Source organism: Phocoena sinus, chromosome 7 (assembly GCF_008692025.1).
Source record: "Phocoena sinus isolate mPhoSin1 chromosome 7, mPhoSin1.pri, whole genome shotgun sequence".
NCBI lineage: Eukaryota > Metazoa > Chordata > Mammalia > Artiodactyla > Phocoenidae > Phocoena > Phocoena sinus.
In genome coordinates, this window is record NC_045769.1 from 28,363,459 (window position 1) to 28,435,547 (window position 72,089).

Genomic DNA, 72,089 nt, shown 5'->3' on the forward strand with positions numbered 1-72,089 from the left:
TATAGCTTTTCTAGAACTATATCTTTGGTTACTAAGACCTTTTGAGTAAGATGATGTTTTAATTTTTAAGATGTCAGTTTGGGGATAGCAAGCTTTAGAAAGTAAAACAGACAACAGAAAATAAAAAAACAGTAATAATTCCAGAAATAACATACACGTACATCCAACACACATACACACATACACTGATAATCTACACCTTAAACTTAATCATGAAAAAATAGATCTCTGAGACAGGGGTTCATAGCCCCCTGAGGCTCATCTATGCACCTATTGTACTGAAAATCGGCTCTCAAGATTACTCATTGGTATGTTATTTTTGAACGTTATAGTTTCATTCCTTGTATGTTTTTTTTCCATAACCGTTGAAGACTGTTGGCTTCTTGATGGAAGCAGATCTTTTATTTCCTTATTATTTCCTACATGTGTATAAAGTTGCTTTGCAGGCAGTAATATTCAGTAATTATTACTGATTAGTGAATTGGCAGTAAGTGAATGGTCCTTAGGTGAGTGCTTTCAAACCACTGTGCCCTACCCATACTGCCTGAGAGGCTCATTTTAGGGGACCAACGATTTCTATAGGTAATCGATGCTTGTAAGCCCAGGAGGCGTCAAAAGAATAAGTGCCCATTTTGCAGTCGTAGGATCAGATCCTGACATGAATCCCTCTCATAAGGCCCCTTCTTGACAATCAAACAGCAGAAACCACATTCGTGAGGGTTTTTCATGCTTATTATTGGTCCTTTAGGCATCTCTTCCAATCTGGGTAATGTACTTAATAAAGTAGTTTTTCTTTTTCTTTTTTTAAAATTTTATGGGGTCTAGTTGCTTTACAATGTTGTGTTAAGTTCCTATTGTACAGCAAAGTGAATCAGCCATATGTATACATATATTCCCTCTTTTTTTGGATTTCCTTCCCATTTAGGTCACCAAAGAGCACTAAAGAGAGTTCCCTGCGCTACACAGCAGGTTCTCATTAACTATTATATACATATTAGTATGTATATGTCAATCCCAATCTCCCAATTCATCCCATACCTCCTTTCCCCGCTTGGTGTCCATACGTTTGTTCTCTATGTTTGTGTCTCTATTTCTGCCTTGCAAACCGGTTCATCTGTACCATTTTTCTAGATTCCACATATATGCGTTAATATATGGTATTTGTCTTTCTCTTTCTGACTTACTTCACTCTGTATGACAGTCTCTAGGTCCATCCACATCTCTACAAATGACCCAATTTCATTCCTTTTTATGGCTAATATGCCATTGTATATATACCACATCTTCTTTATCCATTCATCAATCTACGGACACTTAGGTTGCTTCCATGACCTATTGTAAATAGTGCTGCAATGAACATTGGGGTGCATGTGTCTTTTTGAATTATGGTTTTCTCCAGGTATATGCCCAGTGGTGGGATTGCTGGGTTATTTGGTAATTCTATTTTTAGTTTTTTTAAGGAACCTCCATACTGTTCTCCATAGTGGCTGTATCAATTTACATTCCTATCAACAGTGCAAGAGGGTTCCCTTTTCTTTGCACCCTCTCCAGCATTTATTGTTTGTAGATTTTTTGATGATGGCCATTCTGACCGGTGTGAGGTGATACCTCGTTGTAGTTTTGATTTGCATTTCTCTAATAATTAGTGATGTTGAGCAGCTTTTCATGTGCCTCTTGGCCATCTGTATGTCTTCTTTGGAGAAATGTCTATTTAGTTCTTCCGCCCATTTTTTGATCGGGTTGTAAAGTAGTTTTTCAACTATAATAGTAATACATGCTTACAGTAAAAATTTCAAAAGTACAAAATATAGATAATGAAAAGTAAAAGAATCCTCACTTTCCCATATCCTTGTCCTACTCCTCAGAAATAACAATTAATAATTTTCAATTCAAATATTTGCCATACATGCACATCTATCTAGTTTGTTAGAAATAACAAATAAATAAATTAGTTTATTAAATGTATGAAAAATACACTTTCACAGTTTATTGTTTGAAGAAATTTTTCATTTATATGTTTAAGCTTCTTAGTCTTTTCTTTTGTGGCTTATGGATACTGTATCATGTCTTTTAGCTGATGAACATTTTTTTTAACTGCAAGATATCAATGCCTTATTCAGAAATTTCGATTCCAGTCACTGAATTTCTTCAATAAGGGAAAAAGGGAAATTATTTTTTAAAAATCCAGGTATTCTAGAAAACAGTTTTCAAGATTTCTTTTGTACTGTATTGGTATTAGTAGCTCATTTATTAGTCAAAATGGGTATGAGCAATGCCATATCCTTGGAAAGGCAGAAAAAGAGTGAAAGACAAATAAGAACAAAGAACAAGGGCAACAAATAGAAAACATTAACAAATAAGATAGATATTAATTCAACTATATCAATAATCATTTTGATCATCAAAGGTCTAAATGCACCAATTAAAAGACAGAACTCAACAGCCACAGACTACTGTATCTGGACAGCACAGAGCATTCCCATCACTGCAGATGTGTTAAAGATGTACGTTAAAGAAAATATAGCAAATATGGCAAACTTTTTTTTTAATTGAAGTACAGCTGATTTACAATGTTGTGTTAGTTTTAGGTGTACAGCAAAGAGATTCAGTTATACATAAATGTAGCAAACTCTTAACTGCAGAATCCAGGTGGTGGGCATATGTATCTTCATTGTACAATTCTTTCAACATTTCTGTATGAAAATTTTCATAATACAATTATGAAGAAGAAAAAAAAGACAGAAATTGTCAGAGTGGATCAAAAATCAAGACCCAATTATATGGTGCCTATAAGGCACCCTCTTAACATAAAGACATATATAGATTAAAAGTAAATGGATGTAGGGCATTCCCTGGCAGTCCAGTGGTTAGGATTTGGTGATTTGACTGAGGTGGCCTGGGTTCAATCCCTGGTCAGGGAACTAAGATCTTGCAAGCTGCACAACACAGCAAAAAAAAAAAAAAGTAAATGGATGGAGAACAATAAATCACGCTAGAACTAATTAAAAAAAAGAAAAGTAGCTATATTAATTTCAGACAAAGCTGACTTAGAAGCAAGGAAAGTTATTAGGGATAAAGAAGGGCATTACATAATGATAAAGGGGTCAATTCTCCAAGAAGACATAACAATCCTTAACATGTGCGCATCGAACAACAGAACATCCAACTATGTGAGGTAAAAACTATTAGAATTGCAGAGAGAAATCAATGATTCCATTTTCATAGTTGGAGACTAACACTTCTCTATCAGAAATGGAAAGAGGGCAATGTAAGTTTAAATTCAAAGCAATATATAAGAAATTCAAAATAGTATGGTGCAGGCACAATACCCAACTGCTGAGGGGCAAAGAAATGATTTGCTTTGGTCATGGTTAGTGAAAAGAAGTATTATTTTTATTATTTTTTTTAATTTGGAAATAATTTCAAGCTTAGAAAAAAGTTGCAAAAATAGTACAAAGAGCTCTCATATACATTTGCTAATTGTCACCATAATATTTTGCTTCATTATCTTTACCATTTTTCTCTCTCTGTCTTTGTCCCACTCTTTTATTCTCTTCTCTCTTTGTTTCTCTTTCTCTCAGTATATATTTTATTTTATTTATTTATTTATTTATTTTGCGGTACGCGGGCCTCTCACTGTTGTGGCCTCTCCCATTGCGGAGCACAGGCTCCGGACGTGCAGGCTTAGCGGCCATGGCTCACGGGCCCAGCTGCTCCGCGGCATGTGGGATCTTCCCGGACCGGGGCACGAACCCATGTTCCCTGCATCGGCAGGCCGACTCTCAACCACTGTGCACCAGGGAAGCCCCTCAGTATATATTTTATACTGAGTATATAAAACTTTTTCTAAGCCATCTGAAGTTATATACACCATATCACTCTACCCCTATATACTTCAGAGTGTATTTCCTAAGAATAAAGTCACTCTCTTAAATAACTACAGGATGGTTATCAACTTCAGAAAATTTAACATTGATACTTTACCTTATAGGTATCAATTTTGTCAATTGACCAATACTGTCCTTTTTTATATATTTTTCCCTGTGTGGGATCATATATTGTATTTAATTGAGAAATATAACTCAATTTCCAAATGTCTGAGAAAAATTCCATGGAAATTCTTTTGCACCCACTTTTATTTTAATTCATCTTTGTCAGTAATTTGGTATCTGATATTTGACCTTAACTCCCTATAGATTGAAAGCTAATATCTGTGTCCATGTTAAATTGATGTGCTTGATACGAAAATTATCTTTTTATTCTACAGGTCACTTAGAAACTTGGAATTGCACCATGGGAGTTCGTAATAAAGTCTCTGGGAGAAGAAAAGTCTCTGCATCATCTTAAAATTGCAACTCTTGCTGGCATATTTTTCTTTGCAATTAGCTTTTGATACAAAGTGCATTGAAGTGTTATTTCGGGTGTTGAGCTTTCTTAGAATCACATTGTTTGGCCATATTGTGGTTAAAAAAACAAGTATGTATCTTATGCTGCTTCATTATGACTAGAAGATTGTTGGGTGGAGGATTTGGAGAATATATACTATTTCTGTGTCAGAGCAGACTGGCTTTGTAGGACATTTTACAAATGTTTAGCACCGAACATTTCAGAATGGTGGAGTAGGAGGCAATTTTCCAGTTTCAATCCAAATTAAATTAACCTGTCATCGATTGCCCTTACTATGTTCTCACATGGAAATATTTAAACTCATTTCAATAAAACCTTAAAAGAAAAACAGGTCCCGGCTTTCTTTCAGTAGAATATAAGGAATACTAGGAAATGAAAATGATCTGGTCTTTCAACATATTTCCAAAATTCTGATTTGGCACATAGTTGAGCTTATAAATACATGTAGTAACAATTTGACCAAATGAATGTAAGTATAAATTATACCACCTTATGGTTTTGATGTGTCACCTTTCTGCAGAACAGTTTTCTTTAACATGTGCCAAAACTGGTGTGTGATTTGTTGACTTTTGATGAAAATGGTGGTGTATTCCGATGTGGTTTTGTAGCTGGGGAGACCAATGCAGCCTTTCCCACACTGGTTCAATTACAGCTGTAACTGAAGTTTACAGTACACCTGCCACATTAGGTATATCCTCTGGTCCCTGGGTATACTGTCTAACTTCATAGGACTCTGCCCAGTTTTCTTTTGTCTAGCTCTGCTAATTGCAGGGGAACACTTTTTCTTTGTGGCTATTAGTTTCTCTCCTCTTAGCATCTGCACATTTTCTTTACATGCTGCTTGAGGACTTTTACAAATGCATTGCGGACATATTGCCAGCTGTAGGTGGATGTCCCTCCATGGGTCATGAACCATGAAGGTGTTTGATTTCATCTTTCTACATACACATGGGATGACAAAAGAGTTGGGGATTGGGGTCATCCTCTACCCCTGAATATCTGAAGAGCGCTTCTAAATGAATAGGTTGGCAGCAATGGGAAAAGCTTTCAAGCAGTCACCTAGGTCCTATGAAACAGTGTTGCTTCAGGGAGGGAAAACTCAGGAAAATCACGATGCTAGTTTTTTTTTTTTAACATCTTTACTGAAGCATAATTGCTTTACAATGGTGTGTTAGTTTCTGCTGTATAACGAGTGAATCAGCTATACATATACATATATCCCCATATCCCCTCCCTCTTGTGTCTCCCTCCCACCCTCCCTACCCCACCCCTCTAGGTGGTCACAAAGCACCGAGCTGATCTCCCTGTGCTATGTGGCTGCTTCCCACTAGCTATCTGTTTTACATTTGGTAGTGTATATATGTCCATGCCTCTCTCTCACTTTGTCCCAGTTTACCCTTCCCCCCCCACACCGTGGCCTCAAGTCCATTCTCTATGTCTGCGTCTTTATTCCTGTCCTGCCCCTAGGTTCTTCAGAACGATTTTTTTCTTTTCTTTTTCTTTGTTTTAGATTCCATATATATGTGCTAGCATACGGTATTTGTTTTTCTCTTTCCGACTTACTTCACTCCGTGTGACAGACTCTAGGTCCACATGATGCTAGTTTTGAAAACAAAAAGCATCCCTAGAAGCTGGGTTGAGGGGAGAGGGGAATGGGAGGATTCTGTGTATTTTCCTACTCCTGGAGCGTCTCAGAGAGTCTTGGGAGGCCTCTTGCTTTTTAGCCCAAGGAGAAGTGTTTAATCTCAAGACAAAATGTGGCTATTTACAAAATTTGCTGCTTTTCACCAGTAACTCAAAGTTATACATTTACAAATTGATTTTATTTTTTCAACTCATGAAAGTAATATATATTTATATAACAACAAATTAAAGCAATTGAAAACAACAAAAAGGAGAAATAAAAACATAAAATTAAGACCTATAATCTTGCCATTCATTGATAACCATGATTGACATTTGGGCTTATACATACACTGTCATAATCTTTTTTTCCCTACATAAACATACGTCACAGCGTGCCTGCTGGGTGTCTACTGTGGGGTGCGGGGGATGCACCTCCCAGCTGACTCCCTGCTGTCACCTTGCTTTCCATCTGCAGATCACCTTCTACGAGGACCGGGGCTTCCAGGGCCGCCGCTAGGAGTGCAGCAGCGACTGCCCCACCCTGCAGCCCTACTTCAGCCGCTGCAACTCCATCCGGGTGGACAGCGGCTGCTGGATGCTCTACGAGCGCCCCAACTACCAGGGCCACCAGTACTTCCTGCGGCGCGGCGACTACCCCGACTACCAGCAGTGGATGGGCCTCAACGACTCCGTCCGCCCCTGACACACAGTTCCTTACGTGAGTCTTAGTTCAACACAACTCATGTGAAAGCATTGCTGATCCATGGCCATAAATTCCTGTTTATAAAAGTCAGTTTGTTTCAGCTCAGGACTAGTGTTCACGGTGAAATAGCAAAGCCCAAGTCTCAAGCATTTAACAAAAAATTGATTGCCTTTACTATGCTCTCATATGGAAACATTAAAACTCATTTCAATAGGGCTTCCCTGGTGGCGCAGTGGTTGAGAGTCCGCCTGCCAATGCAGGGAACACGGCTTCGTGCCCCGGTCCGGGAAAATCCCACATGCCGCGGAGCGGCTGGGCCCGTGAGCCATGGCTGCTGAACCTGCGCGTCCCGAGCCTGTGCTCCGCAATGGGAGAGGCCACAACAGTGAGAGGCCCGCATACCGCAAAAAAAAAAAAAAAAAAAAAAAAAAAAAACTCATTTCAATAAAGCATTAAAAATGGGCAGCTTGTTTTTAGGCACAAGAAATCACAACAATATAGCTTCTAAAGTTGAATTTGGAAGTATCTAGCTGATCCCTAATTTCTAAATAAAAACTACCTTGTTCAGTAAAGAAAAAAATCTATCTAGATCATTATTTCTTAATGAACACTGACAGACTATGGGAGAACAACATAAGTATAATGTATTCTGACTGTATTGGAGATTATTTTCAATACCCTCTTTATGACCTACGGATCTAGAAACTAGAACAATATGTTTCACTTGCAGGTGGCTCCTTGTATTCAGCAGTCATTATCAACTAGTTTTTTACAAGGGTCAGAAAAAGATCATTAATTAGGATTTCATGGGACATGGTCCTCACCAAAATGCTGCTTAATGTTTTTTAATCATGTGGAATTTGTATTTCTACATTCTGATCACATCAAATTATGTGTCATGACAAGCAGATTCAAGAAGTGAAACCAAAATTTGGCTGCAGAAATTTGCTGATGCAAAAAGAGGTACAAATAGGATAGAAATTTCTTTGAGGCAAGAAACTCAACTTACAAGTGACTTGGCAAAATGCTGGACATGTGGACTCAGAGTAAATATGAATTGTTGTAAATGATGAGTGCAAAAGTGACTTAAAAACAAGCTTGAGGGGCTTCCCTGGTGGCACAGTGGTTGAGAATCTGCCTGCCAATGCAGGGGACACGGGTTCTAGCCCTGGTCCGGGAAGATCCCACATGCTGCAGTGCCATTAAACCCATGCGCCACAACTACCGAGCCTGCGCTCTAGAGCCCTTGAGCCACAACTACTGAGCCCACGTGCCACAACTACTGAAGCCCGCATGCCTAGAGGTGCCCCTGCTCACCGCAACTAGAGAAAGCCCTCGCACAGCAACAAAGACCCAACACAGCCAAAAATAAATAAATTCCAAAATAAAAATATTTAAAAACAAGCTTGAGGAGCTCAGCTCAGTGCTCTGTGATGACCTAGAGGGGTGGGATGGCAGGGGGAGAGAGGCTCAGGAGGGAGGGGATATATGTATACATATAGTTGATTCACTTTTTTCTACAGCAGAAACTAACACAACGTTGTAAAGCAATTATACTCCAATTAAAAAAATACCAAAAAAACAAAAACCAAGCTTGATAGGATTCAGGGATACACAGTCATAATGGTAAAGGGAGTTAAAATCCTCTCTGCAGACTCAACTAAATACAGTTGTGACAGTTGTTTTTTTTTAGAAAGGAATCCCTTTTATTGACTTTATTTCAATTCTTGTTTCTTCCGCAGGATAGACCCCGGTCAGGTCAGTTTTATTTTTTTTTTTTTTTTGGTGGTACGCGGGCCTCTCACTGCTGTGGCCTCCCCCGCTGCGGAGCACAGGCTCCGGACGCGCAGGCTCAGCGGCCATGGCTCACGGGCCTAGCCGCTCCGCGGCATGTGGGATCCTCCCGGACCGGGGCACGAACCCGCGTCCCCTGCATCGGCAGGCGGACTCTCAACCACTGCGCCACCAGGGAAGCCCAGGTCAGTTTTATTTTAATACTCTCCCTAATTTGTTAGAACAACCATGTAAGGAAAGGATACATATATGACAGGATGGTTTGAAAACCCTGCTTCATGAAGCTGCAGGCTGATTGAGTCACTTTTACTGACATCAAGGATGCCCACAACTTATTTTTCATCTTTGGTTTATTGTCACAACAGACTAGCTCTCACAGGATAAAGCTGTATGAGAGACATGGCTACGGAGGCCTGGTGTCCGAGCTCACAGAGGACTGCTCCTGCATGCATGACCACTTCCAGCTCAATGAGCTCCACTCACTCCACATGCTGGAGGGCTGGTGGGTCCTCTGCGAGATGCCCAACTACCAGGGGTGGCAGTACTTGCTGAGGCCAGGGGACTAAAGGAGCTACCACGACCGGGGAGGCCTGGATGCCAAAGTCGGCTCTCTGAGATGCGTCATCGATTTGTACTAGGCTGTGTTTTCCTTATTATAATCCACAAAGAGTTGCACTAAATATACAGATTGTATTCCTGGCACTAAGTGATTCTTGTTCATCTTAAATGATAACTGAATTTTAATAAGTGGTGACCCTTGGCAACTTATCTGACCCTGAAGGTCAAGTGTCTTGAATGTCTACTTACTTCCTGCTGGTCAGGCAGCAGTAATTATGACGTCCCCACTCATGTCACGGGAAGGAGGGAGAAACACTGTCTGCCTCTATGACCCACGATCTGAGGGAGAGAGGAAAGAAACAAAATGAAAAACTATGAAACCCATATACAGGAGAAAATATAGAACCAGTTGTGGCTGGGATACCAAAGACAAAGGATTGCTGGAGAGGTTAGGGCAGCTGAAGTTTCAGATAAGATTAGCCAAGAAAAGCCGAGTGAAAAGAGAAGTTTTAAGTGGAATTCCCAAAGTAGAGAAGGTCAAGTACGAATGATGAGGTCATCTGGGAGGAGAAGTGTTAAATTAAGAGTTAAAGGACCTGGGGCTCGTCGCAACCAGAGAAAGCCCGTGCACAGCAACAAAGACCCAACTCAGCCAAAAATTAATTAATTAATTTTTTAAAAAAAGAGTTAAAGGGCCTGAGTTGTTATCCTGCCTCCGCTACTTACTAATAAAATGCCCCTCAGTCTCAGGTAAACTAGGACGGTTGGTTACTCCACTTCCTAGCTTATCTCTTCGAGCAAGTCATTTCTTATTCTCTGTACCTAAATTGCCTTATTGAAAACTACAGGCAATAATAAATTCCTGTCTCACTAATTTCCAGGATAACTATGATGAAAAGCTGGGGAAAGATTGTGAACACACTTTGTTATCTTTAAATGTTTGTACAAATATAAATGTAAGAAATTAATGTATTCTCAGGGTTTCCTCAAATTCAACAGTACAGTATAGTCATCTTTATTTTGGACTCCAGTATGAACTTTTATCAAGATTCAATTATGGAAGACTCAACTATGCAGAGTGAAGTAAGAATATTTATTATCCTGCATACCTCTGACATTTCTTTCCACTAGAGTAGAGCTGCTCTCCCAGAATGCTAATTCTTTTCACAAATTTACATAAGCAAAAATAGTGCTCTGTCTCAGTTAACTTCTTTATAGAAATTGAGAAGTTAATTTTAAAATTCATATGGAATTGCAAGGGACCCAGAATAGCCGAAACATTCTTGAAAAAAGAACAGAGTAGGAGTACTCACACTTCTTAATTTCAAAACTTACGACAAAGCAACAGTAATAAAGACAGCAGGGTACTGGCACAGGGTAGACATAGAGATGAATGGAATAGACTTGAGAGTCTAGAAATAAACCCATATGTCTATGCTCAACTGATTTTTGACAAGGGTGCTAAGACCATTCAATGGGGAAAGAATAGCTTTTCAACAAATGGTGCTGGGACTACTGGATATCCAAATGCAAAAGAATAAAGTTAGACCTCCATTTCATACCACATATAAAACTTAACTCAAAATAAATCAAAGAACTCAAACTATAAAACTCTTAGAAGAAAACAGAGACATACATCTTTTTTTTTTTCTTTTGGTGGTATGTGGGCCTCTCACAGTTGTGGCCTCTCCCATTGCGGAGCACAGGCTCCGGACGCGCAGGCCCATCGGCCATGGCTCACGGGCCCAGCCACTCCACGGCATGTGGGATCTTCCCAGACTGGGGCACAAACCCGCGTCCCCTGCATCAGCAAGCGGACTCTCAACCACTGCTCCACCAGGGAAGCCCCATCTTTGTGATCTTTTATGAGGCAATGATATCTTAAATATGACCAAAAGCACAAGCAACAACAATGAAAATAATAAATTGGACTTCATCAAAATTAAAACCTTTTATGAATCAAAGGATACTATCAAGAAAGTGAAAAGCAAGCGGACTCTGAATAAATCAAAGTTTCTCCCACTGAATGGGAGAAAATATTTACAAACTTTTTATCTGGTAAGAGTCTAGTATCCAGAATATATAAAAACTCTTAAAACAACAACAGAAAGATAAACAACATAATTTAAAAATGGGCAAAGGATTTGAATATACATCTTTATGAAGAAGATATACAAATAGCCAAGAAGCTACTGAAGATGTTCAGCATTATTAGTCATTAGGGAGATTCAAATCAAACCACAGTAGGGTAGCACTTAATACCCACTAGGATGGTTATAATAATTTTAGGGAAAAAAAAACAGAAAATAACAAATGTTAGTAAGGACGTGGAGAGATTGGAACTCTCATAAATAGCTGGTGGGAATGGAAAATGTTGCAGCCACCGTGGAAAACGGTTTGGTATTTCCTCAAATAGTTAAATAGAGTTATATGACTCAGCAATTCCACTCTGATGTTTATACTCCAAAGAATTGAAAATGGGTGTTCAAACAAAAACGTATACAGGGGGACTTCCCTGGTGGTGCAATGGTTAAGAATCTGCCTGCCAATGCAGGGGACACGGGTTCAAGCCCTGATTCAGGAAGATCCCACTTGCCATGGAGCAACTAAGCCCGTGCGCCACCACTACTGAGCCTGCACTCTAGAGCCGACGAGCCACAACTACTGAGTCCGTGTGCCACAACTACTGAAGCCCGCATGCCTCGAGCTCATGCTCTGCAACAAGAGAAGCCACCACAACGAGAAGCGTGCACACTGCAACGAAGATTAGCCCCCGCTCGCCGCAACTAGAGAAAGCCCGCGCCCAGCAATGAAAACCCAAAGCAGCCAATAAATAAATAAATTTATTTTTAAAAAAAGTATACATGAATGTTCATAGCAGCACTATTCACGGTGGCCAGAAGGTGAAAACAACCCAAATGTCTATCAGTGGATGATTGGACAAATGAAATGTGATATATCCAAACAATGGAATATTATTTGGCCATAAAAAGGAATGATGTACTGATACATGCTACAACATGGATGAACCTTGAAAACATTAGGCTAAGTGAAAGAAGCCAGTCACATAAGACCACATATTATAGGATTCATTTATATGAAATAACCTGAATAGGCAAATCTAGAGACAGTAAGTGGATTCATGGGTTGCTTAGGTATGGGGGATGGGTGGATAAAGGAATGAAAACTCAAGGGTACAGGACTTCTCACTGTGGGATGAGCATGCTCTAAAATTCACTGTGGTGATGGTTGCACATAACTGTGAATATACTAAAACCACTGAATTATACACTTTAAATGGGTAAACTATATGGTATGTGAATTATATCTCAACAAAGCTGTTTAAAAATAACAATGCCTGGCACAGAACCTTAAGTAATAAATAATCTTTTAGAATAAGATTCCTTCTTGCTGAAGGAACACATGGTATAAATTATAAATATGAAGATACACATATTACTAAACTGCTATGGCTCTTACCAATACCAAATATACAGAAAGATTTGTTTTGCCGCTAGCTTAGTTAAACCATAGTGTGTTGTCCTTTGTTGGGTGACTAATGAAATATGAGCTCTGCTTTTTTTTAAAAAAAAGTAAAACCCAGGTGAGATGTCTCACTGAAAATAATTTTAAACTGAGGTTTTGTTTTGTTTTGCTTTAATCTAGGGAACTTAAGGGTTTAGAGAACAGCTTTTTATCTAAGAAAGCTCGGTGTGCCACAAGTTTTCTTCTCTATAAAATAAGGGGTGTGGACAAGAGGAGCTCCATGTTTCCTTCCAGCTCTGATTCTTTAAGACTGTATTAGGTTTCAACGTAGAGCATCTCAATGGTTACCAATGTAGGCCTTGAGGTCTATGGACATGGTTTCTGGCTTGACCACCTAATGGCTGTGTGACCTTGAGCAAGTTACTTATGCTCCCTAAGCCTCAGTTTTCCCACTTGCATGTTCTTATGAGGAATAAATGAGATGCCTCCTGTAAAGAAGCTCAATAAGTAGTAGTCATCCCTCCATCAGTTTTACCTTGTTATGCTATATACATGGACTTCATAAAAAAGGGAGGGGGGCAAAGTAAATTAGCTATTTTCTAAAAAAAATTCTCTAATTCAAGGAAATGTGAACATCCTCAATGTCCTTCTAATCGTCACCCATTACTGCTGTCTTAGAAGGCTACACATAAATCAGTGACTCAGGGATTAAGGAACCCTTTGCAGTCAGTTAATGCTGAGATCCTAGAGCCAGGCTGAAGAAATCAGCCTGGCAGCAATCAGTCAACTGAAGAATCCACTAGAATTTACCAGAATTCCTGTTAAAGCCAAATATTTTCAAGGTTGGTAGGGAGAACAGGCTACTTTGGTGCTAGGCCCTTTACAAAGTAAAAAAAAAAAAAAAAGAACGACATTTAACCTACTATGAGAAGTGTATAATTAGGGAGAATATAAGCTATGCACATCTGGAAACATAACCTCTAAAACAAGTCATTGTTATATGCAGAAACAATCAGTTTAGGCCTTCAAGGCTGACAGACCTGAGTTCAGTTCCCAGTGCCTCTACTTACTAGCTGTGTGTACCTTTTCGAATTTGTTTCTCATAGTGATCAGTACGTGATTAGACTTGGTCGGCTGGGGACCCTGGCTTGGAATGGGTATTCAGAGAGCCTCCTCTGGCCTGCTCCAGATACAATCTTCCCCACAGGACAGGAATGTGTGGAACAACAGGGACATGCCCATACGTCTTCTAGACCACACTCCTTATACCTGGAGCTCCAGAATTTCCTCCATTTACACCCTTGCTTCCAAAATCTAAGAGAGAGTCTTCACTCACCCACCCAAGGACACTGGTACTCAAAGGGCAGCTGTTTGGGGGGCATGGTCGGGATGCGGGGGTGGAGCTTGGACATGTGAGGGAGTGAGAAGGGAGGAGGGCGGTCCATGGGGTGGTGGAGGGGGCCTCTATTTATGCTCTTGCCCTGGATCTCTCAAATATTTGGGGAAGTACTGATAAGAATTGTGCTGTGTTAGCTACATGATGTACTCTAGATAAGATTCCTGGTACAATGTCTAGAACACACTAAACACTTCATACAGTAGGCTGTCATTATTAACTATTATTATTTCCATCATCATGAACCAAGTGAGTGCTGTAAAGTTTGCTACAGGTTCAATCCTACCTACTTAAATGAGAGCAGATGTGGCTTCCTTCAGCAGGGTCATGTCAATGATGTGCTGATGAACTCAAGAGGTTTCATCTGGGAGACACATAAGTGCTTACCGGAGAAAGAAGTCTGCAAACGCTTCAGGAAAACCCAGCTGACAAACTAAAACATTGGTATGGGGGAAGGCAGGCAGAGAGGGTAATGAACTATTTCCACAGAGCCTTCTAACAGGCCCCAGGTAACTTTAATGGCTCTTTTTTTTTTTTAAAGATTTATTTATTTTTATTTATTTTTGGCTCTGTTGGGTCTTAGTTGAGGCACGAGAGAGCTCTTCGTTGCAGCACGTGGGCTTCTCTAGTTGTGGGTTTTTCTCTCTCTAGTTGTGGCACACAGGCTCCAGGGCACGTGGGCTCTGTAGTTGTGGCACACGAGCTCAGTAGTTGTGGCACGTGGGCTTTGTTGCCCCGCAGCATGTGGGATCTTAGTTCCCTAACCAGGGATCAAACCCACGTCCCCTGCATTGTAAGGCAGATTCTTTACCACTGGACCACCAGGGAAGTCCCTTAATGGCTCTTAAACGAACCTTTTTGTTTTTGGAAGAAACCAGAGTTATATTAGATCCATTCAAATATTTTGACATGCAAGTCTATGTATTTTGATATACGAGTTTGTTTAACCATGAGTTCCTAAAGAACTTTAAATGGTTTATTTTTTTTAATTTTTTAAAATTTAAATAAGACCTGTCTTTTTTAAAACAAGTTTTGCAGTTCTTTTTAAAGGAAAAAGAAAAAACTTGTATATAACTTTAAACTTGGTATTCAAATATTTGTGCTAAAAGGCTCATTGGCTCAGTCCCTTAATCTCTCACATATTTTAGACTGGGGTGTTGGCTGATACTACAAAGAGAAAGAACAAAGCATGTCTTGCAGCATCCGGGACCCAATGTCTTATTCCATTGACCCATCCATCTTCTAAAATGCAAGGAAGTGGCTGGGAATCTCATTATTTTTCTTCGCAAAAATGTTGCTCATCACCTTTTCTTTCATTTTTGTTCTCTTTCTCAGGCCATCTCTCCTTTAGCAGTTAAAGGTAAGTTCTGAGACCTTCACGGGAGAGCTCTAGTGGTGCTCTAAACACCTCCCCTCCCCTCAGGAAGGCCTCCCTGCTGCCAGCCTACACCAGCCTGCCCAATTTCTGGGCCATTTTTACCTCCCTTCAAGTTTTCCCAGGTCACCAAGGACCAGACAGGAGTGGAGGCTATCAGAACCAGGGGACGTGGTAGAGGACTGAGTGGGAGAGAATGATAGCTGTGTCTCTGAACATCCACATAGGTGACCTCATGTGGGCGAGTTATTGTTTTCCAAAATAAAATCAGAATCATTTGCAATAAAATGGGCATCACTTGCTTAACTGTTTTTCTTGTTTCCAGGACTCTATCCATATAATTAATTAGTAAATAATCATAAGGGATAGAGAAGTGTGACATGGCCCTTACCCTTAAGCTTATTACCTTGTTGAAGACACTAAACCAGGCTGGGAAAACTGGACAGCTACATATAAATGAATGAAATTAGAACACTCCCTAACACCATACACAAAAAATAAACTCAAAATGGATTACAGACCTAAATGTAAGGCCAGACACTATCAAACTCTTAGAGGAAAACATAGGCAGAACACTCTATGACCTAAATCACAGCAAGATCCTTTTTGACCCACCTCCTAGAGAAATGGAAATAAAAACAAAAATAAACAAATGGGACCTAATGAAACTTCAAAGCTTTTGCACAGCAAAGGAAACCACAAACAAGACGAAAAGGCAGCCCTCAGAATGGGAGAAAATATTTGCAAACGAAGCAACTGACAACGGATTAACTCCAAAATATACAAGCAGCTCATGCAGCTCAATATCAAAAAAACAAGCAACCCAATCCAAAAATGGGCAGAAGACCTAAATAGACATTTCTCACAAGAAGAGATACAGATTGCCAACAAACACATGAAAGGATGCTCAACATCATTAATCATTAGAGAAATGCAAAACAAAACTACAATGAGGTATCACCTCACACCAGTCAGAATGGCCATCATCAAAAAATCTACAGACAATAAATGCTGGAGAGGGTGTGGAGAAAAGGGAACTCTCTTGCACTGTTGGTGGGAATGTAAATTGATACAGCCACTCTGGAGAACAGTATGGAGGTTCCTTAAAAAACTACAAATAGAACTACCATATGACCCAGCAATCCCACTACTGGGTACATACCCTGAGAAAACCATAATTCCAAAAGAGTCACGTACCACAATGTTCACTGCAGCACTATTTACAATAGCCAGGACATGGAAGCAACCTAAGTGTCCATCAACAGATGAATGGATAAAGAAGACGTGGCACATATATACAATGGAATATTACTCAGCCATAAAAAGAAACGAAATTGAGTTATTTGTAGTGAGGTGGATGGACCTAGAGTCTGTCGTAAAGAGTGAAGTAAGTCAGAAGGAGAAAAACAAATACGTATGCTAACACATATATATGGAATCTGAAAAAAAAAAAAGGTTCTGAAGAACCTAGGAGCAGGATGGGAATAAAGACGCAGACATAGAGAATGACTTGAGGACACGGGGAGGAGGAAGGGTACGCTGGGACGGAGTGAGAGAGTGGCATGGACATATACACACTACCAAAGGTAAAATACATAGCTGGTGGGAAGCAGCCGCATAGCACAGGGAGATCAGCTCGGTGCTTTGGGACCACCTAGAGGGTGGCAACTATTTACATATCATTTACACTGTATTCACAACTACTTACACAGCATTTACATTGTAGTAGGTATTATAAGTAATCTAGAGATGATTTAAAGTATATGGGAAGATTGTGTAGGTTATATGCAAATACTACTCCATTTTGTATAAGGGACTTGAGCATCTGCAGATTTTGGTATCCACAGGAGTTCTGGAAGCAATCCCACAGATACCGAGGGACGGCCTGCTTTATTTCTAGTATTTTATTTGATCCCTAAAATGTGTTAATATAATTGTTTGCCTCAGGGCTCTGTTAATGCTGCCACCAGTTTTCCAAGAGGTCAGGATGAATTCTACAGTGTCACATGACATAGGCTATGAAATAGACTGGGGCCAGCCTGTAGCCACCTATACTCTTTATCGTCCCATGGAGGGTCATGTCAGGGCCTGGGTATCTGCTGGATACTGTGTTGGTTCTATTCCAATAGAGGGACTCCTACTCACTGTGGGTTCCCCTTTTTATAGGAAGAGCCTTAGGTAGTAAACCTATTACATGTTAACATAAATAACATATTTTATGAATAATAACCATATTTTCCAAAGCAAAAACAATGAAAAGACTGGAATTGCTTTACATTTTACCAAATCTCTTTAATGTCATATAGCCTCTGGAAAAACTCCACTGTACACTTGTGAAGGAAGAAGAGTGAAAAGGGCAAATAACATCTTGGTATTGTTATGAAAACTGTTCTGACCATATGAACCCCTTGAAAGTGTCTTGGGGACCTTAGAGGTCCCCATATCACACTGTGAAATCCATACTATCAAGATACCCTGTTGTCTGGCCTGGTATCAAGATGCTCTGTTGTCTGGTGCTGTCTAGCATCTCAAAAGTCTGAGGAAGTAGAGGGTGTTGCACCTTGAGGGTTTCTACATAACTCCTTACACTAACTCAAATCACCCTTACCAAGTGAACAAGAGTTTATCAGGGTGAAGAGAAAAGATAAATCTTAGGACATTAGAAGGAGGCCAGGGACCCCAAAGAGCGAGCAAGCCTCTGGGCAGCCACCAGCAGAAGGAAGGATGTAGGCTCCAAGGGAGAGTGTGAGAAAGGAAGGCCGCAACAATCTGCTTTCAACCACAGAATCTTGAATTAGAATTATGCTTTATGCTTTTCAAAGCATTTTCACAGATTACTTGATTCCCTCTTCCTTAAGATTTCTTATTATTTAAATTCTGGTTTTCAAGAAGTATTTTTGTTTTGTTTTGTTTTTAAACACCAGTCCCTGAGCAGAACACATGGTTTAGTTTAATTACCTTTAAGGAGTCAATTAAGCAGACTAGGCTATAAAATAAAAGCATGAGGATAGAATTTCGCTCATCCTTCTACGTTAAAGACTTTTCATTTTGGTGGCAACAACAGCTTTTGTGAATTAGAACAACCCGAACCTACCAGAAAGAATAAGAGTAAACATTCAGCTAACCGCAGTGACCAGGGGGAGGGAGGGCGGAGAGCTTGCAAATCCCCTTACTCACCGAAATGGGCTCCTTTTGTGTGATTTCCTGCGGAGGCAGCAGTCAGGGCTGCTATTTATACAGCGGCCCTCCCCCTAGTCGCACACAGCATCCAGCGAACACCTCCTGCTTCCTCTCTCCAGAATGGGAAAGGTAAGTGCTGGGTACCTGATGCTCAACCTTTGCCGGGTCGCGGCATCTTCAGCGGGGCTGCAAATGGCTTCATGCTTCCACATCTTCCATTTTGCAGATCACCTTCTACGAGGACCGGGGCTTCCAGGGCCGCTGCTACGAGTGCAGCAGCGACTGCCCCAACCTGCAGCCCTACTTCAGCCGCTGCAACTCCATCCGGGTGGACAGCGGCTGCTGGATGCTCTATGAGCGCCCCAACTACCAGGGCCACCAGTACTTCCTGCGGCGCGGCGACTACCCCGACTACCAGCAGTGGATGGGCTTCAATGACTCCGTCCGCTCCTGCCGCCTCATCCCCACAGTGAGTGTGGCTCTGTCTTTGCCTTCCTCTCTTTGGAAATCAAAGCCATTAAAAACTGTCATCCTTCAACCAAACGGTTCCAACTGGAGAGCAGAAAGGGGGAGTGAGCCCAGTGCATGCAGTCTATTCTAGAAGGGTGTCCCAGATAGCAAGCCATTCTTCATGAACTCTGGTGTTTTTTTTAAAATCACATATTCCCAGTGTTTCATGTTTTAAATGGAATCAAAAATGAAAAGACTCATTAACAAAAAGCAGAACATAGAAGTGACTGAAGTTATCATCTGTTCGAGATATAATTTCTTTTTTTTTGTATTGAAGTATAGTTGATTTACAGTGTTCTGTTAATGTCTGCTGTACAGCAAAGTGATTCAGGTATACATACATACATTCTTTTTTTTATATTCTTTTCCATTATGGTTTTTCACCAGACAGTGATTACGGTTCTCTGGGCTATACAGTAGGACCTTGTTGTTTATCCATCCTATATAAAACAGTTTGCCTCTGCTAACCCTAAATTCCCACTCCAAGATATAATTTCTAAAAGTGGTCATTGCACACCATATCAACACAGAAATCCAATATATCACAACTTATAAATACAATCTGCTTCTGTTTCATTGATAAAATACTTTTGCTTGCTTTGGCTTACTTTTCTAATTGATTATCCTCCTAGAGAAGACAGGCACCCTGGCTTCTATTCTGATTTTGTAGGCAGTACCTATTAGCTCACCTAGAGGTAGAAATTGGAGGAAAGGCCACATCCAAAACTACAGTTTGAGATTCAGTCTTTCCTAGAGAGTGATGGCAGAGTTCTTAGAAGAATGTGTAGAAGTGCGGGAGCATGAGATATGGTGTCATCCAAACAGAGCTGCAAGAAGACCATTCCTGCTGCTGAGGGAATGAGGAAGTGAAGGGTAGGAGGCCAGAAAGGAAGCTTAAGAGTCACATAGGTGGAAATTTGAACTGAAAATGAAGTTATGAAAATGGAGGTAGGGAAGATGTGTCATCTTACTTTTTTGCAAGGGCTTAATAATCCATAGTATGCATGAAAACCAAAACATTAGTCTTACAGAAAATAGCTAAATGTTGATTCCTTTATAACAAGGGTAATATATCAAATGAGGCTTCACTTTCCAATGACGCTCACTTTTCTCCTTTGAGACGGACGTTCTCTAATAAGAAGCACTAAAATGATCAATTTTATTGTAGACAAACCTAAATTCCCAAGGACACAGACTGGTGCATAGCAGTTGAAGAGCTGCTAAGTTCTGTTCCTAGCTTAGCCCATCCACCGTGAGATTCACGGGTGGGCGTTGGGGACCAGGAAGGCTCCTTAACTCTGCGACATGGTTGTGGTGAAAGCAGACTTGGACTAAGGGAACTTTAATTTCTCTCTATTTGTGTTCACTTACTTTTTCTTCTCTGTCTTCCACCCTAGCACTCCGGCACTTTCAGAATGAGAATCTATGAGAGAGATGACTTCAGAGGACAAATGTCAGAGATCGCAGACGATTGTCTCTCTCTTCAGGACCGCTTCCACCTCAATGAGATCCACTCCCTCAATGTGCTGGAGGGCTCCTGGGTCCTTTACGAGCTGCCCAACTACAGGGGAAGGCAGTACCTCCTGAGGCCAGGGGAGTACAGGAGATATCTTGACTGGGGGGGCGATGAATGCCAAAGCTGGTTCTCTAAGACGGGTGACAGATTTTTACTGAAGTATTTTCATTCTCCACTTTTCTCCTTTAGAATCTAATAAAAGATTTAGCTTGTGTTTCTGGCACTAATAGAGTCCTGCCTTTCTTTTAATCTATTAGGCCTTCAAAAGCAATAATGGCACTTGACCAGACATGATAACATATGTTTTCAAGATGGGGAACAACCTCTTATAAGGGGAAGTGAGTAGAGGATATTATTGCCAGCATTTTTTTAAAGGCTAGGCCACGTGGGCTCAAAGTTCAGTTCAACTGGGCTCAACCCATTTGTGGTTAATCTTACAAGTTACAATAATAAACAAGTTACATAAATAAACAGTTACAATAATAAAGAAGTACTTATTGAAACACCTCAAGTTATCCCTCCAGGTTATCCCCACCATCTTCCCTATATAGTCCAAGTCTTAATTGATAAGGAAAGTCATTCTCCTTAGGCTCTTACTTTAGCTCCATAAACAAATAAATGAACTGGTCCTCTCACCTACTGCACTCCTTATCCTTCTAACAGCCTCCATCCCTTTTCTCCCATTTCCAATACCTCATACCTCCATGAGATTTTCCAATAGAATTCACTGTCTCTTTGCTATTTGTGCTTTGTACAAAATTTTCAGGATTTTTACCAAAAACCATATGCACATAGGAAAACTCTGCCTCCTATCTTTTTTTTTTTTTTTCTGGCCACACTGCATGTGGGCCTTAGTTCCCCTACCAGGGATGGAAACCACACCCCCTGCAGTGGCAGCATGGAGTCTTAACTCCTAGAATGTCAGGGAAGTCCCTGCCTCCCATCATTTTAATAGGAGTAAAGTACTGTGACCATATAAGAAAAATAAGGGACTTCCCTGGTGGTGCAGTGGTGAAGAATCCTCCTGCCAATGCAGGGGATACGGGTTCAATCCCTGGGCTGATAAGATCACACGTGCCACAGAGTAACTAAACCCATGCACCGCAATTACTGAGCCTGAGCTCTAGAGCCCGCATGCCACAAGTACTGAAGCTTGCACGCTCTAGGGCCCGCATCATGCAACTACTGAGCCTGCATGCTGCAACTACTGAAGCCCATGTGCATAGAGCACGTGCTCTGCAACAAGAGAAGCCACTGCAATGAGAATCCTGGGCACCACAATGAGAAGTAGCCCCTGCTGGCCACAACTAGGGAAAGCCCGCGTGCAGCAATGAAGACCCAATGCAGCCAAAATAATAATAATAATAAAGAAAAATAATACTAAATCAAAAAAGGGCATTAAAATTTTCTGGAGAAGTTTGCTTGTTTGATTGAGTTGTTTTCTTTTTTAAAAAAACATAGATTAAAGTCACTAATAAAAAATTACAACATAATAAATTAAAGAAATTAAAAATAGGTGAATGAAATAATTGGGTCAGAAGAAAAACAAGAGAGTGAGAGAGAGAGAGGTAGAGCCAGGAGTGAAGTTTGAGCCCAAACTGGGTGCTATAAAGGCACTTTGGTGGCTGAAGTTAGAACCAGATTTGGATCCAGCAGCCAAGACATAGAAGGAAACATGATCAGTTCCATGACTGACAGAGTCCATAACACAAATAAATTAATTATTCAAGACTAGCCTAACCATTCCCAGTACTGAAACCTAAAAGAAAATTTTCTTGTGGGTCCTAGTAAAGAAGATACTGAGTAAACAACGTCCTCAATAACATCCTGCGATAATTAAATATGGTTCTTAGGACTGTTTCTTATAAAGTTCCCCAGTGAAGCTGACAGCTTCAGGTCAAAATTCATCTGAAGTACCCTATCCTTTGAGATTCTAATAAATGGCTCAAAGCTCATCTCACAGCAGGTGGGAGACTTATGTACCCACTTCTTCCAACACACATATACCCAATGTTTCTTGGAATTCTGGAGAGGAGACGAGTTGTTTATACTTTTGCCAGTTACTCTCCACTCTGAACTCCTGCCTTGTCATTGAGTGGATCCACACTGACCCAAAGTGGGGACATAGTGCTTTTCCTTGAACTCCTGAACCATTTCTCACATAAAGCATTAATGTGTGCAGCCAGCTTTGTTATAGAGGTTGTGAGGGGAGAGATGCAAGTTTAGATCACAACAGCACAACAATATCAAGTTTAATATTGGATGACCCTGCTCTAGTCTGCAAGCTCCAACCTGCTGCTGGGTGGCCTGGTCTTTCCCTTCCTTGCTCCTCTCTTCTCTGTCCTTAGATGTACCCACATGTTTGTTCATTCTCTGTAGAGTCTCCTTCCATCTCACACATCAAGGGCTCCATATCCACCACCCAAGTGGCTTATTACCAGGACAAGCATATAATTTGTTGCTTATCCTGAGTCATTTTTGAGAGTGAGTGTGTTCTATTAAGGATTACACTGGAGCAAGAAGCATGAACCAGGACCATTCAAGGCAAATTGGGGCACATGGTAAGGCTCTTTATAAAGGCTCCTTCCCTGGAAAATAGATTCTTGTATTATTTGATATTAATTGTTCCTAAATCTCAGTTCTTTAACTTTTAAACTCCCAAAACTAGTGTTGGCTTCCTGGAGACATTAGCCAGGGTCCTCTGTTTGCCAATAATAATACAGCAAACATGAATGAGAAAGCCAAAAGCTTCTTGGAGGGCCAAGTTTTACATTATTTGCCTAGTAGGCATAAACTCACAGGCATCAGACATGGAAATTATGTGAAACACCTGAACTGAAGGCACATACAACTAGTGACCCTGGATCTCATTGATCAAGTTTGCAAGTTGCTTCCCTTCCTGGGGCACAGGCAAAGAGAATGCTATCCACCCTCTAATCCCAACTTAAAGAAAAGGTCAACAGTGGGGATTTGCCGGGGGAAGACATTATGCCCAAACTAACTCCTAATCTACCGTTCCTCATTCTCTCTATCCTCTCTCTAAACACTGGGACCTTGAAGAGATGAGTGTCTGAGGTGAAAGTAGAGAAGGGATACCCTACAGGATCCCACTAACCTTCTCCCCATGAAGATGAACCAACAATTCAAGATAACCCTGGTATCATCCTACATGCCCTACACACGCTAGTATTTCCTATATATCCTAGCTTGTTATAAGTCCAGATTTTAAAGCTTTTTCTTCCTTTTTTTTCCTCTTTTCTCCCTTTGAATCCACAGTGTCTTCTGGACTAACCTTATAAAAGTTCCACCAAGCACAGAAACTGAAGTAGCAGCTATTCCATAAAAGTGTCAAGACCCCACTCTATTGAGCTACACCCTCAAAATGTTCTCCTCACTATGGGTTCCCTCTCCAGTTTCCCTTCCCCATTTTCAAGGGGTAGGTCCTGATGTAAGCAGGTGTCTTATTCTATTCCCTCTGGACTTTTGGAGTTCAAATTTTCTTCTCTGTGGGTTTGTTAAAACAAAACTGACAATCACAACCACCTTTTGCTTAAACAAGAAGGCGTATTGTTTTTGTTTTGTTTTGTTTCAATTTTTATTTTTGTTTATTTATTTGGGGCTGTGCAGGGTCTTAGTTACAGCACGTGGAATGTTTGTTGCAGCATGCAGACTTCTTTGTAGCAGCATGCGAACTCTTAGTTGCAACATGCATGTGGGATCTAGTTCCCCGACCACGGATCAAGCTCTGGCCCCCAGCATTGGAAGCGTGCGGTCTTAGCCACTGGACCACTAGGGAAGTCCTGAGATGTATTGTTCTTGTTGATGAAAAATTAATCAGTCAATTTAAGAAAGAATTGGAAAATTTTATTCAAGCCAAACTTGAGGATTATAACCTGGGAAGAGCACCTCAGGAAGCTCTGAGAACTGTTCTGCCTGTTACAAGTCAAGACACAGTGTATATATAAGTTACTGAGACAGAGGGATGTACATTAAATGACGTATTAAGGCCAGTTTACACAATCCAGATTTAAGTGCCATCATGGTGGGTCACGTGACCCTTTACAAGCTCTAGAAGGAATGTTGGACTTCTCTGGTGGGACAGTGGTTAAGAATCCACCTGCCAATGCAAGGGACACAGGTTCAAGCCTTGGTCCAGGAAGATCCCACATGGCACAGAGTAAATAAGCCTGTGTGCTACAACTACTGAGCGTACGCTCTAGAGTCCTCCAGCCACAAATACTGAAGCCCACAAGCCACAACTACTGAAGCCCGCACGCCTAGAGCCCGTGCTCCACAACAAGAGAGGCCACAGCGATGAGAAGCCCACACACTGTAACGAAGAGTAGACACCGCTCGCCACAACTAGAGGAAGCCTGCACACAGCAAGGAAAACCCAACACAGCCAAAAATAAATAAATATTTATTTAAAAATGAAAACCAAAAAGAAGGAATGTTATCTTTTAAGGAGTTGCCTTTTTGGTGCTAGGAGAATGTTGCTGTTTATGGTTGAGCAGGCATTCTTGATGATGGGGGAGGTCTGGTTGATGTATAATGCAGAATCACAATGGCGGTGGAGAGGAGAGGCCAAAGAGCAGAAAAGAATTTTTATGCTGAAATTTTTCTTGCTTTACCATAAAATATGAATTTTATTTCACATCTCTAACATGAAAATTCATTTGTTCCAAGAGGAATGCCATAGGAGTTAAGCAGAGGTGGGTCAATGATTGCCTCCTGTCTTCACGTCAGTTACTGAATGGCCATCAAAGACAAGCCGAGAAAGAGAACCAGAGGCTGGTGCTATGATGGTGATCTCCAGGTCCTTACCCAGTCTCCTTGTTTGGGAGAGTTTGGTCTACATGGCCACCAACCAAATGACCTCTTCTCATTTAACCAAGCACGTATATGATACAAATGCTACGTTAATTATTAATACTAGGAAGCAAGCATGTGGGTAGTAAGGTGGACAGTTGATTGGACCTCAGACACTAGCAAAACTCTGGAATTGGACACTGCTGTTGTAACAGTAATTTGGCATCTCAGGAGACATAAAATTAGAATTACGAAGGAGCAGAGGGCTTAGGGGACAGCACAGTTCTGTTCTCTCTCTTTTGCTTACTCATCTCGCCTATTATAAATGCCCATTAAATAGATCAAATGCAGGGTGCTTATGTCATCCTACACATTGAAAGTTGCAAATGCTGAACTTTGATGCGAGTGTGTAGGCCTGTTGTGCTGAGCCTTTGAAAGAGGTCCCGTGGACTATTACAACGATGAATTTCAGACGAGGGAATAACGTTCATATGCCCCAGACATTTATTGAGTAAACGTTACAGGCCAGTTCATTTTTCCAGTTAGTGAGAATACAAAAGTAAAGATGGATGGCAGGGCGGAGGGGCGGGGAGATAAATTAGGAGTTTGGGATTAACATATACACATTACTATACATAAAATAGTAAACAACAAGGACCTCATATATAGCACAGGGGACTATACTCAGTAACCCATAAGGGAAAAGCATCTGAAAAAGAATAGATATAAATATATGTATAACTGAATCGCTACACCTGAAACTAACAAAACACTGTAAATCAGCTACACACACACACACACACACACACACACACACACACACACACACACAAGGAAAAGAACGGAAAAGAAAAGAAGAAGGAATAAATCAGAGTAGTGTTTTTCAAAGTTTGGTCAAGAACGACCTGCTGCTGCCAGTTAACAATACAGATTCCCAGAGTCCTTTCCAGATCTAACGATGCAGCGTCTCAGAAGAGGGTAGAGCCTGGCAATTAGCATTTTAATAAGCACAGGTGATTCTTAATGCACCCTGGAGTTTGAAGAACACTAGATGATTTCTAAAGTTCATTCCAAATCTACATTTTTACCACAAAACAGCTTTGTGGTGGAGACATTTTTCAGGCATCTTTGAGAAGATTGAACATTTTTGAGAGAGACAAATGGGCTGAAGTCATCCTTAATAATGTCTCACTATTACTAATATCAAACGTTTATTCAGGGCTTCCCTTCTGGTGCAGTTGTTGAGAGTCCGCCTGCCGATGCATGGTACACGGGTTCGTGCCCCAGTCCGGGAAGATCCCATGTGCCGTGGAGCGGCTGGGCCCGTGAGCCATGGCCGCTGAGCCTGCGCGTCCGGAGCCTGTGCTCCGCAATGGGAGAGGCCACAACAGTGAGAGGCCCGAGTACCGCAAAAAAAAAAAAAGTTTATTCAATGCTCATTTCTGCCAAGTATGTGCCAAACACATTAAACACATAATCCCATTTATTCAGGTCAATGTCCTTTAGCCAAAAGCCACCAGACACACCTGTTGTGAAACAAAGGGGTTTGTTACTGGTTACAGTGACGGAGAGAACATACGCCATGGGGAAGCATGGACTGTCTCCGTAAGAGGGTTAGAAAGAACTATGATAGGACTTGTACTTTGGTTGGGTGACTTGGGGAAGTGCCTAAAAAGGTAGATGTTGGACTTCCCTAGTGGTACAGTGGTTAGGACTCCGCACTTTCACTGCAGGGGGTACAGGTTCAATCCCTGGTCGGGGAACTAAGACCCCACATGCTGAGCGGTGCAGCCAAAAAAACATAAAATAAACAATAAAATAAAAAGCAGGAGTTCACTAAATTGGATGTTGTCAGACAGCAAGGGTAATTTTATGATTGGATATCTTAATAGTTCTACTCATGGGGAAGAGAGCAAAGAACAAGGATTAAGCTGCAATTGATATAGAAGTAGCAGTTAATCATTTTGGCTGAGAGAGGGCCTGTGTCTGGTGTTTTGTAGGTAGCACATTCGCTTTGTTTTCGCCTATGCTGAGACAAAATTACAAAATCGCCTTATTTTGTCTCATTTCATCATGGTCTCAGGGTAACCCGGCCTCAGTTGGTATTCTGTGAGATTGTTTATGTCTAATAGGGAAATATGGCCTAGCTCTGAGGGCCAGACCAGCTTTCAAATATCAGAGGCTGCAGACCCCTTCTTTCTTTTCTTCCTTCCTTCCTTCCTTCCTCCCTCCCTCCCTCCCTCCCTCCCTTCCTCCCTCCCTTCCTTCCTTCCTTCCTTTCTCTTTCTTTTCTCTCTCTCTCTCTCTCTCTCTCTCTTTCTTTCTCTCTCTCTCTCTCTGTGTCTCTCATTCAACATACTATAGCCCATGAGGTAAGTATTATAAAATAACTCCTGCTCTGAGAGGTTGTGTGGCTTGCCAAGTTCATGTGGTTACTAAGTGGACATTCTGAGTCCACGAGGCTTTACTGCCTTCCCCTGGTAAAGGGAAAGCAATCTATAAAGCAATATACTTCTCAGTCTTGAACCCAATGGTCATAAAAACCTTTCTTTTGGTTCTTATCACAAGTTGGCTACAATGGGCTGGTTTCCAGTTATATGAAGCGTACTCACCAAAGAGGAAGTTAAAAGCTATGCCTTAAAGCATTGTCAAAACTAGCAAAAATGAGAATCCAGATTTGTGTCCTGTACTGGATTGACAAGTCCTATGAAGAAAGCAGTTTTAAGATAGAGGGCTCTCCGTGGTCCAGGAAAATCAGTGCTTGTGGCATTCTGCTTCACCCACAGCCTCTCTGGAATTCTGGGGCACTTCCATAAAGACATGGATTTCTTTCCCCCAAAATACACAGGGCATAAACGAATCATATGTATAGAGATGTGAGTTTCAGGTCAAAAGTTCAGACTGATGTGCTGATAAATTTATAAAACACTAAGAATCCAAATAAAAGCAACTCTAGGGACTCATCCAGAGCCCGAACAGACAGCGTTAGAATATACCAGAGAATGAGGGCAGACTAGACAGGCATTTCCACTGAATGCAGCATGCAAAAGGGATCCATAAAACCCCCTTACTCACCCCCGGGGCCCCTTTTGTGTTGTTCTTGCCAACACAGCAGCCGTCCTGCTATATAGACCCGCTGCGCTGCCGGGGCCCCATCACACTGAACTCACATCATCGTGTCAACCAGCCATGGGGAAGGTAAACGGAACACAAGTGAAATAAAATGGAGCGGGGAAAAATGCCTCTATACAAGATCTATTACGGGGAGCAAATGATTTAATTTTGAATTATACTTCCTTTGCAGATCACCTTCTACGAGGACAGGGGCTTCCAGGGCCGCTGCTACGAGTGCAGCAGCGACTGCCCCAACCTGCAGCCCTACTTCAGCCGCTGCAACTCCATCCGGGTGGACAGCGGCTGCTGGATGCTCTATGAGCGCCCCAACTACCAGGGCCACCAGTACTTCCTGCGGCGCGGCGACTACCCCGACTACCAGCAGTGGATGGGCTTCAACGACTCCGTCCGCTCCTGCCGCCTCATCCCCACAGTGAGTGTGGCTCTGTCTTTGACTTCCTCTCTTTGGAAATCAAAGCCATTAAAAACTGTCATCCTTCAACCAAACGGTTCCAACTGGAGAGCAGAAAGGGGGAGTGAGCCCAGTGCATGCAGTCCATTCTAGAAGGGTGTCCCAGATAGCAAGCCATTCTTCATGAACTCTGGTGGTTTTTTTAAAATCACATATTCCCAGTGTTTCATGTTTTAAACGGAATCAAAAATGAAAAGACTCATTAACAAAAAGTAGAACACAGAAGATACTGAAGTTATCATCTGTTCGAGATATAATTTCTTTTTTTTGTATTGAAGTATAGTTGATTTACAATGTTCTGGTAATGTCTGCTGTACAGCAAAGTGATTCAGTCATACATACAGACATTCTTTTTTTTATATTCTTTTCCATTATGGTTTTTCACCGGAAAGTGATTATGGTTCTCTGGGCTATACAGTAGGACCTTGTTGTTTATCCATCCAATATAAAACAGTTTGCCTCTGCTAATCCTAAACTCCCACTCCACGATATAATTTCTAAAAGTGGTCATTGCAAGCCATATCAACACAGAAATCCAATATATCAAAACTTATAAATACAATCTGGTTCTGTTTAATTGATAAAAATACTTTTGCTTGCTTTGGCTTACTTTTCTAATTGATTATCCTCCTAGAGAAGACAGGCACCCTGGCTTCTATTCTGATTTTGTAGGCAGTACCTATTAGCTCACCTAGAGGTAGAAATTAGAGGAAAGGCCACATCCAAAACTACAGTTTGAGATTCAGTCTTTCCTAGAGAGTGATGGCAGCGTTCTTAGAAGAATGTGTAGAAGTGCGGGAGCATGAGATATGGTGTCATCCAAACAGAGCTGCAAGAAGACCATTCCTGCTGCTGAGGGAATGAGGAAGTGAAGGGTAGGAGGCCAGAAAGGAAGCTTAAGAGTCACATAGGTGGAAATTTGAACTGAAAATGAAGTTATGAAAATGGAGGTAGGGAAGATGTGTCATCTTACTTTTTTGCAAGGGCTTAATAATCCATAGTATGCATGAAAACCAAAACATTAGTCTTACAGAAAATAGCTAAATGTTGATTCCTTTATAACAAGGGTAATATATCAAATGAGGCTTCACTTTCCAATGACGCTCACTTTTCTCCTTTGAGACGGACGTTCTCTAATAAGAAGCACTAAAATGATCAATTTTATTGTAGACAAACCTAAATTCCCAAGGACACAGACTGGTGCATAGCAGTTGAAGAGCTGCTAAGTTCTGTTCCTAGCTTAGCCCATCCACCGTGAGATTCACGGGTGGGCGTTGGGGACCAGGAAGGCTCCTTAACTCTGCGACATGGTTGTGGTGAAAGCAGACTTGGACTAAGGGAACTTTAATTTCTCTCTATTTGTGTTCACTTACTTTTTCTTCTCTGTCTTCCACCCTAGCACTCCGGCACTTTCAGAATGAGAATCTATGAGAGAGATGACTTCAGAGGACAAATGTCAGAGATCGCAGACGATTGTCTCTCTCTTCAGGACCGCTTCCACCTCAATGAGATCCACTCCCTCAATGTGCTGGAGGGCTCCTGGGTCCTTTACGAGCTGCCCAACTACAGGGGAAGGCAGTACCTCCTGAGGCCAGGGGAGTACAGGAGATATCTTGACTGGGGGGCGATGAATGCCAAAGCTGGTTCTCTAAGACGGGTGACAGATTTTTACTGAAGTATTTTCATTCTCCACTTTTCTCCTTTAGAATCTAATAAAAGATTTAGCTTGTGTTTCTGGCACTAATAGAGTCCTGCCTTTCTTTTAATCTATTAGGCCTTCAAAAGCAATAATGGCACTTGACCAGACATGATAACATATGTTTTCAAGATGGGGAACAACCTCTTATAAGGGGAAGTGAGTAGAGGATATTATTGCCAGCATTTTTTTAAAGGCTAGGCCACGTGGGCTCAAAGTTCAGTTCAACTGGGCTCAACCCATTTGTGGTTAATCTTACAAGTTACAATAATAAACAAGTTACATAAATAAACAGTTACAATAATAAAGAAGTACTTATTGAAACACCTCAAGTTATCCCTCCAGGTTATCCCCACCATCTTCCCTATATAGTCCAAGTCTTAATTGATAAGGAAAGTCATTCTCATTAGACTCTTACTTTAGCTCCATAAACAAACAAATAAATGAACTGGTCCTCTCACCTACTGCACTCCTTATCCTTCTAACAGCCTCCATCCCTTTTCTCCCATTTCCAATACCTCATACCTCCATGAGATTTCCCAATAGAATTCACTGTCTCTTTGCTATATGTGCTTTGTACAAAATTCTCAGGATTTTTACCAAAAACCATATGCACATAGGAAAACTCTGCCTCCTATCATTTTTTTCTTTTTTCTGGCCACACTGCATGTGGGCCTTAGTTCCCCTTCAAGGGATCGAACCCACACCCCCTACAGTGGAAGCACGGAGTCTTAACGACTGGATGGCCAGGGAAGTCTCTGCCTCCCATCATTTTAATGGGAGTAAAGTACTGTGACCATACATGAAAAATAAGGGACTTTCCTGGTGGCGCAGTGGTTAAGAATCCTTCTGCCAATGCAGGGGATATAAGTTCAATCCCTGGGCTGAGAAGATCACACGTGCCACGGAGCAACTAAGCCCGTGCACCATAACTACTGAGCCTGAGCTCTAGTGCCCGCATGCCACAAGTACTGAAGCCCACGTGCCTAGAGCCCATGCTCCGCAACAAGAGAAGCCACCGCAATGAGAAGCCGGGGCATCGCAATGAAGAGTAGTCCCTGCTTGCCACAACTAGAGAAAGCCCACGTGCAGCAATGAAGACCAATGCAGCAAAAAGAAAAATAATAATAAAGAAAAATAATACTAAATCAAAAATAGGGCACTAAAATTTTCTGGAGAAGTTTTCTTGTTTGAGTGAGTTGCTTTCTTTATTTTAAAAACATTGATTAAGGTCACTAATAAAGAATTAAAACATAATAAATTAAAGAAATTAAAAATAGGTGAATGAAAAAATTAGGTCGGAAGAAATGCAAGCCTGAGAAGAAGAGATGGAGCCAGGAGTGAAGTTTGAGCCCAAAACTGGGTGCTATAAAGGCACTTTGATGGCTGAAGTTAGATCCAGATTTGGATCCAGCAGCCAAGACATAGAAGGAAACATGATCAGTTCCGTGACTGACAGAATCCATAAGACAAATTAATTATTCAAGACGAGCCTAACCATTCCCAGTACTGAAACCTAAAAGAAAATTTTCTTGTGGGTCCTAGTAAAGAAGATACTGAGTAAACAACATCCTCAATAACATCCTGCGATAATTAAATATGGTTCTTAGGACTGTTTCTTATAAAGTTCCCCAGTGAAGCTGACAGCTTCAGGTCTAAATTCATCTGAAGTCCCCCATCCTTTGAGATTCTAATAAATGGCGCAAAGCTCATCTCACGGCAGGTGGGAGACTTATGTACCCACTTCTTCCAACACACATATACCCAATGTTTTTTGAAATTCTGGACAGGAGATGAGTTGTTTATACTTTTGCCAGTTACTCTCCACTCTGAACTCCTGCCTTGTCATTGAGTGGATCCACACTGACCCAAAGTGGGGACATAGTGCTTTTCCTTGAACTCCTGAACCATTTCTCACATAAAGCATTAATGTGTGCAGCCAGCTTTGTTATAGAGGTTGTGAGGGGAGAGATGCAAGTTTAGATCACAACAGCACAACAATATCAAGTTTAATATTGGATGACCCTGCTCTAGTCTGCAAGCTCCAACCTGCTGCTGGGTGGCCTGGTCTTTCCCTTCCTTGCTCCTCTCTTCTCTGTCCTTAGATGTACCCACATGTTTGTTCATTCTCTGTAGAGTCTCCTTCTATCTCACACATCAAGGGCTCCATATCCACCACCCAAGTGGCTTATTACCAGGACAAGCATATAATTTGTTGCTTATCCTGAGTCATTTTTGAGAGTGAGTGTGTTCTATTAAGGATTACACTGGAGCAAGAAGCATGAACCAGGACCATTCAAGACAAATTGGGGCACATGGTAAGGCTCTTTATAAAGGCTCCTTCCCTGGAAAATAGATTCTTGTATTATTTGATATTAATTGTTCCTAAATCTCAGTTCTTTAACTTTTAAACTCCCAAAGCTAGTGTTGGCTTCCTGGAGACATTAGCCAGGGTCCTCTGTTTGCCAATAATAATACAGCAAACATGAATGAGAAAGCCAAAAGCTTCTTGGAGTGCCAAGTTTTACATTATTTGCCTAGTAGGCATAAACTCACAGGCATCAGACATGGAAATTATGTGAAACACCTGAACTGAAGGCACATACAACTAGTGACCCTGGATCTCATTGATCAAGTTTGCAAGTTGCTTCCCTTCCTGGGGCACAGGCAAAGAGAATGCTATCCACCCTCTAATCCCAACTTAAAGAAAAGGTCAACAGTGGGGAGTTGCCAGGGGAAGACATTATGCCCAAACTATCTCCTAATCTACCCTTCCTCATTCTCTCTATCCTCTCTCTAAACACTGGGACCTTGAAGAGATGAGTGTCTGAGGTGAAAGCAGGGAAGGGATACCCTACAGGATCCCACTAACCTTCTCCCCATGAAGATGAACGAACAATTCGATAACCCTGGTATCAGCCTACATACCCTACACTAGTACTTACTAGGGTACTACACTAGTACACTACTAGTGTTTCCTATATATGAGGAAACTCATATATAGGAATGAGTAATACACTAGTATTTGTGTATTATTGTATAATAGTACAAATTTGTGTATTATTGTATAATAGTACAAATAATAGTAATACACTAGTATTTCCTATATATCCTAGCTTGTTATAAGTCCAGATTTTAAAGCTTTTTCTTCCCTTTTTTTCCTCTTTTCTCCCTTTGAATCCACAGTGTCTTCTGGACTAACCTTATAAAAGTTCCACCAAGCACAGAAACTGAAGTAGCAGCTATTCCATAAAAGTGTCAAGACCCCACTCTATTGAGCTACACCCTCAAAATGTTCTCCTCACTATGGGTTCCCTCTCCAGTTTCCCTTCCCCATTTTCAAGGGGTAGGTCCTGATGTAAGAAGGTGTCTTATTCCAATTCCTCTGGACTTCTGGAGTTCAAATTTTCTTCTTTGTGGGTTTGTTAAAACAAAACTGACAATCACAACCACCTTTTGCTTAAACAAGAAGGAATATAGTTTTTGTTTCTTTTTTTCCAATATTTATTTTATTTTTGTTTATTTATTTTGGACTGTGCCAGATCTTAGTTATGGCACGCAGGATGTTCATTGCAGCATGTGAACTCTTAGTTGCAGCGTGCATGTGGGATCTAGTTCCCCGACCACGGATCAAGCTCTGGCCCCCAGCATTGGGAGCATAGAGTCTTAGTCATTGGACCACCGGGGAAGTCCCGAGACGTATTGTTATTGTCGATGAAAAATTAATCAGTCAATTTAAGAAAGAATTGGAAAATTTTATTCGAGCCAAATTTGAGGATTATAACCTGGGAAGAGCACCTCAGGAAGCTCTGAGAACTGTTCTGCCTGTTACAAGTCAAGACACAGTGTATATATAAGTTACTGAGACAGAGGGATGTACATTAAATGACATATTATTGACAGTTTACATAATCCAGATTTAAGCGCCATCATGGTGGGTCATGTGACCCTTTACAAGCTCTAGAAGGAATGTTGGACTTCTCTGGTGGCACAGTGGTTAAGAATCCACCTGCCAACGCAGGGGACACAGGTTCGAGCCTTGGTCCAGGAAGATCCCACATGGCACAGAGTAAATAAGCCTGTGTGCTACAACTACTGAGCGTACGCTCTAGAGTCCTCCAGCCACAAATACTGAAGCCCACAAGCCACAACTACTGAAGCCCGCACGCCTAGAGCCCGTGCTCCACAACAAGAGAGGCCACAGCGATGAGAAGCCCACACACTGTAACGAAGAGTAGACACCGCTCGCCACAACTAGAGAAAGCCTGCACACAGCAAGGAAAACCCAACACAGCCAAAAATAAATAAATATTTATTTAAAAATGAAAACCAAAAAGAAGGAATGTTATCTTTTAAGGAGTTGCCTTTTTGGTGCTAGGAGAATGTTGCTGTTTATGGTTGAGCAGGCATTCTTGATGATGGGGGAGGTGTGGTTGATGTATAATGCAGATATGCAATGCGGGGCGGAGAGGGGGAGGCCAAGGGCAGAAAAGAATTTTTATGTTGATATTTTTCTTGCCTTACTATAAAATATGAATTTTATTTCACATTTTTAACATGAAAATTCATTTGTTCCTAGAGGAATGCCATAGGAGTTAAGCAGAGGTGGGTCAATGATTGCCTCCTGTCTTCACGTCAGTTACTGAATGGCCATCAAAGACAAGCCGAGAAAGAGAACCAGAGGCTGGTGCTATTATGGTGATCTCCGGGTCCTTATCCAGTCTCCTTGTTTGGGAGAGTTTGGTCTACATGGCCACCAGCCAAATGACCTCTTCTCATTTAACCAAGCACGTATATGATACAAATGCTACGTTAATTATTAATACTAGGAAGCAAGCATGTGGGTAGTAAGGTGGACAGTTGATTGGACCTCAGACACTAGCAAAACTCTGGAATTGGACACTGCTGTTGTAACAGTAATTTGGCATCTCAGGAGACATAAAATTAGAATTACGAAGGAGCAGAGGGCTTAGGGGACAGCACAGTTCTGTTCTCTCTCTTTTGCTTACTCATCTCGCCTATTATAAATGCCCATTAAATAGATCAAATGCAGGGTGCTTATGTCATCCTACACATTGAAAGTTGCAAATGCTGAACTTTGATGCGAGTGTGTAGGCCTGTTGTGCTGAGCCTTTGAAAGAGGTCCCGTGGACTATTACAACGATGAATTTCAGACGAGGGAATAACGTTCATATGCCCCAGACATTTATTGAGTAAAACGTTTACAGGCCAGTTCATTTTTCCAGTTAGTGAGAATACAAAAGTAAAGATGGATGGCAGGGCGGAGGGGCGGGGAGATAAATTAGGAGTTTGGGATTAACATATACACATTACTATACATAAAATAGTAAACAACAAGGACCTCATATATAGCACAGGGGACTATACTCAGTAACCCATAAGGGAAAAGCATCTGAAAAGAATAGATATAAATATATGTATAACTGAATCGCTACACCTGAAACTAACAAAACACTGTAAATCAGCTACACACACACACCACACACACACACACACACACACACACACACACACAGGAAAGAACGGAAAAGAAAAGAAGAAGGAATAAATCAGAGTAGTGTTTTTCAAAGTTTGGTCAAGAACGACCTGCTGCTGCCAGTTAACAATACAGATTCCCAGAGTCCTTTCCAGATCTAACGATGCAGCGTCTCAGAAGAGGGTAGAGCCTGGCAATTAGCATTTTAATAAGCACAGGTGATTCTTAATGCACCCTGGAGTTTGAAGAACACTAGATGATTTCTAAAGTTCATTCCAAATCTACATTTTTACCACAAAACAGCTTTGTGGTGGAGACATTTTTCAGGCATCTTTGAGAAGACTGAACATTTTTGAGAGAGACAAATGGGCTGAAGTCATCCTTAATAATGTCTCACTATTACTAATATCAAACGTTTATTCAGGGCTTCCCTTCTGGCGCAGTGGTTGAGAGTCCGCCTGACGATGCGTGGTACACGGGTTCGTGCCCCAGTCCGGGAAGATCCCATGTGCCGTGGAGCGGCTGGGCCCGTGAGCCATGGCCGCTGAGCCTGCGCGTCCGGAGCCTGTGCTCCGCAATGGGAGAGGCCACAACAGTGAGAGGCCCGCGTACCGCAAAAAAAAAAAGTTTATTCAATGCTCATTTCTGCCAAGTATGTGCCAAACACATTAAACACATAATCCCATTTATTCAGGTCAATGTCCTTTAGCCAAAAGCCACCAGACACACCTGTTGTGAAACAAAGGGGTTTGTTACTGGTTACAGTGACGGAGAGAACATACGCCATGGGGAAGCATGGACTGTCTCCGTAAGAGGGTTAGAAAGAACTATGATAGGACTTGTACTTTGGTTGGGTGACTTGGGGAAGTGCCTAAAAAGGTAGATGTTGGACTTCCCTAGTGGTACAGTGGTTAGGACTCCGCACTTTCACTGCAGGGGGTACAGGTTCAATCCCTGGTCGGGGAACTAAGACCCCACATGCTGAGCGGTGCAGCCAAAAAAAACATAAAATAAACAATAAAATAAAAGCAGGAGTTCACTAAATTGGATGTTGTCAGACAGCAAGGGTAATTTTATGATTGGATATCTTAATAGTTCTACTCATGGGGAAGGGAGCAAAGAACAAGGATTAAGCTGCAATTGATATAGAAGTAGCAGTTAATCATTTTGGCTGAGAGAGGGCCTGTGTCTGGTGTTTTGTAGGTAGCACAATTCGCTTTGTTTTCGCCTATGCTGAGACAAAATTACAAAATCGCCTTATTTTGTCTCATTTCATCATGGTCCTCAGGGTAACCCGGCCTCAGTTGGTATTCTGTGAGATTGTTTATGTCTAATAGGGAAATATGGCCTAGCTCTGAGGGCCAGACCAGCTTTCAAATATCAGAGGCTGCAGACCCCTTCTTTCTTTTCTTCCTTCCTTCCTTCCTTCCTTCCTCCTCCCTCCCGTCCCTCCCTCCCTCCCTCCCTTCCTTCCTTCCTTTCTCTTCTCTCTCTCTCTCTCTCTCTGTCTCTCATTCAACATACTATAGCCCATGAGGTAAGTATTATAAAATAACTCCTGCTCTGAGAGGTTGTGTGGCTTGCCAAGTTCATGTGGTTACTAAGTGGACATTCTGAGTCCACGAGGCTTTACTGCCTTCCCCTGGTAAAGGGAAAGCAATCTATAAAGCAATATACTTCTCAGTCTTGAACCCAATGGTCATAAAAACCTTTCTTTTGGTTCTTATCACAAGTTGGCTACAATGGGCTGGTTTCCAGTTATATGAAGCGTACTCACCAAAGAGGAAGTTAAAAGCTATGCCTTAAAGCATTGTCAAAACTAGCAAAAATGAGAATCCAGATTTGTGTCCTGTACTGGATTGACAAGTCCTATGAAAGAAAGCAGTTTTAAGATAGAGGGCTCTCCGTGGTCCAGGAAAATCAGTGCTTGTGGCATTCTGCTTCACCCACAGCCTCTCTGGAATTCTGGGGCACTTCCATAAAGACATGGATTTCTTTCCCCCAAAATACACAGGGCATAAACGAATCATATGTATAGAGATGTGAGTTTCAGGTCAAAAGTTCAGACTGATGTGCTGATAAATTTATAAAACACTAAGAATCCAAATAAAAGCAACTCTAGGGACTCATCCAGAGCCCGAACAGACAGCGTTAGAATATACCAGAGAATGAGGGCAGACTAGACAGGCATTTCCACTGAATGCAGCATGCAAAAGGGATCCATAAAACCCCCTTACTCACCCCCGGGGCCCCTTTTGTGTTGTTCTTGCCAACACAGCAGCCGTCCTGCTATATAGACCCGCTGCGCTGCCGGGGCCCCATCACACTGAACTCACATCATCGTGTCACCAGCCATGGGGAAGGTAAACGGAACACAAGTGAAATAAAATGGAGCGGGGAAAAATGCCTCTATACAAGATCTATTACGGGGAGCAAATGATTTAATTTTGAATTATACTTCCTTTGCAGATCACCTTCTACGAGGACAGGGGCTTCAGGGCCGCTGCTACGAGTGCAGCAGCGACTGCCCCAACCTGCAGCCCTACTTCAGGCCGCTGCAACTCCATCCGGGTGGACAGCGGCTGCTGGATGCTCTATGAGCGCCCCAACTACCAGGGCCACCAGTACTTCCTGCGGCGCGGCGACTACCCCCCGACTACCAGCAGTGGATGGGCTTCAACGACTCCATCCGCTCCTGCTGTCTCATCCCCCAAGTGAGTTCAGCTTGATTTCAATCATGCCACCTAAGTGTCCTCACTCTGTTAGTGATGGGTGTTAGGGCGAGGGAAGTTTTCCTTTAAATACACCTTAAGGTTAAGTGGGCTTTGGGTAGCTGCCAAAGCGCAGGTAGATCCCGGCACAAAAAACAGCAGAGAATATAAGGAAGAATTCACTTAGGGAAAGAGTCAGTTTTGTTTTTAATCTTTGCTGCCATTAGGTCAGTCAAAGCTTGTCTGTGACAAATGTAATATCACAATGGAATATAAAACAAACTTGCAAGTGGGAAGCTGTTAGGCATAAGAAGGCAGTATTTCTAACAAATTAATTTTTACCTATAGTAAAGGAATTGAAAAATGAACAAATTAGATAGTTTCCACTGCAGACCAGTAAAAATGGAAAACTCTGTTGTTAATATAGGCTATTCAAAGCTATCTTCCAATTTTGGAAAAGGTAATTTTTCTTAATTTGGAAAATCAGTTGAATTCTGGTTTCAGACTATTTACACAAATTTTCCACCAAAGGATGTGATTTTTTAAAATCCTGTTTTAGTGGTAAATTTATGTGTACATAACTTTTGGAGATAATACTCATATTAAAATATAGGCAAAATACTTATCGTTTTCCCCCAAAATGTAGGTTTATCACCTAGGAATCAAGAAATTATGGAATTAAGAATTAGGAATCAAGATATTTGAGCTTGTGATGGATTCTAACCCAGACCTTGAACTTCTTAAAAATTCCATCTCTCACACAAGAAGTAGAAAATGAGCATTTGTTAAATGCTAGTAGAACACAGATCCATACGAAGCATTCACAGCAATTTCAGAGTCTCAGTTTTGACACTGACAACCTCATGCCCCAACCTGCCAAGTTCATCTCTTCTTTGGTTGCTTTTTCTGCTCTTTCTCTTTGTGGACCAAGCAGACAAGCTCCCACAGGCTGCGGCTGTATGAGAGAGAGGATCACAAAGGGCTCATGGTGGAGCTGAGCGAGGACTGCTCCTGTATCCAGGACCGCTTCCACCTGAATGAGGTCCGCTCCCTCCACGTGCTGGAGGGCTGCTGGGTCCTCTATGAGATGCCCAACTACTGCGGCCGGCAGTACCTACTGCGACCCCAAGAGTACAGGCGCTACCACGACTGGGGGGCCATGGATGCTAAGGCCGGCTCTTTGCGGAGGGTGGTGGATTTATACTAAAATAGTTTCACACTACCATTTTCTCATTTGGAACCTAATAAAGTATTTAGTCTGTATTGTTGGCAATCGCTGGCTTCTGTTTTTCTTTCATTGTGTGCCAATTAATTCACCTGTAAATACTCCCTCTTAAAGGTTGAGGAGTGGATAAGAGGAGGTGGGGTCTGTTCTAGAAGAGCATCAAGGTAGAATGAATTTTGAACAAGGCTCAGAAGTGGGGGTGGAGAAAGGAGAGAGCCTGTCTGAGAAATAAAGGCAGATCAAAGCTAGAGAAATGGGAGAGGGTGACTGGTGAGAAGGGAGGCGTTCAGCTGAGGGCCTAAGGAAGAGCATTCCAGGAGTTTCCATCGGACCCAAGAAGTAGTTGTAAGCCACAGAGTCACAGATGAGTGGTGAGGGCAGCTCATTTGGAAAAAGCCTGATTAGACTCTATAAGGAATTATACTTTTGTTTTCTTTCAAGCACAGTAATATATAACTAATGCCAGGGCTGCCATCAGCCATTGCCATACTTTTGGACTCAGGTGAAGACCCTCCTTCTTATTCTAAAACAGTTCCCGACCGGGGTGCACCTCTTGGCCAGTATAGCTGCTGGACCAAACACTGAGTGAATTTTAGAAACTGCACAGCTGTTCACAGTGCTCAGCTAATGCAAATAAATTAATGAGATACACATTAATATTTAAAATAGATTTGCCTGATATAGTGTACCACAAACAATAAAAAGTTCTTTGCTACAAAAAAGCAGCCTCAAATTTAAAGGCACATTGAAGAAAGACATAATTTCTAAAGCCCTCTGATTGAAGTAAAATCTGCTTGCTCACAAGGGAAGCCCTGCATATTAAAAAAAAAAAAAAAAGAAAATTCTTTCATCAGTAGAAAATTAGTTTATTTTTAACTTGAAGTGTTCCCTCCAAAGTGATAGTCGCCCATAATCTTACTACTTTACACATCCTATAAAGAAAGAAGTGGAGGGGTCCCTCTGATCCCACACTTCATCGCTAGCCCTTCTGCACATTTGGTGGGTACCCTTCTTGAAGTTTCCCTCATTTATATAGATATCTCATGAAACACATATTTTTATTTCTTTACAAAAATGAAATCATGCTGTACATATTAGTCCGCAACTTGCTTTTGTCAATAAAATGTAATGTGGTATAGACATCTATCTAGGTCAGTACCTTATTCTGTTAATGGCTGCATTGTGTTCCATTGTTGGAGGTTCCCTAGATTATTTAACCATTTATTCACTGGTGATTGGGCTTTTCCAATTTTGCTTTTCCAAACAAGGCTGCAACGAATATTGTCATACATGTACCTTTATCGACACATGCCATAGTTTCTGGAGGATAGAGACCTAGAAGTGAGACTGCCCACTCACAGTGCAAGTTATTTTTTCTTTTAATGGACTGCCCAATTATTAGCCACCAAGGAGTTAGTTATGTTTACACTTCTTTGAGTTAGGGGCATCACCATTTACTGAGCACCTACCATAGGCTTGCTGTGTACAGCACTGGGGATGAAAAAACAAACAAAACAAACAAACAGAAGGCATTGTCCCTACCGCCACAGAACTCTACACAGAAATAATACTAAATACTGACACTAAACAATAAATACAAAATCACTTTTTTTGGTCAAGTACTTCCCAAGTGCTAAATAATACATATGTAATCATTTGCTTATCAAGTACTGTTGCTAAGAAGTTTTAAGGCATCCCATGACGCATTTCTAGGGGGAAAAATGGAGCAATATTTATTGATACATTTCCCGTGAGATGTGTTTTTATTCCTTAACATTTGGGGAGGGAAAGTGTTTTCTTGGCATGACATACACATTTAGAACTTAATTACATACCTTACCTTTCTGTGACATTTTTTTTTTCCTGTTTTGGAACAACACCGCCAATGAAAACAGTTTCCTGTGAATAGGAAAAAAACTGTTTTTGACACAGCAGACAAAATGTTGCATCACAGGAGTAGCCAGTTCCAGCCTTTGGCCTTTTGGCTGGGGAACGGGAGACCAGGAAGGCACAGGTCACTGTTTCTCTACCATGACCTCCTCCAGCTAACCTCCTTTTTTTTTGCCCCTCCTCCCACCTCACCCCCACCTCCACCCCCTAAATTTCTGCCCCTTTATTCCTTTCTAGAGCCCACTGGTCTTGAGGTACAAGCCTCCATTGGAATCCTCCAACGTCTCTCCTGTCCTTCAGGAGAAATTTTAACAATCCAGAACTACAAAATCTGCCTTTTTCTTATGCTAAACACGCTTAAGACGCACATATAGCAATTCTAATAACAATCCAAACATTTTATAAATGTCTTATTTTCTCTCTCTTTTTTTCTCTCACACAAAATCACAGGGAGCTTGCAACCCAACAAGAAGTGGACTTTTTCTTCTTTAGAATTCCAAAAGAGAAATATTGAGGTTCCAATCACTTTTACAGTCGGTTTTGTGCCTTTACTGGTGAATCATACATCTTTAGTAAAGGATTCTGAGAAGAATAAAGATTCATTATAGTTAATGATAGTGGTAGCAGACAGGGATGAAAATGCTTGAGTAATTCTACTTTATTTAAAATGAAAATGTCATGTGACACAAGAAGAGTATGATAGTTTTCTAGTATAAGCTCCATTTGATGGACATTATCTTGAAGTTGAAAAAAAATTAGCTCAATCACATTAAAAGCTTATATATTGGACAAATTAAGCCTTTTATTTACAACACTTATGAAAAAATGGGGGCTAAATTAAACTTAGTAACACATCCAGGGGGGTGGGATGAATTGGGAGATTGGGATTGACATATATACACAATTGATACTATGTATAAAATAGATAACCAATGAGAACCTACTGTATAGCTCAGGGAACTCTACTCAATGCTCTGTGGTGACCTAAATGGGAAGGAAATCCAAAAAAAGAGGCACATATGTGTACGTATAGCTGATTCACTTTGCTGCATGGTAGAAACTAACACAATCTTGTAAAGCAACTATACTCCAATAAAAATTTATTTTAAAAAAACCCACATCCAGTGTCCCACAGTAAGAAGCAAGGATGGGACTGTAGCATGTCCTTTACTGCTATGCTTATCCTAATGTGGGAAGTTCTACGCAGGGATAACTTTCTTGCTTCCTTACTTTCTTTCTTTCTTTTTTTGTTAGATCTATTTTACTGAAGAATAGTTGATTTACCATATTAGTTTTAGGTGTACAACATAGTGATTCAGTATTTTTACAGATTATAGTCCTTGAAAACTTATTACAAGATAATATCTATAATTCCCTGTGTCATACAATATATCCTTGTTTCTTATCTATTTTATACATAGTAGTTTGTATCTCTTAATCCCATACCCCTAATTTGTCCCTCCTCCCTTGGAGGGATAATTTCTGGAATAACTCTAGGATAAGATTTTGAAGTATCAATATTATAAAAAGAAAAGACCCCAAAACTTGCTCATCATATTTTCACATTTTTTAAATCGAGGGGTTCTTATTAATTTAGATTTCCCAGACCAATTTTCTTTAAATAGGACTGCCGATTTTTATTTTGCCAAGCAAGGGCATTTGAAATTAAAAACAAAACAAAAATTCAAACCTAAGCATTATCCATTATTACATCATTTTATATTTTTTAAAAATACATTTAAAAAGAATATTTCAATCCTCTCAAATACACAAGTTTCTAATAAAGTGTGGTTCAGAGCAAGAAAGAATGCTTGAGAATATTGCTTTGATTCATAGGCTTTTTTATTTGGCAAAAACTAGTAGAAACTGAGCAGAGTTTGAAGACTCTTGTCTGAGGTTGCAACTCAATACCTTCAAGGGTCAGGGAGATGATATAAATACAGGCATACCTCACAAACACTGTGGGTTCAGTTCCAGACCATGACAATAATGCAAATATCACAATAAAATGGGTTACATGAAATTTTGGTTTCCCAGTGCATATAAAAGTTATGTTTAGGGCTCCCCTGGTGGCGCAATGGTTGAGAGTCCGCCTGCCGATGCAGGGGACACGGGTTCGTACCCCGGTCCGAGAAGATCCCACATGCCGCGGAGCGGCTGGGCCCGTGAGCCATGGCCGCTGAGCCTCCGCGTCTGGAGCCTGTGCTCCGCAACAGGAGGGGCCACAACAGTGACAGGCCTGCGTACCGCAAAAAATAAATAAATAAAAAAAATAAAAAATACTTTATTGCTAAAAGAGGCTAACCATCATCTGAGCCTTTAGCAAGTTGTAATCTTTTTTGCCTGTGGAGGGTCTTGCCTCGTGCTGATGGCTGCTGACTGATCAGGGTGATGGTTGCTGAAGGCTGGGCTGGCTGTGGACGTTTCTTAAAATAAGACAACAATGAAGTTCGCCATATTGATTGACGGCTCCTCCTTTCACAAACAATTTCTCTGTAGCATGCAATGCTCTTTGATAGCATTTTACCTACAGTAGAGTTTCTTTCAAAATTGGAGTCAATCCTCTCAACCCCTACCACTGCTTTACCAAGTTCATGTTACCAAGTTCATGTAATATTCTAAATCCTTTGTTGTCATTTCAACAATCTTCACAGCATTTTCACCAGGAATAGATTCCATCTCAAGAAATCACTTTCTTTGCTCATCCATAAGAAACAACTCCTCATCCATTAAAGTTTTATCATGAGATTGCAGCAAATCAGTCCCATCCTCAGGCCCACTTCTAATTCTAGTTCTTTTGCTATTTCCACCATATCTGTGGTTACTTCCTCCACTGAAGTCTTGAATCCCTCAAAGTCATCCAGGAGGGTTGGAATCAACTTCTTCCAAACTCCTGTTATTGTTGATATTTTGATTTTTTCCCACGGATCATGAATGCTCTTCATGGCATCTAGAACGGTAAATTCTTTCCAGAAGGTTTTTAATTGACTTTGCCCAGATCCATCAGTGGAATCACTATTTATGGTAGCTATAGCCTTATGAAATATATTTCCTAAATAATATGACTTTAAAGTCGAAATTACTCCTTGATCCATGGGCTGCAGAATGGATGTTGTATGAGCAGGCATGAGAATAACATTAATTTCATTGTACATCTCTATCAGAGCTCCAGGGTGACCAGGTGCATTGTTATTGACAGTAATATTTTGAAAAGAATCTTTTCATGGAACAGTAGGTCTCAACTGTGAGCTTAAAGTATTCAGTAACCCATGTTGTAAAAAGACGTTCTGTCACCCAGGCTTTGTTGTTCCATTTATAGAGAACAGGCAGAGTAAATTTAGCATAATTATAAAAGACTAGGATTTTCAAAATGGTAAAGGAGAACTGGCTTCAATTTAAAGTCACCAGCTGCATTAGCTCCTATAAAGAAACTCATCCTGTCCTTTGAAGCTTTGAAGCCAGACATTGACTTCTCTTCTCTAGCTATAAAAGTGCTAGATGGCATCTTCTTCCAATATAAGGCTGTTTCATCTACACTGAAAATCTGTTGGTTAGTGTAGCCACCTTCATTAATTATCTGAGCTAGATCTTCTGGATAACTTGCTGCAATTTTTACAACAGCACTTGCTGCTTCACCTTGTACTTTTATGTTATGGAGACAGCTTCTTTCCTTAAGCCTCATGAACAACCTCTGCTAACTTCAAACTTTTCTTCTGCAGTTTCCTCACCTCTCTCAATCTTCATAGCACTGAAGAGAGTTAGGTTCTCCTTGCTCTGGTTTAGGCTTTGGCTTAAGGGAATGTAGTGGTTGGTCTGATCTTCTATCCAGACCACTCAAACTTTATCCATATAGGCAATAAGGCTGTTTCAGTTTCTTCATTAGTGTGTTCACTGGAGTAGCACTTTTAATTTCCTTCAGTAATTTTCCCGCTACATTCACAACTTGGCTAACTGTTTGGGGCAAGAGGCCTAGCTTTCACCCTGTCTTACCTTTCAACTAGCACATGCCTTCCTCACTAAGCATAATCATTTCTAGCTTTTGATTAAAAGTGAGATACACGTGACTCTTCCTTTCACTTGAGCACTTAGAGACTACTGTAGGGTTATTAACTGACCTAATTTCAATACTACTGTGTCTCAGGGAATAAGGAGGCCCAAGGCGGGGAGAGAGATGGGGAATAGTCTGTCGGTGGAGCAGTCAGGACACACAACATTTATGGATTAAGTTCTCTGTCTTATATAGGTGCAGTTCATGGTGCCCCCAATTACAATAATAACATCAAAGATCACTGATCACAGTTCACCATAACAAATATAATAATGATGAAAAAGTTTGAAATATTGTGAGATTACCAAAATGTGATACAGAGACTCTAAATGAGCAAATGCCATTGGAAAAATGACCCTGCTAGACTTGCTCAATGCAGGGCTGCCACAAATGTTTAATTTGTAAAAAACACAGTATCTGCATAACTCATCAAAGCAAAGCACAAAAAAATGAGGTATGCCTATAAGTGAAACAACCTTCTTTAAGATGACAAGGAGTAAGGCTTCCTGGAAGATGGCGGAAGAGTAAGACGCGGAGATCACCTTCCTCCCCACAGATACACCAGAAATACATCTACACGTGGAACAACTCCTACAGAACACCTACTGAACGCTGGCAGAAGACCTCAGACCTCCCAAAAGGCAAGAAACCCCCCACGTACCTGGGTAGGGCAAAAGAAAAAACAGAGACAAAAGAATAGGGACGGGACCTGCACCAGTGGGAGGGAGCCGTGAAGGAGGAAATGTTTCCACACACTACGAAGCCCCTTCGCGGGCGGAGACTGCGGGTGGCGGAGGCGGAAAGCTTAAGAGCCGCGGAGGAGAGCACAGCAACAGGGGTGCGGGGGGCAAAGCAGAGAGATTCCCGCACAGAGGATCAAGGCCGACCGGCACTCACCAGCGCGAGAGGCTTGTCTGCTCACCCGCCGGGGCGGGCAAGGCTGCGAGCTGAGGCTCGGGCTTCGGTTGGAGCACCGGGACAGAACTGGGGTTGGCGGCGTGAACACAGCCTGAAGGGGCTAGTGCGCCACAGCTGGCCGGAAGGGAGTCCGGGGAAACGTCTGGACCTGCCGAAGAGGCAAGAGACTTTTTCTTGCCTGTTTGTTTCCTGGTGCGCGAGGAGAGGGGATTAAGAACGCTGCTTAAAAGAGCTCCAGAGACTGGCGCGAGCCGCGGCTAACAGCGCGGAACCCAGAGACTGGCATGAGACACTAAGGCTGCTGCTGCCGCCACCAAGAAGCCTGTGTGTGAGCACAAGTCACTATCCACACCCCACTTCCGGGGAGCCTGTGCAGCCCGCCACTGCCAGGGTCCCATGATCCACGGACGACTCCCCCGGGAGAACGCACGGCGCACCTCAGGCCGCTACAACGTCACGCCGGCCTCTGCCGCTGCAGGCTCCGCCCCGCACTCCGTGCCCCTCCCTCCCCCAGCCTGAGTGCGCCAGAGCCCCCGAGTGAGCGGCTCCTTTAACCCCGTCCTGTCAGAGCGAAGAACAGACGCCCTCAGGCGACCTACACGCAGAGGTGGGGCCAAATCCAAAGCTGAGCCCCTGGGAGCTGTGAGAACAAAGAAGAGAAAGGGAAATCTCTCCCAGCAGCCTCAGGAGCAGCGGATTAAATCTCCACAATCAACTTGATGTACCCTGCATCTGTGGAATACATGAATAGACAATGAATCATCCCAAATTGAGGTGGACTTTGAGAGCAAGATTTATGATTTTTTCCCCTTTTCCTCTTTTTGTGAGTGTGTAAGAGTATGCTTCTGTGTGAGATTATGTCTGTATAGCTTTGCTTCCACCATTTGTCCTAGGGTTCTATCCGTCCGTTTTATTTTTTTTTCTTTCTTAATAATTATTTGTTTATTTTAATAACTTTATTATATTTTATCTTACTTTATTTTATTTTACTTTATCTTCTTTCTTTTTATCCTTCCTTCCCTCCTTCCTTCCTTCCTCCCTCCCTCCCTCCCTCCTTTCTTTCTTTCTTTCTTTCTACTTCTACTAATTCTTTTTGTCTACTTTTTCTCCCTTTTATTCTGAGCCGTGTGGATGAAAGGCTCTTGGTGCTGCAGTCAGGAGTCAGTGCTGTGCCTCTGAGGTGGGAGAGCCAACTTCAGGACACTGGTCCACAAGGGAACTCCCACCTCCACATAATATCAAACGGCAAAAATCTCCCAGAGATCTCCATCTCAACACCAACACCCAGCTTCACTCAAGCTACAGTGCTGGACATCCTATGCCAAACAACTAGCAAGACAGGAACACAACCCCACCCATTAGCAGAGAGGCTGCCTAAAATCATAATAAGTCCACAGACACCCCAAAACACACCACCAGACGTGGACCTGCCCACCAGAAACACAAGATCCAGCCTCATCCACCAGAACACAGGCACTAGCCCCTCCACCAGGAAGCCTACACAACCCACTGAACTAACCTTAGCCACTGGGGACAGACACCAAAAACAACGGGAACTATGAACCTGCAGCCTGCAAAAAGGAGATCCCAAACACAGTAAGATAAGCAAAATGAGAAGACAGAAAAACACACAGCAGATGAAGGAGCAAGATAAAAACCCACCAGACCTAACAAATGAAGAGGAAATAGGCAGTCTACCTGAAAAAGAATTCAGAATAATGATAGTAAAGATGATCCAAACTCTTGGAAATAGAATGGACAAAATGCAAGAAACATTTAACAAGGAGCTAGAAGAACTAAAGATGAAACAAGCAACGATGAACAACACAATAAATGAAATTAAAAATACTCTAGGTGGGATCAATAGCAGAATAACTGAGGCAGAAGAACGGATAAGTGACCTGGAAGATAAAATAGTGGAAATAACTACTGCAGAGCATAATAAAGAAAAAAGAATGAAAAGAACTGAGGACAGTCTCAGAGACCTCTGGGACAACACTAAACGCACCAACATTCGAATTATAGGGGTTCCAGAAGAAGAAGAGAAAAAAAAGGGACTGAGAAAATATTTGAAGAGATTATAGTTGAAAATTTCCCTAATGTGGGAAAGGAAATAGTTAATCAAGTCCAGAAAGCACAGAGAGTCCAATACAGGATAAATGCAAGGAGAAATACGCCAAGACACATATTAATCAAACTGTCAAAAATTAAATACAAAGAAAACATATTAAAAGCAGCAAGGGATAAACAACAAATAAAACACAAGGGAATCCCCATAAGGTTAACAGCTGATCTTTCAGCAGAAACTCTGCAAGCCAGAAGGGACTGGCAGGACATATTTAAAGTGATGAAGGAGAAAAACCTGCAACCAAGATTACTCTACCCAGCAAGGATCTCATTCAGATTTGATGGAGAAATTAAAACCTTTACAGACAAGCAAAAGCTGAGAGAGTTCAGCAGGACCAAACCAGCTTTACAACAACTGCTAAAGGAACTTCTCTAGGCAAGAAACACTAGAGAAGGAAAAGACCTACAATAACAAACCCAAAACAATTAAGAAAATGGGAATAGGAACATACATATTGATAATTACCTTAAATGTAAATGGACTAAATGCTCCCACCAAAAGACACAGATTGGCTGAATGGATACAAAAACATGACCCATATATTTGCTGTCTACAAAAGACCCACTTCAGACCTAGAGACACATACAGACTGAAAGTAAGGGGATGCAATAAGATATTTCATGGAAATGGAAACCACAAGAAAGATGGAGTAGCAATTCTCATATCAGACAAAATAGACTTTAAAATAAAGACTATTACAAGAGACAAAGAAGGACACTACATAATGATCAAGGGATCGATCCAAGAAGAAGATATAACAGTTGTAAATATTTTTGCACCCAACATAGGAGCACCTCAATACATAAGGCAAATACTAACAGCCATAAAAGGGGAAATCGACAGTAACACATTCATAGTAGGGTACTTTAACACCCCACTTTCACCAATGGACAGATCATCCAAAATGAAAATAAATAAGGAAACACAAGCTCTAAATGATACATTAAACAAGATGGACTTAATTGATATTTATAGGACACTCCATCCAAAAACAACAGAATACACATTTTTCTCAAGTGCTCATGGAACATTCTCCAGGATAGATCATATCTTGGGTGACAAATCAAGCCTTGGTAAATTTAAGAAAATTGAAATTGTATCAAGTATCTTTTCCGACCACAACACTATGAGACTAGATATCAATTACAGGAAAAGATCTGTAAAAAATAAAAACCCATGGAGGCTAAACAATATAATACTTAATAACGAAGTAATCACTGAAGAAATCCAAGAGGAAATTAAAAAATACCTAGAAAACAAATGACATGGAGACACAACTACCCAAAATCTATGGGATGCAGCAAAAGCAGTTCTAAGAGGGAAGTTTATAGCAATACAATCCTTCCTTAAGAAACAGGAAATATCTCGAATAAAAAACAAAACCTTGCACCTAAAGCAATTAGAGAAAGAAGAACAAAAAAACCCCGAAGTTAGCAGAAGGAAAGAAATCATAAAAATCAGATCAGAAATAAATGAAAAAGAAATGAAGGAAATGATAGCAAAGATCAATAAAACTAAAAGCTGGTTCTTTGAGAAGATAAACAAAATTGATAAACCATTAGCCAGCCTTATCAAAAAAAAAAGGGAGAAGACTCAAATCAATAGAATTAGAAATGAAAAAGGAGAAGTAACAACCGACACTGCAGAAATACAAAAGATCATGAGAGATTACTACAAGCAACTCTATGCCAATAAAATGGACAACCTGGAAGAAATGGACAAATTCTTAGAAATGCACAACCTGCCAAGACTGAATCAGGAAGAAATAGAAAATATGAACAGACCAATCACAAGCACTGAGATTGAAACTGTGATTAAAAATCTTCCAACAAACAAAAGCCCAGGACCAGATGGCTTCACAGGCGAATTCTATCAAATATTTAGAGAAGAGCTAACACCTATCCTTCTCAAACTCTTCCAAAATATAGAAGAGGGAGGAACACTCCCAAACTCATTCTACGAGGCCACCATTACCCTGATACCAAAACCAGACAAGGATGTCACAAAGAAAGAAAACTACAGGCCAATATCACTGATGAACATAGATGAAAAAATCCTCAACAAAATACTAGCAAACAGAATCCAACAGCACGTTAAACAGATCATACACCATGATCAAGTGGGGTTTATTCCAGGAATGCAAGGATTCTTCAATATACACAAATCAATGAATGTGATACACCATATTAACAAATTGAAGAAGAAAAACCATATGATCATCTCAATAGATGCAGAGAAATCTTTCGACAAAATTCAACACCCATTTATGATAAAAACCCTGCAGAAAGTAGGCATAGAGGGAACTTTCCTCAACATAATAAAGGGCATATATGACAAACCCACAGCCAACATTGTCCTCAGTGGTGAAAAACTGAAAACATTTCCACTAAGATCAGGAACAAGACAAGGCTGTCCACTCTCACCACTATTATTCAACATAGTTATGGAAGTGTTAGCCACAGCAATCAGAGAAGAAAAAGAAATGAAAGGAATCCAAACCAGAAAAGAAGAAGTAAAGCTGTCATTTGCAAATGACATGATACTATACATACAGAATCCTAAAGACGCTACCAGAAAACTTCTATAGCTAATCAATGAATTTGGTAAAGTTTCAGGATACAAAATTAATGCACAGAAATTTCTTGCATTCTTATACACTGATGATGAAAAATCTGAAAGAGAAATTAAGGAAACACTTTACCATTGCAACAAAAAGAAAAAAATACCTAGGAATAAACCTACCTAAGGAGACAAAAGACCTGTATGCAGAAAATTATGAGACACTGATGAAAGAAATTAAAGATGATACAAATAGATGGAGAGATATACCATGTTCTTGGATTGGAAGAATCAACATTGTGAAAATGACTCTACTACCCAAAGCAATCTACAGATTCAATGCAATCCGTATCAAACTACCACTGGCATTTTTCACAGAACTAGAACAAAAAAATTTCACAATTTGTATGGAAACACAAAGACCCCGAATAGCCAAAGCAATCTTGAGAACGAAAAACGGAGCTGGAGGAATCAGGCTCCCTGACTTCAGACTATACTAGAAAGCTACAGTAATCAAGACAGTATGGTACTGGCACAAAAACAGAAAGATAGGTCAATGGAACAGGATAGAAAGCCCAGAGATAAACCCACGCACATATGGTCACCTTATCTTTGATAAAGGAGGCAGGAATGTACAGTGGAGAAAGGACAGCCTCTTCAATAAGTGGTGCTGGGAAAATTGGACAGGTACATGTAAAAGTATGAAATTAGATCACTCCCTAACACCATACACAAAAATAAGCTCAAAATGGATTAAAACCTAAATGTAAGGCCAGAAACTATCAAACTCTTAGAGGAAAAACATAGGCAGAACACTGTATGACATAAATCACAGCAAGATCCTTTTGACCCACCTCCTAGAGAAATGGAATAAAAACAAAAATAAACAAATGGGACCTAATGAAACTTCAAAGCTTTCGCACAGCAAAGGAAACCATAAACAAGACCAAAAGACAGCCCTCAGAATGGGAGAAAATATTTGCAAATGAAGCAACTGACAAAGGATTATCTCCAAAATTTATAAGCAGCTCATGCAGCTCAATAACAAAAAAACAAACAACCCAATCCAAAAATGGGCAGAAGACCTAAATAGACATTTCTCCAAAGAAGATATACAGACTGCCAACGAACACATGAAAGAATGCTCAACATCATTAATCATTAGAGAAATGCAAAACAAAACTACAATGAAATATCATCTCACACCAGTCAGATAGCCATCATCAAAAAATCTACAAACAGCAAATGCTGGAGAGGGTGTGGAGAAAAGGGAACCCTCTTGCACTGTTGGTGAGATTGTAAATTGATACAGCCACTGTGGAGAACAGTGTGGAGGTTCCTTAAAAAACTACAAATAGAACTACCATATGACCCAGCAATCCCACTACTGGGCATATACTCTGAGAAAACCATAATTCAAAAAGAGTCATGTACCAAAATGTTCATTGCAGCTCTATTTATAATAGCCCGGAGATGGAAACAACCTAAGTGTTCATCATCGGATGAATGGATAAAGAAGATGTGGCACATATATACAATAGAATATTATTCAGCCATAAAAAGAAACGAAATTGAGCTATTTGTAATGAGGTGGATAGACCTAGAGTCTGTCATACAGAGTGAAGTAAGTCAGAAAGAGCAAGACAAATAGCGTATGCTAACGCATATATATGGAATTTAAGAAAAAAAAATGTCATGAAAAACCTAGGGGTAAGACAGACCTACTAGAGAATGGACTTGAGGATATGGGGAGGGGGAAGGGTAAGCTGTGACAAAGCGAGAGAGAGGCATGGACATATATACACTACCAAACATAAGGTAGATAGCTAGTGGGAAGCAGCCGCATAGCACAGGGAGATCAGCTTGGTTCTTTGTGACCGCCTGGAGGGGTGGGATAGGGAGGGTGGGAGGGAGGGAGACGCAAGAGGGAAGAGATATGGGAACATATGTATATGTATAGGTGATTCACTTTGTTATAAAGCAGAAACTAACACACCATTGTAAAGCAATTATACTCCAATAAATATGTAAAAAAAAAAAGATGACAAGGAGTAATGGGTAGTATGGTGAACTGTGGAAAGAATGAACCAACCTAAAGCATTACCAAAAACATCTAAACACTGTGTCAGCCAAGCAAAATACATCTCCAAGTCCACAGCCCTCAAGGCTGTTCTTATTTCCACATTGGTTTTAAGACTGGGGAGATCCACCAACAATGGACATCACAGTAGTTTCCAGTGAATCCTCCCCCACCATGAAACGCCTTGGTACCATGTAATCCCTCGAAACCCAACCATAGAGCCTGGGTAAGTGAGGAGAGGAAATCCCAACAATGAGTAAAGTTAAACTTTCTCTCCATCCCAGTGGAATGAGACTTAGATTCATAAAATATTCTGAGTTACAGAAAATAAGGAAAGTGGTATTTCTTATACACTTCATTTTGTAGACTATTTACACTAGCTACACAAATCATTAACCCTGCATGCAGCAAAATCTGAACCTGAACTAGTCTCTTTTTTCTTCACTTTTGTTTGAAACCATGTGAATATTTATAGAGTGACAAAGGGTTACTTCCTGGACCAGAGCTCAGGGACAACAGGGTGTTTCTTCTCTCTTGTTCTCCCTGCAAGGACAGTTGCCATCATTCATTCCAGGCAACTGGTGTAGAGCGCTGCTTCTGTGCCACAGGTGCAAGGAGTGTCAGGTCTCAACCTATGTTCACTTAGCACACTAAGTACAATTTGGGACTTAGGTTTTATACACATTTGTCACTCCCAGAATTTTCTGTAGAGCACTGAAATTAAGCCACATTTTGGCCCACAGCATTCACATTTCAATTCTATGAGAAGAGTAGGGGGTTTTCCCGATTTCTTTCCCCAGGCTGAAATAAAGCCTTCCCTCTTCCCGGTTAATGAAAAAGCCAAGCCCAAAGTGCCCTTGTTTTGGTCCTCCAGTTGGATCCTAAATTTCGGCTGTAGCTGCATGTCAGCTGAAGTGGTGGTCCCCACTGACACCCCCATGCTGCTCCTCTAGACGCTCTCTGGGACTCTGCATTAGGGTTCTCATGTTCTACTGTTTTCACCCATGAACACACTCCCCACAGAAACAGCTCTGAGCAAAATGATGTTTCTTTTAAAATTTATTATTATTTTTCATTTTTAATTAAAATGATTTTTATTCTTTAGATTCTGGCTGCATATATTCCACTAGGCTAACATAAGTAACTCTGCAAATACATGCCTTTACATACTGGATAACAAGAACGGAAACACCATATTATACATAGTTGGTGTCTAATTGATAAATATCAACTTACAAAGATTTATGACCCAAAGGAAAGACAAAGTATTTCAGTGAGTCAACATAGGACTGTGACTAATTCTTTGAACATCAAAGAGGCTAAAGGCATAGGTCATCTTCCCCTCCAGCGCTCTTTCCAGTCCGTCAGACTATCCTCTTCCAGGCTGATAAATACTTTCTAAAGTCTTCCTAGAGTCGAAGCTTCTAGATATTTATTCCTCCCTCTCGCTACACCATTCCAGCTATAGCTCCTCTTTGTGTTCGTGCAATTAATTTCCTCTAAGTCAAAAGCTTTGTGTACTCTTGTTCCCCATAGAACAAACGTGTATCTAGATCCTACCAGAAATGGGTTTCTTAGGAATTTGGTTTTCTTTTATAAATAACCTAAGAGGTAATCTGATTTTGTATTTTAAAAGTATTACTTTTTCTTATTTCCATAAGCTTTTAGAAATTTCCCTTTTCGTTCTTCTTTCTGAGATTAATCATCTTAAAACTATTCTCCCTTTTGAATTACAAGTAACCAAGATAAAACCTCCAATCTTCAGTCTACTTCCACGTATGACTGCAACAAAATCAGACCAAATACTAAAGATCTGCGTTTGCTGTTTTTTTTTTTTTTTTTTTTTACCAGCCTGAAAGTTTGAAATTTTGTGAACCTTCTTGGTAAAACATTCCAATTTCTTGCACCCTTTAATGAGGAAGCTCTCTTAAAAGACTAATTTGAAATTTTCAGTATTCAGTACAGGTCATTTCCTTCTTATTAACCATTAGTATTCAATATTATGGCACATACTTCTTACAGATCAATTTATATTTGCCGTATTAAGACTGACTTTTTTGCTCCACCGCTTTTTTTGTTTTGTTTTTCCCCAACCCATACAAATAAAAGAGTGGACTATATATGAAATGGCTGAAGTTCTACTTCTATTATTAAATAGACAATGTCCCAAATTACTTTTTTTTTTTTTCCAAACTGTCTCAATAGCATCAGCTAGTGATAGAAACTCCAGAGAGAATGGGACCAAAACCCACAATGAGCCCCATGGACTCTGACAGCAAAGAGAAAAAAGAGTACACGAAAATCCCCTCCTCATCCGGGGGCCCCTTTTGTGTCGTTCCTGCCAACACAGCAGCCCTCCTGCTATATAGACCCGCGCGCCCGCCCCACCGCACTGAACTCGCATCCCCGCATCCAGCAGCCATGGGGAAGGTGAGCCCCGCGCCGGCGGGAGGGGCCCGCAGCCAGGCTGGAGGCCAGGCCTCTGAGCCCTGTCCTTCCCTTCCCTGCAGATCACCTTCTACGAGGACCGGGGCTTCCAGGGCCGCCACTACGAGTGCAGCAGCGACCACGCCAACCTGCAGCCTTACTTGGGCCGCTGCAACTCAGTGCGTGTGGACAGCGGCAGCTGGATGATCTATGAGCAACCCAACTACCTGGGCTGCCAGTACTTCCTGCGGCGCGGCGACTACCCCGACTACCAGCAGTGGATGGGCCTCAACGACTCCGTCCGCTCCTGCCGCCTCATCCCCCACGTGAGTCCAGTTCCATATCATTCTGGTTCACTTTGGACCCAGAATGGATAGTTTCAAGCAAAGGTTAAACGTTTGGAGTAGTGATCATTTAGAATAATTGAGAGTTTGGGGAAAAGGTAAGCTATGGTATATTAGTTAAATATAATTTGCCTTGAACAGAAGTAAGTTGTTGCCCAGGTACCAGTTAATCAACAAATATTAATTGAGTAAGAATGTATCCGCTGCCCCAGGCATGTATAAAATAGAGGTCCTGACCTGGAATCATTTACAATGGAGTTGTAGAAAAAACACTAATATCCAACAGAAAAATAATTAGGTGCTAGTTAGTTTCTGAGCTGACAGGAGTTGAAAAGGAAAATTTTACAAGGGTTCATTCTTGTAAGACTCTTTCCCCTTTTTGCCTCCCAATTGCATGTTTTGGTTTTCCCCACCTGTACAAATAAAAGTACTTTTTCTCAGTAGAGAGCAATGCAGAGATTTTATACACAGGCTACATATAGTTCATAGGTGTCTTAAAACACTAAGGTTTTTAAAAAATTAGTCCTTGGGCTTACTCATTTTTCTTTCCCATTTTTCCTCATTCTATTCATAAATTACTAAATGAAAATCAAGTATGTAACTGAGAGATTTCAGATGTTTCACTTTGCTTTCCACAGAAACAAAAGCATCTAAGCCCTTGGTGATTTTTCCAAGATTTATTTTAAACTCAATGTAGAGTAATTCATTTCATAAATGGACTTTACTGTTCAAAGACACATGCTTGAAAATTTAAAATAATTCTTCAAAATGGCAAAAATAGTAATAAGCTGTTAAAGATTTGGGTTTCTCTATGGTACAGTGTCCTGAGCGTGATTAACAGTTCATCCTGGGAAATATTTGAATATATTAAAGAGTGAGATTTCCTTCTTAATTTTTAGTCACACTTTATGATCTTGGAAAGGTACTGAATCTCCACCTTTGAAAATGAAGAGTATACAAAGATTCAGAAATAATTCATTTTTACCATATATTTGAAAATGGCTTGAGCTGGTCCTCACCAAACTGAACGGCATGAATGTGTTGGAATCATTTCATGGTTTGCTTTTCTCCTCTTTCCACCTCCGGATGGGCCAGGCTGCCTCTCACAGGATCAGACTTTATGAGAGGGAAGATTACAGAGGCCAGATGATAGAGATCACTGAGGACTGCTCCTCTCTTCAGGACCGCTTCCACTTCAAGGAGATTTACTCTCTCAATGTGCTGGAGGGCTCCTGGGTCCTCTATGAGTTGCCCAGCTACCGGGGAAGGCAGTATCTGCTGAGGCCGGGGGACCACAGGCGCTACCATGACTGGGGGGCTGTGAATGCTAAAGTGGGCTCCTTGAGGAGAGTCATAGATTTCTACTAAAATAAGTGCATCATTTCTCAATCTGGAAAGTAATAAAGTATTTTCTGTTTTCCTGGCAATGGTTTGCTTGTGTTTTTCCTTTTGTCCTACATTTAATATTTTATTTATACACTCACATACACACGCACATACACACGAGATGCACGTGGAAATCAAGGTGTATGATCTACGGGTAACAAAGAAAATTCTCACAATAGAACTATGCTTTCAAATGAAGCAGAGCTTTACAGTTTACAAAACACTTCATAATACATTATCTTATTTGATTCTCTGGCCTTTAAACACATTGCTTCTTCAAACTAGATAGTGAGATATCTCTTCAGTTTTTCTTTGAGGAGTGAGGATCTGAAAGCTGAGGTTCAGAGATAGTGTGACCCACTTCTTAAATCAGGGATTCTGAAGCCGGCTACAATGGACTTCAGAAGATTTTTTAATTCCCTAAATTGTATGCAAAATTGAGTTCACAAATCTCTGGCAGGCGGACTCTTTTTTTTTTTTTTCTCCTTTCATTATTTTGCCTTTTTTTTTTTTCTTTCCCGTTTGATTTTGATGCCGAACTGGTCTCATGACACTCTCTGGACATTGAAACATTCAGTGGAGGAATGCTGATGGGGAGAGAGGAGATGGTTCTGGAAAAATTCTTGCCTTCCTAATGAAAGGGAGCAGCTGCCCCGGTGCCACAATTCCCTCTTATTTCAGACATGTTACACTCAAGAGCTGACAAGTATGAGGGAAATGTCACAGTTTCAGAAATGCTGGCCTTGATGTGGTCAAGCCCCTGAATCAATGTTTATTAGTCAGGGCTCTCCAGAGAAACAGAACCCATAGGATCTATATAGATATAGATGAGGAGATTTATTATAGGAATTGGTTCATGTGATTATAGAAATTGAGAAGTCCCATTATCTGCAAGCTAGAGCATCAGGAAAGCTGGTGGAATAATTCAGTCTGAGTCCAGAGGCCTGAGAGCCAGGAATGCTGATGTCTGAGGGCAGAAGGAAGAGGGAGTTCATCCTTCCTTCTCCTTTTTGTTCTATTCAGGCCCTCAACAGATTGGATGGTCTTCTCTACTCAGTATACTGACCCAAATCCTAATCTCTCCCGGAAATACCCTCACAGACACACCTAGAAATAATGTTTTACCAGCTATCTGGGCATCCCTTAGCCCAGTCAAGTCGACATAAAATTAACCATCACACAATGCCAGCAACCCTTTACCTTGAGACTTCTTGTAATGGGAGTAAAATAAACCCACATTTGATTATGGCACCACCATTGGGTGTTCTTTTATTTGTAGTTCAATACACATTTCTAGCTGACACAGAGTATATGTGACTTTTTCCAAGGTGACTGTTTAGAACTTTATTCAGAGTCTCAAAGAAGTTCCTAATGGAAAATCCCACCCCGCCAAGAAGAAGGGACGGAGGGAGGGAGGAAAGCAAGTCACTACAGCACAACGAAGTAATGTGGTGTTTAACATATTTCAGACCTGGAGGTCATCTAACCTAGATCACTCATTTTATGTAAGGTAAACTAAGGTTCAATTCTAATTTCAAACAGTTAATAATAGAAGTGGCATCAGAATTCAGAACTCACAGCTCAGAAAATCAGTGCTTTTCCATTGTGGAATCAGGAAGGTGCTTGTCAAAATAACGACAGCACCAGCTTACAGATTCTTACCATGAGGTAAGCAACCAACCAACAAGGAACTGAATTAAATATATAGGATAATCCAAAGCTGCATTCTCTGTCTATATAAATGCACACATGATACACACACAGTTATATATATTTATATAACTGTATACATATACTCTCCATATGTGTGTATATCTGTGTGTGTTAGTATATTGCCTGTGTAAGGTTATAGGGAAGTATAACACTATATTCACTTACATTAGTGCTTCTACTGCTTGTTTTCTTACTTGCACTCTCATTGCTAGAATCTTAGAAAGGAGTGGCGACTACGTTTGTACTCAAAGACTGATCTGATCAAGTCATTTCCCTGATTAAAAACCTTTGATATTGCTCCACTGCCCACAGGGAAAAATTCTACCTTTTTCAAGAAACTGGCCCCAGCCTACCTACTTCCTCTCTTATTACCTGACCCCAGTTGTCCTTTACTCCATCTCATCCAAGTCATCCAATCACGTTAAGTCATCCAATCACATCCAATCTCATCCAAGTCATCCAATCACGTTAAGTCATCCAATCACATCCAATCTCATCCAAGTCATCCAATCACATCCAATCTCTGAGTTTGCTCACATCTTTTCCTCACCCGGATTACTTTTCCCCACCTTCTACCCAGTAAGCTACTCATCTCCAAAGCTTGATCAGAATTCACCCCAATCCCTTGGCCAAAAATGGATCTGAATCAGTTAGCATACATTAGACTGAAAGTAGCCAAAACACCATAGCAATGGATAAGCAATGTGGAAATCTATTAGCTCACATGATAGGAAGTCCTAGGGTAGCACGGAATTTAGGAATGGTTAGTTCAGCAGCTCAACCATATCGTCAGGGCCCCAAGTTTTGTCCATCTCCCACCATATCATCAACCTGAAGCTGGTGTCCCTGGAAACCATAGCTGCTAGCTGCAAGCAGGGCAATACACAAGGAAGGTTGGGTGAAGGAAATCAACCAACAAGCTTTGCCTACAGCACAACTGTGCCCAGAGCACCAATTCCCAAGATTAAAGAGGACCTTGAAATATTATCAGTTCTTGAATGTAAGCTTTGGTGGTGTAAGATAGTCAGAATGGAATGAATAAAGGGAGAAAGAGGAAGAAGGCCCAAGAAGGGAAATGTAAAAAAAAATTTAAGACATTAATTATATTGATTATTCCCTTCTTATAAAGTAAGAGGACTATAAGTAAGTTAAAATAAATTCTGCTTTAAATGCTTTTTAATTCCCTTTCAACCACTAGGAGTTATCCGATTTTAATGTTTTCTTACAACCACAGTAGATTTTGTGTGTGTGTGTGTGTGTGTGCTGCACTGTGCGGCTTGTGAGATCTTACTTCCCCAGCCAGGGATTGAACCTGGGCTCCTGGCAGTGAGAGCGTGGAGTCCTAACCCACAGTAGCATTATTGAAATCAAGAAATTAATATTGAAAAAATTCATATTGATTCCCCTCTTTTCTTGTTGCTCATGGAAGATGCTTTAAATTGTAGTAAAATATACATAACATAAAATTTACCATTATAACCATTTTAAGTGTACAATTCAGTGGCATAAAGCACATTCACATCATTGTGCAACCACCGGCACTATTCATCTTCAGAAATTTTTCATCATCCCAAACTGAAACTCTGTACTCATTAAACAATAACTCCCCATTCCCACCTTCCCCCAACCCCTGGTAACCACCCTTCTACTTTCTTTCTTTATAAATCTGACTATTCTAGGTATCTCAAATGCATTGAATCATATAATATTTGTCCTGTGTCTGGCTCATTTCACTTAGCATAGTGTTTTCAAGGTTTGTTCACGTTGTGGCATTTATCAAAATTTCATTCCTTTTTAATGCTGATTAATATTCCATTCTATGCATATACCACATTTTGCGTACCTATCCGTTCTTAAATGGGCATTTGAATTGTTTCTTCCTTTTGGGTGTAATAAAGAATGCTGCTATGATCATTGGGGTACAAAGAGCTGTTCAACTCCCTGCTACCAATTCTTTCGGGTATATGCGTAGAAGTGGAATTGCTAAATCATATGGTAATTTGATGTTTAATCTTTAAGGAACTACCATACAGTCTTCCACAGTGGCTGTACCAATTTACATGCCCATCAGCAATGCACAAGCTTTCCAATTTCTCCACATCCTCTCTAAGACTTGTTTTCTGTTTTGATTTTGCTTTTTATACTAGCCATCCTAATGGGTGTGGAGTAGTATCTCATCGTAGTTTTGATTGCATATCCCTAATGATTAGTGATGTTGAGCATCTTTCCATGTGCTTATTGGCCATTGTATTATTTTCTTTGGAGAAGTGTCTATTCAAGCCTTGTTTGTCAATTGGGTTTTTTTTTGGAGGTGGGTGTTTTATTGTTGTTGAGTTATAGCAGTTCTTTATACATTTTGAATATCAATCCTTTATCATATGTGATTTGCAAATACTTTCTCACATCCTATTGGTGTCCTCTTCACTCTGTTGATAGTCTCCTTTGATGCACAAAAGTTTTTATTTTGATGAACTCCAATTTATCTATTGCCTATGCTTTGGTGTTATATCCAAGAAATCACTGCCAATTCTAATCTCACGAAGATTTTCCTCTATGTTTTCTTCTAAGAGTTTTATAGTTTTAGTTCTTTAACCCATTTTGAGTTAGTTTTTGTATGTGGTGTAAGGTAAGGGTCCAACATCATTCTTCCGCATGTGGATATCCAGTTTTCCCAGTACCATTGTTGAAAAGACTGTCTTTTCTCCATTGAGTGGTCTTGACAACCTTCTCAAAAATCATTTGACCATATGTGTAAAGGTTTGTGTCTGTGTTCTCTATTCTATTCCATTTGTCTGTATGTCTGTTTTTATGCCAGTACCACACTGTTTTGATTACTGTAAATTATGTAGTAAGTTTTGAAATGAGAAAGTGTGAGTTCTCCAGCTTTGTTCTTCTTTTTCAAGATTGTTTTGGGGGAGTCCACTGGTGGTCTAGTGGTTAGGCTTCAGCGCTTTCACTGTGGTGGTCCGGGTTCAATCCCTGGTCCAGGAAATGAGATCCTGCAAACCTCTCGGTGAGGCCAAAATTAAATAAATAAATAAAAATTAAAAATGGCTTCACACACACAAAGATAGATTGTTTGAGGTATTCGGGATCCTTTGAGATTCTATATAAATTTTAGAGTGGGTTTTTCTACTGCCACAGAAAATAACATTAGAATTTTATAGGGATTGCATTATATCTGTAGACCACTTTGGGAAGTATTCATATCTGAACAATATTAAATCTTCCAATCCATGAACACAAGATGTTTTTCCATTTATTTATATCTTCTTTTCTTTTTTTTTTTTTTTTTTTTGCGGTACACGGGCCTCTCACTGCTGTGGCCTCTCCCGTTGCGGAGCACAGGCTCCGGACGCGCAGGCTCAGCAGCCATGGCTCACGGGCCCAGCCGCTCCGCGGCATGTGGGATCTTCCCGGACCGGGGCATGAACCCGCGTCCCCTGCATCGGCAGGCGGACTCTCAACCACCGCGCCACCGGGGAAGCCCCTTCTTTTCTTTTTTTTGTTTTTTTTTTTTGTTTTTTGTTTTTTGGCGGTACGCGGGCCTCTCACTGTTGTGGCCTCTCCCGTTGCAGAGCACAGGCTCCGGACGCACAGGCCCAGCGGCCACGGCTCACGGGCCCAGCCACTCCGCGGCATGTGGGATCTTCCCGGACCGGGGCACGAACCCGTGTCCCCCGCATCGGCAGGCAGACTCTCAACCACTGCGTCACCAGGGAAGCCCCTATATCTTCTTTTCTTCAGCAATGTTTTGTAGTTTTCAGTGTATAATATACTCATGTTAAAATTTTAACATATGGTGAGCATTTTCCATATCATTAAATAAATTCTTTGAGAACATGATTTTTGGTAGCTGTGTAGCATCTCATCAAAGAGATGTTCTATAACTTACCTAATTAATGCCTTATGTAGACATTTTATTTGTATCTAATTTTTTATATTATAAACAGTGGTCTGATAAAACGCCACTGTGCATACTATTTTCATGTACCTTTAGCTATTTCCTTTGGACAAATTCTTAGAAATGAAAGTATTAGATCAAAGAAGTGAAAATTGAGAAGGTTTTTTTTGCAGGGGAGGAATAAGGTGACTTTTTTATTGTGACAAAAAACACATAACAGGGTTTCCCTGGTGGCGCAGTGGTTGAGAGTCTGCCTGCCGATGCGGGGGATGCAGGTTCGTGCCCCGGTCCAGGAGGATCCCGCATGCCGCGGAGCAGCTGGGCCCGTGGGCTGTGGCCGCTGGGCCTGCGCATCCGGGGCCTGTGCTCCGCAGCGGGAGAGGCCACAGCAGTGAGAGGCCCGCGTACCACAAAACAAAACAAAACAAACAAAAAAAACCACGTAACATTAAATTTACCATCTTAACCATTTTTTAACCACAGTACAGTAGTGTTAACTACATGGATGTCCTTGTGCAAAGATCTCTAGAACTTTTTCATCTTGCAGAACTGAAAGGAGGTTTTAAAATATTCATCCACAGTGATCTTTAAAATACAGTACTATGGTTTGAATTTTTTCCTCCTTTCTACTTCTCTGTAGTTTCCAATTTTCTATAAAATTAGAATTTTTAAAAGAAAGAATGTGAATCAGGCTTATTAAATTTATGTGTTTCAAATAAAATTGTTCAGGGCAAACAATTTATTAGCATTAGACTTAAATAGCAAGAATCCACACTAAGGAACGAGACAGGTGTATCACGTTTACATCTGTTTGAGGACCAGCTCCTTCTAAAGCAGTGGTTTGCAACCGGGGTTGATTTCACTCCCCCAGGGGACATTTGGCAATGTCTGAAAATATTATTTGGTTGTCATAACCTTGAGAGTAATGCAAATAGCATGAGGTTGTGAAATCCTGTTCTAAAGAGTGGAGCACCAGAAGCTGCTGGGGGGATGGGGGGTGGGTGGTAAGGAAGGAAGACTCTAGTGCCCGGAACCAGAGCATTAACTAAGGAGCAACCAGGCTTGCCCAGGGCTGGGGAAGGTAGAGAAGGCAGAATCTTCCCAAGATTGTAGGATTTTAAATCTGTTACATTTGCATGTTAACTTGAATTTTCAGCAGCTAGAACTAATTAACCTTAGAACCTGGTTTGCAAAATTATTGGTTAAATAAAAAGTTACAGTGTGAGTAATAACCACCCGTTAGTCCCCTCATGAACTCCAAAGTTGCGGGCTTCCAGCCGGTGGGCCGGAGGCAGCAGCTGAGTCTGGAGGCGGCCCTGGTCCAGTCTCCAGGGAGCAGAGCCGAGCCAGGTGCTTAAAGAGGGTTTCCTCGGGGTCCAACCCCCATCACCTTTCCTCTGGTGTGTTGTCTGCTGCACCCGCTCATCAGCGGGGAGGCTGGTAGGAGCTTCTCTTAGAGGAGAATCCCATCCTCCTTCAGACGTCCTGCGGAGAAGGCAGGTGCAACCCACGTCCCACATCCTCACACCAAGGAAATGCTCTCTCATCTAAACGCCTCCCGCTGGAGCCCATCCTGACCTCTGACCCGGTCACTACCCGGTGTTGTTCCTCAAAAAGAGATCACTTCGAAATTCAAAAAGGTTAAAAAATGTTTCATTACAAGCATTAACCCCGTTAGGCGCTTTTGCTCGCTTCCAATCTCCTGAATAGGCTTCATTTAAAGGCCCCAGAGGCACCAAGTGACAGTTTTACGCGGGTCATCAGTTCGAAAGCTCTGGAGAGTCTAAGAGAAAACATACAATAAGTCCCCCGTCCACCCCCGCCGTCATTATATAGAAGAGAGAGAGGAAATCCTCCTCACGCGGGGGCCCCTTTTGTGTCGTTCCTGCCAACACAGCAGCCCTCCTGCTATATAGACCCGCGCGCCCGCCCCACCGCACTGAACTCGCATCCCCGCATCCAGCAGCCATGGGGAAGGTGAGCCCCGCGCCGGCGGGAGGGGCCCGCAGCCAGGCTGGAGGCCAGGCCTCTGAGCCCTGTCCTTCCCTTCCCTGCAGATCACCTTCTACGAGGACCGGGGCTTCCAGGGCCGCCACTACGAGTGCAGCAGCGACCACGCCAACCTGCAGCCCTGCTTCGGCCGCTGCAACTCCATCCAGGTGGACAGCGGATGCTGGATGCTCTATGAGCAGCCCAACTACCAGGGCCAACAGTACTTCCTGCGGCGCGGCGACTACCCCGACTACCAGCAGTGGATGGGCCTCAACGACTCCGTCCGCTCCTGCCGCCTCATCCCCCACGTGAGTCCGGTTCCCCTGGGCCTGCCGTGCCCTCGGGTCACACCAGTGCTCCAGACACAGTGGTCAGGCTGCAGGACGGTGGCCTTCTTTTGCTGGCTCTAACCGGGTTCTCTTTCCCTTTATTAATGTCTTTAAGGTTTCTTTCCACCGAAAAATTGAGTGATGCAATGCTCTTAATTGAAATTGTATTCTCCTTTGCTAAAATTAAGCTCACCTCTACTGGGCAAAAGTGGTGCACGGCATTAGTTTAGAGCGTCTGTGCCACCGCTGAGGAATAAGCAACAGGTGAACTCCTCACACCCAGGTGCCCTTAGGCTAGTTATTGGGCTACTTCTCTCCTTCCTCATCTGTAAAGCAGGGTTAATAAGGGCAGTTGGCTCATCGAACTGTGATGAGGTCAAAAGGACATTGCCCAGCACATGGCAAACTACCCCCTCCTCCAAATATTAACCATTATGAATATCAAGGGTCCCTCAAGTTCTGCTTTTTGATTAGGCAAAACAAATAACCAACAATGTGATTCTAGTAGCACCTGCAAAGCCCACTGCTACCCAAGTAAAGCCCGAGCAGCCTGGAATTCCACAGTTAGGGAGACTTTAGTTTGCCTATGACAGAGTCCTGTGGAAAATGTACCACTCGGGAAATTTGAAATCCCCTCAGAGGGTTGAAAGCCTTGATAGGACCCAGACTGGCATTAGGAGCCTGGAAATCTGGGCTTTTACTTTCCAGCCCTCTTTGATTACAGCCTGAAAGCTCTAGTCATTAGTTTCTCTTAAAAGAAGAAAAGACTTAGAATGGTTGCTCCACGTGTGTCAGGCTGTTGTGAAGATCAAATTAGATAACGCACACGTGAGTCTTTTGCAAACCATGGAAGATACCTTATTAGCAGTTTTTTATACCTCAGAATGAATTGCTTATGAGAACCTTTCCTAACAAGGATTTAATGGTGGAAGAAGGAAGAAGGAATTGAGTGGGTACCTGCTGGGAAGGAACAAGCAGATAAAAGAACAAGCGCTCAGGAAGAGACAGACAGGATTTGTCCAGGACTGACAGCCTGCCCTTACATTTTTCTAAAGGTTTTATAATCTATTGATCTAGACAGGCCTCCTTCATGATCTTGAGCTTCTATTTTTATTAATTACCTAAAAGTGTTTTGCCAGACCATATATTAGAGGTGAGAACTGAAACCTAATCGTTACGATGGCTCTTGCTTCTCAGGATTTTAGAATAGCAGGACTCAAGGCAGAAAGGAAGGGATTAAGGAGTTGCCTGGGCTGGACTGCCACCACCTGTGCTTCACTTTGGGGAAAGCAATTCGACTTCCTCTCTTCCCAGCCTCTTCTAATGCTATCGAGATTGAAAATAATGCCTTTTGCCAGGGATATATTTGTCTTTTTATTTTAATATCTAATTATTTTTATATCCTCGAAGGAGAGCTCCAGACCACCGTTTAAGTCTATAAAGGAGAGAGCACAAATTATATATAAAAATTGTCACTTAAGAATGGTACTAAGTAGGTACTAAATATGATTCATGTAGGTTGTGGCCCTAGAAAACTATGGAGCACCATGCATATCTTGGTCTGTGTGAATGGCCCCTCTTCAGTTTTGCAGTGTGCAATCTACCCAACTATACCCAGTGGCCCTGGTGTTGGTTGTCTTTTTAATTTGTCATCTTTGATATAGAAAAGACTAAAAAAATGCCCATTCCCCCAGTGGTGTGAGTGATTGGTTGCTAAAGGCTAGGTTTTCTGACCCTTCCCATCTGCTGATTGCTGAACCCAGACCAGCTCCCACCGGCTGAGGATGTACGAGCGAGAGGACTACCGAGGCCAGATGGCGGAGCTCACGGAAGACTGCTCCTCGCTCCGCGACCGCTTCCACTTCAATGAGATCCGCTCCCTTCACGTGCTGGAGGGCTGGTGGGTCCTCTATGAGATGCCCAACTACCGTGGGCGGCAGTACCTAGTGAGGCCGGGGGACTACAGGAGCTACCACGACTGGGGGGCCCTGGATGCCAGAGTGGGCTCCCTGAGGAGGGCCGTGGATTTCTACTGAAATATTTTTACTCTACCGTTTTCTCCATCTGGAAGCTAATAAAATATTTCCTGTGTGTCTCCTGCAGTTATGTAGCTTTCTTTTCCTTTCAGATTCCTTGGAAAGAAAGGCTCAGCAAAAATAAAGCTGGGGATAACGTGGATTTTCTTACATGTATCAGCGGAAAGGGTGGTGTGGGGAAGCAGTTAAGAGGACAGGCTCTGGAGCCGGAATGCCTGGGTCCACATCCACTTACTAGCTATAGGCAATTGAGCAAGTTAGCACTTTTAACATTTTTGTGTCTCAGTTTTCTAATTTGTAAAAAAGGGGGTAATAATACTTTTCTCTTCATAGAAGTTAAATGTGGCTTAATTAAGTTAATAGCCATAATTCTCTTACAACGATGCCAGGCACAAAGCAACTGATATATAATAAGAACTTACAACATAAGTGTTCCTTAGTTATTACTGAGTATCTGGACCTTGTATATTAGTGTTTTCAAAGTATCAGTAATGGGTTGAGGATCACCTGCGACACCAGTTAAAAGACAGAATCCTAAACCCCACCCCACAGGTGATTCATATGCAAATGAAATTTAAGAACTGCAGTTCTAAATCTAGTTTTCTGTACTACAGAATTACATCCGAAAAGATTGAACACCTCCATTTTTAGACACTGGGCTCTGTACCAGGAAACAACAATGAGCAGAAGTGGGTCCTTGTCTCCAAGAGCTTACAGTCTAGTGAGGGAGCAGAATATCCAAGAGAATTTTTAAACTAATTATCCCAGCAGCATGGTTGTTGCATGTATGTCTACACGACTGTGGGAGCATTGAGGAAGAAGCCCAAGATACTTGTCAGAGTATCTGAGGTGCTCCTACTGCAACTTCATCCATCCCTAGGAAGGACTTTGAATTCCCACCACCACACTGAGAATTATCAAAGACGCGGCTTATTATCAAGTATCAAAGACCCGGCTCCAAAATTCTTCTGGTAAAATTTCTAACAGAATGCTAGGAAAAAGAGATTGAAACAGATGATCATACCGACATGACAGGCAATATAACAAAGGGATTAGAACTCTAAAATATGACTGCAGTTAGACTGCATTAGTTTGAATCTCAACTATATCTTGTACGAGCCAGGCAAGAGTCTCAGATCGGGTTCCCCCAGACACAGATCATGAACCAAGGATTCAGGAAAAGTGACTTATGGGGAAGTGCTCCCACAAGGAAAGGTGAGGGAGTTGAAGAAGCAAGATGGGGAAGAAAATGCCAACTTAGCCAGATCCCTTGGAGAGCCTCAGAGCATGGATCATACCTCCAAGTTTCTCCCGACTGGAGACAAAGGATCTGGGGGCTGGTTGTCTGACAACAGTCCCTTTTGCCATTGATCACAGGGCAAGGGAGACACAAAACTCCCAGAGCCTTTGGACTCTCCTCACTGGCTGGTAAGGGGCAATCATCAGAAGGTTGCAGGGCAAGCGTTAGCAGCAAAGCCTGCCGAAGCTGGGCACTCAGAGCTGCAAAGAAGGCCTGAAAGGATCTGGGCAGAGTGTACCTCGTCAGTATAACAGGGATAGTAAAAGTCCCTCCCTTGCATGGTGTGAGGTTAAAATGATATAAGGCCTGTAAACACTAAGTACAGTGCCTGGCACATGGTAAGTGCTCACCAACTGTCTACAATTATTATTATCATCATCATCATCATTATTATTAAGTTCTATGGATTTGGGAGAAATGGATATAAATGTTGTGGAAACACCATGAACTAGTCTTGTCCCACAGGGAAGAAAGCATGGCACATACGAGGGAAACAATGAGTAATTTGAGTTGACCAAAGTATGAAGAGCCCAGAGAAGTAAGAGAGAAGGTGGTCTGATAGTTAAGGCCAGACCTGGGAGGGAAACAGCATTAGTCATCAGACCTTGGCTGAGACAGAGTGATATTGTCAGTAGGCTCAGAACCAGCATCTAGAACCTGAGCTCTAAAGTCAAAAGCATTTTAAAAAATAAAAGGAGAGAAATGGAACAAGCAAAATTATTTCAAATCCACATAAGCAAAAACCAGTAAAGGAGAAGCATTAGTACAGAACACTAACACTGCTTCTTCCTCCACAAGCAACGTGACCCCATTCTCCTCCAAGAGGCCAAAGCTAGCTGCCTACTCAGACCTGTGAACTGGAAAATGTGATTGTGTAGGGGCTTCCCTGGTGGCACAGGGAGCACGTGTTTGAGCCCTGGTCAGAGAAGATCCCACATGCCGCAGAGCAACTAAGCCCACGTGCCACAACTACTGAGCCTGCGCTCTAGAGCCCATGAGCCACAACTACTGAGCCCGTGTGCTACAACTACTGAAGCCCACACGCCTAGAGCCCATGCTCCGCAACAAGAGAAGCCACTGCAATGAGAAGCCCGCACCGCACAACGAAGGGTAGCCTCTACTCGCCGCAACTAGAGAAAGTCCACACACAATCAATGAAGACCCAACGCAGCCAAAAAAAAATAAATTTTTTTTAAAAAAGAAAAGGTGGTTGTGTAATAATCAACACAAGCTATTTAAAACCTTTACATTTTCACTGCCACTCCTTCTCACATTACCTTTCATCAAAACTATTCCAATAACTTCTTAACTTAGTTACTTTCTCCTCGGCCCTTCCAGCTCTCGTTAAAAAACAACTTTTTTCTCTAAGAACAAAACTAGTATATTGAATACGTTGTTTGGGCATATGCATTGCTTCTGTTAGGGTTAATTGCTAAGGTTATTTGAAGAAGCTTGAAAATAAAAAGAAAGAGGAAGGGGAGAGGAAGAAAACAGAGAGATACTAGCGGTGAGAGAATGGTGTCTCAGGACAGGGTGTGGCATTTATGGAGGTAAAAAGTGGTGAGATTCTGAACATATTCTGAAGGTGGAGCCAAAAAAAACTCTTGCTGGATTCAATGTGGAGGTGAGAGAGAGGTTTGGTCTGAGCAACTGGAAGGAAGGAGTTGCAGTCAACCCAAACAGGGAGAACTGCTGAGGAGCAGGTTTGTGGAGGAAAACCAGGAGGTCCCATTTTGGACAAGATGAGTTTGAGGTGTCTGTGAATATCTAAGTGAAATTGTTAACCAGGCAACTGGTTATACTAACCTGGAGTTCAGGAGAGAGGCTGGGCTGGAGATCTACTTTTGTAAGTCATTGGTGGGTAGATGGTATTGAAAGTTATAAGCCTGAACAGGATGTCCAAGGGAGTGTGTGTAGGTGGAGAAGCCTGGGGTGCACTCCAGCTTTAAGAGCACAAGACAAAGAAGAATGTATGGGTCAGGGAAAGCTAAATGCTGTAACAAAGAGCACCAACAGTTCAGTGACTTACACAATAAAAGTTTTATCTTTCATTTAAAAAAATAATAAAATAAAATGTTAAACAATAAACAGAGGTTTTTTGGTTTTGTTTTTAACATAATGACTTTTTAGCTAGTTCTTCAGACCAGATACATTCAGAAACATTGAAGTCAGCAGGAACAATGCCAATATAATTAGAGAAGTGGAATCTAATTGTTTTATATCACTTTTAATTTTTTGCCCATTATACTAAAAAGCACTACATACAGATTCTTCAAGGAAATTTGGAAAATTGTAATGAATACTTAAAAATACCAGGATGCCCTGTATACATCTATAAATCTCCTTCAGTTTGAACATAAATGTGATTATGAATAAAGCTGTTATAAACAAACAAACAAAAAATACCAGGGTGCCTATGCACCCACATTTAGAATTACTAAGAGAGAGAGATTAAGGACTTCGAAGCTGTGGTAGGCAGAGCGACAGAGGCCTGGTGTACAACTGCCTAGAGTTACTTCCTCTTAGATGAGAGCACCACCCAGTGCTCACCAGAAGGAAGGCAGTTATGGTTTAAAAGTTTGTCGCAACATCACAATTACTAAGAGATTATTTTGCACCTTTTAAATATACTGTTATGCCGTGTAGGCAAGATAAACTTATAACTTAGCCGAAGAGCTTATTAAGTAAGTGTAAATTGTACTCAAATAGCAGTGTTTGAGAGCTTTGTGACACAGCATAGGTATTTCCTAAGAGAAGGTGAAGAAAGGCACGTTGGTTGGTCTGTGTTCACCGGAGCGCCTGTGGCCCTTCGGAGAAGGGAATCCAGCATTTGTTTGTGCCTTTTCACAGAGCCTATGTCTTCTCCTCCATCTCCCAACATCTGACAGATCCATTTCTAATTTATGAAACTTTGAGTTCATGGGTAAGATAGATCCCATACCCTTGTTCAAATACTTCCT

The 72,089-nt window shown here is 41.4% G+C and overlaps 5 protein-coding genes and 1 pseudogene across 7 annotated transcripts; all 6 read left to right on the forward strand.

The window, feature by feature from the left end:
* Window positions 1-5,441: 5,441 nt before the first annotated feature.
* On the forward strand, window positions 5,442-9,168 carry LOC116756740 (annotated as a pseudogene).
* A 9,477-nt stretch (window positions 9,169-18,645) lies between these two features.
* Window positions 18,646-20,709, forward strand: LOC116756727 (gamma-crystallin B-like). The gene is given in 4 exon segments (XM_032637609.1): window positions 18,646-18,654; window positions 18,752-18,994; window positions 20,433-20,654; window positions 20,656-20,709. Coding segments are annotated over 4 exon segments (528 nt in total).
* A 7,827-nt stretch (window positions 20,710-28,536) lies between these two features.
* On the forward strand, window positions 28,537-30,686 carry LOC116756697 (gamma-crystallin B). Of its 3 annotated transcripts, XM_032637561.1 has the most exons (4): window positions 28,537-28,558; window positions 28,665-28,913; window positions 29,850-29,857; window positions 30,363-30,621. In XM_032637561.1, the coding sequence occupies exons 1-4, from the start codon at window positions 28,550-28,552 to the stop codon at window positions 30,619-30,621; spliced, it is 525 nt and encodes a 174-aa protein (XP_032493452.1). In that variant the 5' UTR covers window positions 28,537-28,549. The 3 variants fall into 3 exon arrangements, with proteins under 3 accessions (XP_032493452.1, XP_032493451.1, XP_032493450.1); XM_032637560.1 differs by lacking the exon at window positions 29,850-29,857 and having other exon boundaries at window positions 28,665-28,907; window positions 30,346-30,686; XM_032637559.1 differs by lacking the exon at window positions 29,850-29,857 and having other exon boundaries at window positions 30,346-30,621.
* Window positions 30,687-38,493: 7,807 nt separating this feature from the next.
* Window positions 38,494-40,057, forward strand: LOC116756722 (gamma-crystallin C-like). The gene is given in 6 exon segments (XM_032637593.1): window positions 38,494-38,502; window positions 38,609-38,627; window positions 38,630-38,688; window positions 38,690-38,788; window positions 38,791-38,853; window positions 39,785-40,057. Coding segments are annotated over 6 exon segments (522 nt in total).
* Window positions 40,058-56,099: 16,042 nt separating this feature from the next.
* LOC116756720 (gamma-crystallin D) lies at window positions 56,100-57,895 on the forward strand. The gene is made up of 3 exons (XM_032637591.1): window positions 56,100-56,128; window positions 56,209-56,451; window positions 57,565-57,895. Exons 1-3 carry the CDS (start codon window positions 56,120-56,122, stop codon window positions 57,835-57,837), a joined length of 525 nt encoding a protein of 174 aa, XP_032493482.1. The 5' UTR covers window positions 56,100-56,119; the 3' UTR covers window positions 57,838-57,895.
* A 7,456-nt stretch (window positions 57,896-65,351) lies between these two features.
* LOC116756721 (gamma-crystallin F) lies at window positions 65,352-67,895 on the forward strand. Its single transcript, XM_032637592.1, has 3 exons — window positions 65,352-65,449; window positions 65,530-65,772; window positions 67,557-67,895. The coding sequence occupies exons 1-3, from the start codon at window positions 65,441-65,443 to the stop codon at window positions 67,827-67,829; spliced, it is 525 nt and encodes a 174-aa protein (XP_032493483.1). The 5' UTR covers window positions 65,352-65,440; the 3' UTR covers window positions 67,830-67,895.
* Window positions 67,896-72,089: the final 4,194 nt, after the last annotated feature.

Excerpts from the sequence above, each read along its gene's own strand:
- LOC116756697 (XM_032637559.1), top strand. Across the intron at positions 28,914-30,345 it reads GCCTCATCCCCACAGTGAGT|CACTCCGGCACTTTCAGAAT; the intron begins GTGGCTCTGTCT and ends CTTCCACCCTAG.
- LOC116756720 (XM_032637591.1), top strand. Across the intron at positions 56,452-57,564 it reads CCTGCCGCCTCATCCCCCAC|GCTGCCTCTCACAGGATCAG; the intron begins GTGAGTCCAGTT and ends CGGATGGGCCAG.
- LOC116756721 (XM_032637592.1), top strand. Across the intron at positions 65,773-67,556 it reads CCTGCCGCCTCATCCCCCAC|ACCAGCTCCCACCGGCTGAG; the intron begins GTGAGTCCGGTT and ends TGCTGAACCCAG.